Source organism: Coregonus clupeaformis, chromosome 1 (assembly GCF_020615455.1).
Source record: "Coregonus clupeaformis isolate EN_2021a chromosome 1, ASM2061545v1, whole genome shotgun sequence".
In the NCBI taxonomy this organism is placed as follows: Eukaryota; Metazoa; Chordata; class Actinopteri; order Salmoniformes; family Salmonidae; genus Coregonus; species Coregonus clupeaformis.
The window spans coordinates 79076745-79129345 of NC_059192.1; the positions used below are offsets into that span (position 1 = coordinate 79076745).

The window sequence follows — 52601 nt, forward strand, 5'->3', positions numbered from 1 at the left end:
TGGGGGTGGGAGCCGTCCTGTCACAGAGGGGTGAGGATGGGAGATTACACCCTTGTGCCTTCATGTCTCGCCGCCTGTCTGAGGCCGAGCGCAACTACCACGTGGGGGATCGAGAGTTGCTGGCGGTAAAACTGGCCTTGGAAGAGTGGCGCCATTGGCTTGAGGGGGCTCAGCATCCTTTCCAGGTTCTCACAGACCACAAGAACCTGGAATATCTCCAACAGGCTAAGCGGATGAACCCTCGGCAAGCACGATGGTCCCTTTTTTTTAATCGATTCCAGTTTCTCCTGTCTTACAGACCTGGCGCCAAGAACGTCAAGCCGGATGCCCTGTCTCGAGCCTATTCTCCCGAGATACAAGAGAAGCCCTTGGCATCGATTATTCCGAGGTCTAGGATCGTCGCACCTCTTCAGTGGGAACTAGAAAGAGGGGTACGAGAGGCCCTTGTCCATGAGCCCGATCCAGGCGGTGGTCCTGCCGGACGCCTGTACGTTCCTCTCTCTGTTCGGGCCCGCGTCTTGCAGTGGGGTCATGAGTCGCCCTTGACATGCCATCCGGGTAGTGCTCGCACACTGGAATTCCTCCAGCGGCGGTTTTGGTGGCCGTCCATCAAGAAGGACGTGCAGGTCTATGTTGGGGCCTGCCCTGTGTGCAACCAGGGAAAGTCGACACGTCAGCGACCCCAGGGACTGCTCCATCCCTTACCTGTTCCTCGCAGGCCATGGTCACACCTTTCTCTGGATTTTGTTACGGGACTTCCTCCATCCCAGGGCAACACAGTCATCCTAGTGGTTGTTGACCGGTTCTCTAAGGCTGCCCGGTTTATTCCCCTGCCCAAGCTGCCCTCGGCCAAGGAGACTGTTGAGCTCCTCATGAACCATGTCTTCCGGATATTTGGAATTCCCCTGGACGTTGTCTCCGACCGAGGTCCCCAATTCTCGTCCCGGTTTTGGGGGGCCTTCTGCAGGCTTGTTGGGGCCACAGCCAGCCTATCGTCTGGGTTCCATCCAGAGTCTAATGGCCAAACGGAACGGATTAATCAGGATCTGGAGACCACCCTGCGGTGTATGGCGGCCAGTAATCCCACGTCTTGGGCCACCTATATCATTTGGGCTGAATATGCCCACAACACCCTCCAGTCCTCAGCCACCGGATTGTCCCCCCTTCGAATGCCAGTTCGGATACACCCCTCCATTATTTCCAGAGGAAGAGGCGCAAGTTGGTGTTCCCTCGGCCCAGCGCTTTGTCCAACGCTGTAGGCGGACCTGGAAGAAGGCCAGGCGTACCCTCCTTCGGACCTCCCAGAGATACCAAAGTCAGGCTAATCGCCGCCGCCGGACGGCCCCTAGCTTCCGAGCTGGTCAGAGAGTTTGGTTGGCCACCAAGAACCTGCCCCTCCGGGTCGAATCCAAGAAGCTTTCCCAGAAATACATCGGCCCTTTCCGCATAGCAAGAAAAGTTAACCCTGTTTCTTATCGTTTGGTTCTCCCTCGCTCCCTTAGAATTAACCCCACTTTCCATGTTTCACTACTAAAACCTGTCTTGTCTTCTCCCTTTGCCCCCCCACGCAGACCCCCGCCACCTCCCAGGATCATTGACGGCCAGCCAGCCTACACAGTGCGCCGGATACTGGACTCCCGGAGGGTCCAGAACTCTCTGCAGTATCTGGTGGACTGGGAGGGCTACGGGCCAGAGGAGCGCTCCTGGGTTCCAGCCAAGGACATCCTGGACCCAGGTTTGATCCGAGAGTTTCGCACCCTGAGGCCAGGGTGTTCTGGAGGGAACGTCAGGAGTCGTTCCTAGAGGAGGGGGTCCTGTCAGCTTCCTGCCTCCTGTTTGTCTCCGGGCCTCTAGAGGTCATCTGTGTTCCCCTCTGCCTTAGTTCTTCCTCGTGTGTCCTTATTAGCTTTATCCAGGTCACCTGTGCCTTGTTTCCCCCTAGAGTATTTTAGCTGTGTTTTTTCCCCTTGTTCCTCACTTGGTTTTTGAGTCCTGGCTATGTGTCTCCTGCTGTGTCCCACAGAGTCTTTCCGAGTAAGCTTTTCTAAGTTCTTTATTTGGTTTTTCTCCCCTCGTGGAGTTATTTTGTTTTGTCCTCCTGTTTTGTTTACTGTACCTCTGTTAGTATACCTCTTTCTGAGAAGAACTTTTGTTGGATTATTTTTGAAGTGCAAAGAAATACCTTTTTTTCATATTAAATCTACTTTGCCTGGAGTATTGCCTTGGGTGTTTCGTTTGGGTCCTACTATACCTCCTCTGTGGCTAAGGGGTAGAACACCCAACTCTCCACATCTGAGACCTGAGTTCAAGCCCAGCTTGTGACAGATCCATTCCCCCGAAAAAAAAAAAAAAAAAAATATATAAAAAAAAATAAAAAATAAAAAATAAAGTGTGCCTTGAATTCTAAATAAATCACAGACAGTGTCACCAGCAAAGCACCCCCACACCATCACACCTCCTCCTCCATGCTTCACGGTGGGCACCACACATGCGGAGATCATCCATTCACACAAAGACATGGCGGTTGGAACCAAAAATCTTACATTTGGACTTATCAGACCAAAGGATAGATTTTCACCGGTCTAAAGTTCATTGCTCGTGTTTCTTGGCCCAACAAGTCTCTTCTTCTTATTGGTGGCCTTTAGTAGTGGTTTCTTTGCAGCAATTCGACCATGAAGGCCTGATTCACGCAGTCTCCTCTGAACAGTTGATGTTGAGATGTGTCTGTTACTTGAACTCTGTGAAGCATTCATTTGGGTTACCTTCTGACGTGCAATTAACTCTAATGAACTTTTCCTCTGCAGCAGAGGTAACTCTGGGTCTTGAGAGCAAGTTTCATCATAGCACTTGATGGTTTTTGTAACTGCACTTGAACAAACTTTCAAAGTTCTTGAAATGTTCCGTATTGACTGACCTTCATGTCTTAAAGTAATGATGGACTGTCGTTTCTCTTTGCTTATTTGAGCTGTTCTTGCCATAATATGGACTTGGTCTTTTACCAAATAGGGCTATCTTCTGTATACCACCCCTACCTTGTCACAACACAACTGATTGGTTCAAACGCATTAAGAAGGAAAGAAATTCCACAAATGAACTTTTAACAAGGCACACCTGTTAATTGAAATGCATTACAGTTTACTACCTCATGAAGCTGGTTGAGAGAATGCCAAGAGTGTGCCATCAAGGCAAAGGGTGGCTACTTTGAAGAACCTCAAATATAAAATATATTTTGATTTGTTTAACACTTTTTTGGTTACTACATGATTACATATGTGTTATTTCATAGTTTTGATGTCATCAACATTATTCTACAATGTAGAAAATAGTAAAAATTAAGAAAAATCCTGGAATGAGTAGGTGTGTCCAAACTTTTGACTGGTACTGTATATCTCACTAGGTCAGGGTTTTTTAGTCTCCAAATATCCACTATATCTAATGTGTGCATATTTGTGATTTCCTTAAGGGCACGGTGATGATAGTTTGTAGAGTGATTTCCTTTACGGTGCATTGAGGTACTTAACACTGTGTTATAGTCTCCCACCATAATGGTTTGATTGTTTGCTCAATAAATTGGTATAAATATTTTTGAAGAAGTATGGATCATCCTGATTTGGACCATATAGATTAATGAGCCAAATCTGTTTTTCATCCACTTTCATATTCAAAAAGATCCACATTCCTTGCTAATCATTCCTGACTATTTGCACATTCAGATCGACATTATTATTTTTGTTAATTTATATCATCACACCTTTTGAGTTCCTTTGTCCATGACCGAAAATTATTTCACCACCCCATTCCTTTTTCCACACAACTTCATCTAAGGATGTAGAGTGAGTTTCTTGTAACCAGTATATGTTATAGTCCTTTTCTTTTAGCCACGTAAAGACTGATCTTCTTTTTTTATAATCTGCTAAACCATTACAATTATAACAGGTTATACTTATTTCACCCCTTACCATAACTAGATACTATTCTCAGTCTAAATTGACCATAATTAGCTACAAGGGCCTTGTACATGCTGTGCCTACCACACGCTACGACCACTGCCATTGAAGCTGCTAGCGCGGTCTGGCCCACACTCCAGCACAGTAGGTGGCAGTAATGCACCAATGTTGGATGTCAACCACCGAAAAACCCCATAGAAGAAGAATAAGGCTGCTGGCGTTGGAATTAGTATAGAAATTCTAAATGAAAATGGTACACAGAAAATGGCAAATGCAATGTGAAATTGTCCGTTTAAATTTCCAACTGCCCAATTTAGCATTTTCTCTTTTCATTTTTAAAGTGCATGCAAATTGCTTCCTGGAGGCTTGAACCAGGAGGGCAACACATCACCACCATGCAGTGGTACATCCTAGCCATGTCACGCTCTCTGTGCATTGATTTTACACTAGTGTATCCGACTACTGGGTTCGAACCTGGTTTCCTGTACCCCCAATTAACCATTTTGTATTTTCATTTTAACTTTGCAATTTAATTGTGTCATGAATCATGCACGCTGATTTGAAAATAAAAATGCATTTATCATTTTTACATTCCTATTTTGCGTTTAAGCATTGTATTTTCGAACGGGCACTGATCACCCGCAATATGATTTCACTGATGTAACAGTGGATAAAGGATTGGTCACACACTATTGTAGGTGAATGTATAAATACAATCTGGTTTAAATACAGTATAGTAATAGAAAATCAAAATTAGATTAGTAGAACTATATGAAAATCAGTTCAGTCAGTTCAACAAAATGACGTTTCCCCTAGACGCTGATCAGTTTATAAGCTTTTTCACAAACGGTTGGGATCTGGATTGGGCAATGATAAACTGATCCTGGATCTGTGCCTACGGGCAACTATGCTCAAGTAGGTGGAGTTTATACGAGTTCAGTTCGGGCTACAGAGTTGCGTGGAGCAACGAAGAAAAACAAGTAATACAGGAAAAGTTACGTCCAAGTTTGTCATGGCTGCGACGGTGTGGACAGGCCGAACTCGGCAGGCAGTGACAGCCCTGGGGACCGTGACAAGAGCCAGTCACTCCGCTGTCAAGTCCCACTACGACGCGGTGATCATCGGAGGAGGTAGGGGGAGAAGGGGGACTGGCAAAAGCCAGCATAGTGCATGAAGTGGGCTTTCCGATTCGACTTTGTTTCACGCCGCTAGTGCAACTTTATTGACACAAATTTGCAAGAGCGCTATAATTGTTCCAATGTTGCTGACAATTTGCATGTTTTGTTTAACGGCTTCCTTAACGGTACCCAAACGTTATTTTATGAAAATTGAAGATAGGTAGGCTACAGTGACACAATAACACTTATAGGTTACTTTGGACTCGTTGGCCTCCCTCTACACGCTTTTATTTTTAATTTTTTATGCTTGGTTAAAAACAACCCAATTTTGGTTATTTGGTAACCCAGCGCTGGGTAAATATTGGACAGAACACATGCTGGGTTATTTTGACATAGCCAGTTGAGTTGCGTGAATAACCCCAAATGTTCACTGTAAAAAAAAACATCTAGTTGTTTCAACTAATTATTATTAAGTAACTGCTTCAGAAGGCTTTTTTTGTTTACTCAACTTTTCAGTCCAAGTGTTACCTGAACTAAAAAAATTGTTGGCCCAAACTTAGGTCCAACTTAAGAAAACTTAGGCAAAAAATTCAGTCAACCTTTTTTTCTTTCAACACACACACACACAGTGCTTTTAACATACAGTGCCTTCAGAAAGTATTTATACCCCTTGACTTATTCCACATTTTGATGTGTTACAGCCTGCATTCAAAATGGATGAAATCTTTTTTTTCTTCACACCCATCTACACACAATACCCCATAATGACAAAGTGAAAACATGTTTTTACACATTTTTGCAAACTTATTGAAAATGAAATACAGAAATATCTTATTTACATAAGTGTTCACACCCCTGAGTCAATACTTTGTAGAAGCACATTTTGCAGTGATTACAGCTGTAAGTCTTTCTGGGTAAGTCTCTAAGAGCTTTCCACACCTGGCTTGTGCAACTTTTCCCCAGTATCTTTTTCAAAATTCTTCAAGCTCTGTCAAATTGGTTGTTGATAATTTCTAAACACAAATTTTCAGGTCTTGCCATAGATTTTAAAGTAGATTTAAGTCAAAACTAACTTCACTGTCTTACATTTACATTTACGTCATTTAGCAGACGCTCTTATCCAGAGCGACTTACAAATTGGGTCTTCTTGGAAAGCAACTCCAGTGTAGATTTGGCCTTGTGTTTTAGTTTATTGTCCTGCTGAAAGGTAAATTAATCTCCCAGTGTCTGGTGGACAGCAGACTGAACTAGGTTTTCGTCTAGGATTTTGCCTGTGCTTAGCTCCATTCCATTTCTTTTTTATCCTGAAAAACTCCCCAGTCCTTAACGATTACAAGCATACCCATAACATGATGCAGCCACCACTAATGCTTTGTATTCAGGGCAAAAAGTTCATTGCTTTGCCAACTTTTGTTTTTGCAATATTACTTTAGTGCCTTGTTGCAAACAGGATGCATGTTTTGGAATATTTTTTATTCTGTACAGGCTTTCTTCTTTTCACTCTGTCAATTACGTTAGTATTGTGGAGTAACTACAATAATGTTGATCCATCCTCAGTTTTCTCCTATCACAGCCATTAAACTCTGTAACTGTTTTAAAGTCACCCGTGGCATCATGGTGAAATCCCTGAGCATTTTCCTTCCTCTCTGGCAACTAAGTTAGGAAGGGCGCCTGTAACTTTGTAGTGACTGGGTGTATTGATACACCATCCAAAGTGTATTTAAGAACTTTACAATACTCAAAGGGATATTCAATGTCTGCTTTTTAAAATATTTATCCATCTACCAATAGGTGCTCTTTGCGAGGCATTGGAAACCCTCCCTGTTCTTTGTGGTTGAATCTGTGTTTGAAATTCACTGCTCAACTGAGAGACCTTACAGATAATTGTATGTGTGGGGTACAGAGATGAGGTACTCATAAAAAAATAATGTTAAACACTATTATTGCACACAGAGTGAGTCCATGCAACTTATTATGTGGCTTGTTAAGCACATTTAGGCTTGCCATAACAAAGGGGTTGAATACTTATTGACTCAAGACATTTCAGCTTTTCATTTTTTATTAATTTGTAAAAATGTCAATAAACATAATTCCATTTTGATATTATTGTGTGTAGGCCAGTGACAGAAAAATCTCAATTTAATCAATTCAAAATTCTGGCTGTAACACAACAAAATATGGAGGAAGTAAAGCGGTGTGAATACTTTCTTAAGGCACTGTACAATGTTTTCAACTTACATATTTGACATACATGATTACATTGCACATGTTCATTTTTACAGTAATTAATTATTATTCAACATGTCCTCACCTGGGATTTGAACTCACAACCTCTTGGTTCATGGCATTCCAATCTTCCTACTACACCACCATGTCCTGAATACAAAGCGTGTTTGGGGCAAATCCAACACAACACATGACTGAGTACCACTCTTCATATTTTAAAGCATGGTGGTGGCAGCATCATGTTTCGTGGTATGCTTGTCATCGGCAAGGACAAGGGAGTTTTTTTAAATAAAAAGAAACAGAATACAGAGTTCAATGGCTGTGATGGGAGAAAACTGAGGATGGATCAACAACATTGTAGGGAGTCCACAATAATGACCTAAATAACAGAGTGAAAATAATAAAAAATATACAGAATAAAAATATTCCAAAACATATATCCTGTATGCAACAAGGCACTAAAGTCATACGGCAAAAAAACATGGCAAAGGATTACACTTTTTGGCCTAAATGCAAAGCCTTATGTTTGGGGCAAATCCAATACAACACATCACCGATTAACTGCCTTCTTATTTTCAAGCATTGTGGTGGTTGCATCATGGTATAGGTATGCTTGACATAGGCAAAGACTGTAGAGTTTTTCAGGATAAAAAGAAACGGGATGGAGCTAAGCACAGGCAAAATCCTAGAGGAAAATGTGCTTCAGTCTGCTTTCCAACAGACACTGGGAGACATGTACCTTTCAGCAGGACAATAATCTAAAATATAAGGCCAAATATACACTGGAGTTGCTTACCAAGATGGCAATGAATGTTCCTTAGTAGCCTAGTTACAGTTTTGACTTAAATCGTCTTGAGAATTGTCAGCAACCAACTTGACAGAGCATCAGTGGCGACCTGTCATTCAGGGCAGTTGAGGCAGACAATCTAAAGCATTTTTTATTTAATTAATAAAGCCGCATACAAACATGGTCTCTTTCTTGAGTATGGCAGCTCCAAAATGCAGGTGTTTCAGCCTAGCTCAGTGCTTTGGTAATCTTCTCTAGTTGCGCTGTGATTGGCTCAGTGTTCTGTCACTCATGGGGATATTACGTCACCGCAGAATCTACGGGGAGAGCTTGGCAGTTCAAGCCCCCTTGGGAGCTGCCATAGATTTACATTAGAAGTGCCCATCCAAGAAGGCTCAAGGTCATTGGCCACAGATAAAATGACGTCAAATCAAGTTATATCTATCATCGTTTTGATTGGACTGATCATGTTACTTTCAAAATCTTAGCTAGACAAGCAGTCATCATCATCATCATGAATCACATCGACAATCTACTGGCAAATCCTTTTCAATCCTTGTCATATGAAGATAAATTATAGTTGAAAGGTATCTGTGCTCATTGGCTATAAACATTACACAATAAGTCGGAAATCGCAAATTCAACAGTCAGTGGTTTGGAGGGAATCAGTGGCTAACTGCAAGCGTTACAAAGCAATCGCTATTTTGCTTCCCCTGCCTGCTATTTGGTGGGGAGGGTGTGTGGTCCAAGTCTGGGTTTAAGGTTTTAAAACATCTGTCTGAAATAGTCTATTTTCCAAGCTTAAAAGGCTAAACATTCACTCCCAACACCATGGGCCAGAAAATATATAATAAATTGGCCATGCTGTCAATCCAGCATGACTTCTGCTGCGTTCAAAACAACTGGAAACTCGGAACTGGGAAATCTCAGACTTCAGTAAGTTCATGACAACTGGGAACTCTGGAAAAAAACTAGCTCAGACTGGGAAAATAAATGTTGAACAGTCATCCAACTCGGAATTCCAAGCCGGGAACTCGGGCCTCTTGAAAGCACCCAGTGTTGCCAACTTAGCGACTTTGGCGCTATATTTAGCGAGTTTTCAGACCCCTCTAGCGACACATTTTTTTAAAAGCTACTAGTGACAAATCGAGCGACTTTTTCTGGTGTTATTGGAGACTTTTGGAGACTCTGACGTGAAAGCACGTATCGTTCTTACTCTTCTCAACGAGCAGCGGGTGCTGCCGTGGGCCCCACCCCTCGTCCCAAAGCACTCACAGGCGGCCCAGTTCTCGCGCAGCAGTCCCTCCCAGCTGCAGTCAGAGCAGGAGATGTTCACCCCTCCGTGTCCAGACTGCAAATGAATCGCGCATGCGGGAAGCCGCCGCTGGCTGATCGGATGTAAATGTAGGGTGTTTTTTACTCACTTTTTGTCTCTCCCACGACGTTATTCCTCTCTCCTACAGCATCCATCACAATTACATGCACATGGCAATTATGCAAATTAGGTGATGACGTCATTTAGCGACTTCTAGCGACTTTTAGGACAGCCAATAGCTACTTTCCTTACACCATGATGCCAAAATGTGCCCACAAGAAGGACCGCCGCGCCACCTTCCTGTTCAAGTGAGCACAGCACAACAATGGTGAGTCCAAAAATGTATTGTATGCTGCTGTATAAATAAGCTAATGTGCTTTTCTTCGCGAGATGGGGATGTTATATAATGTTGGGTCTGTAACCATGTTTGCCAGTGACAGTCTCTTCCCATTCAAATATTTGTTTTCAATAAAAAGTTCAGTAATAGACCCATGTAATTCCAGTTCATATTGCAAGGGTTGTTTTGTTTGCGCAATGCGCTGTCTGTGAGTCGGTATATTGTCTATAAAAGTGGATCCTCGTGATTGTATTTTCCTTCCCTTTTAGACCATATAGGCATAATAAAAAAACTTCAAATGGTAGGTTAACCGCATCTCTCTGTGTGTGTGTGGTGACTTAAAGAATAGTAAAGTTAAGGCCTCAACATTTTACTGAATTTATCTGAACTAACATCTATGTGAATTTCTGTCGGTGTCCATTTTGAAAGTGCTGAACGAATAGGCCTACCTCGTCGCAGCTAGTTTGCTTGCACTTGCTTATACTTAGAGCTAAGTGTTAATGATATAAGGACAAACATTATGAATTTACTGAACATAAATGTAATAATGTTTGTGTATGGTTCAAAAGTCAAAACACATGTTGGCGTTCGTTATTATTGAAGGACAATGCGGTTCTTATCGACTTACACAAATCCACCAGTCAGTAGAAACCACATTTGTTTAGTCAGCCATATCAGCTATGGTTTTAAAAAGTCAGTAAATTAGGTTGAATGAACTGTTTTGCTGCCAGACGAGGCTCCGCTGATAGCCGGGTGTAGCAGTGGTAAAGATTCACTCCATGGTGCTGAAAGGAACGCCCGCTGTCGGACAGCTTTATGTAGGCCCTAACAGTTTGTGGGCACCGTTTGTCACCATTGTAGTGCAATTCATGTATTGTTTAGTGTTGTGTTGTGGCTTTGCTGGCATGCATCTAAAAAAAATTGTTGAGTTTGCCCCACCAAGATTTACAGAGCATGAATAAAATAAATAAAAAAGTGCAAATATTGTACAATCCAGGTGTGCAAAGCTCTTAGAGATTTACCCAGAAAGACTCACAGCTGTAATCGCTGGCAAAGGTGATTCTATCATTAACATGTATTGACTCAGGTGTGTGATATTTCTGTATTACATTTTTAATAAATTAGCAAAAATGTCTAATAACATGTTTTCACTTTGTCATTATGGGGTATTGTGTGTAGAGTGAGAGAAAAACATATATTTAATCTATTTTGAATTCAGGCTGTAACACAATAAAATGTGGAATATGTCAAGGGGTATGAATACTTCCCGAAAGCTCTGTATGTCTGTAAAGTAGAAACGTAACATGTATGATATACTGTATAGTCGAATGTACTACTATGATGATGACTATTATGATTGTACTTCTGTTAGGTTCTAAATTCTGGTTCAATAATCCAGACGGAGACCAAAGAGAGCTCAGGCTAGATTTATTCACTTCACTGGGTTATGCAGCTGCGAGAACACATACAAAGTTACAACCTCCGACTAGGCCCCCCTTCCCAACTAGACCCCCTTCTGTGTCTAGAATGAACAATCAATCTTTATTGCTGGGCAGGTGGTCTTATCATCCCATCTCGAGTATGGAACCGTCTTACTCCTCCACGCCTTACACAGGTTTTCTTATCAGTCAGGAGAGGCCTTGAGTTAGGGAGGACACATTATTGCAGTCTACCACAGTCCACTAGATAATTACTCTTCTCAAACACAAAGAGTTTAAACCTAACTCTACTTTCAGTCCCTAAGATTATATAAAAACTGTATATTCATATTAAGAGTATATAACGGTATAAAACAGTAAAGATATACGACAGTGTTATAGAACAGTAGCTACGATCTATCAGCTCTAATTCCAGACACATGGCTCATATTCAACCCTTATGGAATCATTCTTGCCCTCAGAGACAGGCCTACTTTCCCTCTCCTCGAATACAATGCACATAGAATGATCTATCTAACCCATAACACAATAATTACTACTGCTAGGCTAATTATACAATTATATTAAAACGGGCTCAAGTCCATATCCAACACTTCACAGGAAGTTTTTTTGTTTTTATCTGATATTGACAAGATCAGAGATGTACTGTATGTAACAGATCAAATCAATGTTTATTGGTTGTGTACACAAATTAGCAGATGTTACAGCAGGTGCAGCGAAATGCTTGTGTTTCTAGTAATAAACTCAGCAAAAAAAGAAACGTTTATTTTCAGCAAACTTAACATGTGTAAATATTTGTATGAACAAGATTCAACAACTGAGACATAAACTGAACAAGTTCCACAGACATGTGACTAACAGAAATTGAATACTGTGTCCCTGAACAAAGGGGGGGTCAAAATCAAAAGTAACAGTCAGTATCTGGTGTGGCCACCAGCTGCATTAAGTACTGCAGTGCATCTCCTCCTCATGGATTGCACCAGATTTGCCAGTTCTTGCTGTGAGATGTTACCCCACACTTCCACCAAGGCACCTGCAAGTTCCCGGACATTTCTGGGGGGAATGGCCCTAGCCCTCACCCTCCGATCCAACAGGTCCCAGACGTGGTCAATGGGATTGAGATCCGGGCTCTTCGCTGGCCATGGCAGAACACTGACATTCCTGTCTTGCAGGAAATCACGCACAGAACAAGCAGTATGGCTGGTGGCATTGTCATGCTGGAGGGTCATGTCAGGATGAGCCTGCAGGAAGGGTACCACATGAGGAAGGAGGATGTCTTCCCTGTAACGCACAGCGTTGAGATTGCCTGCAATGACAACAAGCTCAGTCCGATGATGCTGTGACACACCGCCCCAGACCATGACGGACCATCCACCTCCAAATCGATCCCGCTCCAGAGTACATGCCTCGGTGTAACGCTCATTCCTTCGACGATAAACGCGAATCCGACCATCACCCCTGGTGAGACAAAACAGCAACACGTCAGTGAAGAGCACTTTTTGCCAGTCCTGTTTGGTCCAGCGACGGTGGGTTTGTGCCCATAGGCAACGTTGTTGCCGGTGATGTCTGGTGAGGACCTGCCTTACAACAGGCCTACAAGCCCTCAGTCCAGCCTCTCTCAGCCTATTGTGGACAGTCTGAGCGCTGATGGAGGGATTGTGCGTTCCTGGTGTAACTCGGGCAGTTGTTGTTGCCATCCTGTACCTGTCCCGCAGGTGTGATGTTCGGATGTACCGATCCTGTGCAGGTGTTGTTATACATGGTGTTGTTATACATGGTCTGCCGTCCTGTCTCCCTGTAGCGCTGTCTTAGGTGTCTCACAGTACGGACATTGCAATTTAATGCCCTGGCCTCATCTGCAGTCCTCATGCCTCCTTACATTATGCCTAAGGCACGTTCACGCAGATGAGCAGGGACCCTGGGCATCTTTCTTTTGGTGTTTTTCTGAGTCAGTAGAAAGGGCTCTTTAGTGTCCTAAGTTTTCATAACTGTGACCTTAATTGCCTACCGTCTGTAAGCTGTTAGTGTCTTAACGACCGTTCCACAGGTGCATGTTCATTAATTGTTTATGGTTCATTGAACAAGCATGGGAAACAGTGTTTAAACCCTTTACAATGAAGATCTGTGAAGTTATTTTGATTTTTCCGAATTATCTTTGAAAGATAGGGTCCTGAAAAAGGGACATTTCTTTTTTTGCTGAGTTTACAATGTCAATAGAGAGCAATAGTAATGGCATCTTTTTGTAGGCAGTACCTCCGCCATTGGTCGTTGAACAAAGCCTATGGGAAAATGAATGGAGATTTCGTAGGGTTTTTGGATAAACACCGAAAATAAGGTCTGTGGTAAACACAGGATTAGGAGATCTTATATGTTTGTTCTATGAGATAATCTTCATCATGTAACGTCACTTTTTGTGAATTTTGAAGCATTTATGTAATTTAAAAAAACAACGCACATAAAGCCTTCATAATTCATAAAGGTCATGTTAACTGACTGATATTATCTCATAGAACAAAACGTATACGATCTCATAAGACTGTGTTAACCTCAGACCTTATTTTCAGCATTTATTCCAAAACCCTAGTCTTTCCCCATTCATTTTGCCTAAAGGAATGGCTGAACAAACCCGAGGTAAATCATTTCTGGTTTTAAGGACTACAAGCTGGCAAGCTCTATACTATACAATGCAATTAACAAAAGAGAAGAGAATCATATCAAAAGTAATGTGAGCATTGCATTGTGAAAGGCTGTTACTTTATATGAACGTGCATTACAATGTGAAACATGTATTTCTAGATGAAACAATGATTTCGTTTGGTGAAAAAGTGACTGATTTTATGTGTTGTACTTAGTCAATTGAAAATGTGCTTAAGAGTTTTGAAACAACTGCCTTTTTGACAATCTGTTTTGAGTTTCGTAGTACGAGTTGTGTAAATTGCACCAAAGCGATAAAAACTAATAGTAGATGTTGAATATCACTTTCCATACAGTATTTGACTATAACCTGACATGCACATTTATTTTATTTTTTATCCAATGGCAGGTTGTGAGCATGTTGAGAAATATTTCAGTGTTACAGTTTCATTATCCTTGTACAGTACATACGTAGGACATTTAATCAGAAATAAAGGTATTGTAAAGCAGTAGGCTGTTGTAAAAACGTAGCACGGTGTTGTATGCCATTTCTGCCCCATGCAACATTGTACAAGATCTAATTTTTTACATGACTTGTCAACTGATACAGTATCGCCTGTCTCTCTGTGATAAGAGATCGGCGATAATGCCAGAGAAGCCGGTGTTTGGAGGATATATTGGCACAGGTGTTGTTAGGCCCGAGACGAAGTCCACTCATTATCTGAATTTCATTGATACACCAGCTTCTCCAAACACTGGCTTCTTTGAATTTATTCATACTATTTCATCCTTCCACAAGATATAGCCCTGACACAAATCTAGGGTTGCTACCCAAGCTGGCTGGTTGTTCATTCTATCGGTTATAGGTTGCCAGAGACACAACTCAGTCGTGAAGTCTTTTTGATCTATAGCCTATCTATGGACGCGACCCAGTCGTTCGTTCTAAATGTTCCGTTGCCAAGCTGGCTGGCAATGTTCTTATCCTTTGCTTGCTAGCGAGCCAACTTTGGCTAACAGAGTCACGCAAGCTAACAGCAAAGTAGCTGCATTTTTGTTTGTTTAAGCTGGGAGTTTTTTAAACGTTGATACAGCCATAACAATGAGCTAATGATGCGCGATTGTGTTAACACTGCTAACACAATCACTTCAAACTGAAGCTAGAAAGACAGCAAACTAGCTGCATTTCATTTTGTTTTTACCTGTTTTACTATTGACATTTCATTGAATATATCCATAAAAATGATGCTGATTCATGATTTTGACTGGCTGAGAAAAGTTGCCTGCCTGCCTGTCTGTCTTGTCCCGACTCCCGACACATTCATTACTATGAGACAGCTGGAGATCGAATTTCAATATTGAAACAATGTTGCAGATGTCAGAGAGACAGACAGCAAAGTTTCTACAAATCTTCTCTGTTGAAAACCAAATGCCAGTCTAAAAGAAATGGGAGATAATGTCTAGATGCTTTTTACAGTGGAGATCAAGTTAATAAATTGGCTGGCTGGGCTGATGAGACAGTGGATTGCGCAGTGACATGGAACAGTGGATAGGCATTTCAACGTCATAGCCCAGGCGGTGGTAACTTGTGGAAAACCTAACGTAGCAGGCGTAAAATAAACGCCTGAAACTAGATCCCCTACATACTGGTCTTTACGAGAAGAAGAAGAAAAAAACTGTTGGGAGAGGTTCTGGGAGAGGTGCTGGAACATCTGGTTGTTGGGGACTCGGCAGAGGCTACTTGTAGAATAGACACCGGCTGGAATGTGGTTTTAACCAATCAGCATCCAGAATTAGACTATAATTCCAAATGGTAGCTAATAGTGTGACACTTTCCACTTTGTCCTATTGAAGCGCACCGGCTGATAGAGAATTATGACGTAGTATTTACAGCCACATCCATATATTATTTGGTTTTGGCTTCCAACATAAATTGATGTGAAATTGATACATTTATGAGATAAACATATAGAAATGTACAGTGTTCAGCAGTTATCAACATACATTAACTAGGCACCACATAATTTTGGTTCAGTAGTTATCAGTTTGAGCAGTTTTATTAAGTGATAGTTAATTGTATTATTAATAAATGACAAGAAAATCATATCAAAAGTAAAGTTAATATTGCATTTTCAAAAGCATATACTTAGATTGAATATGTATCCAAATTGAAAGAGGGATTTAGTGCAGTGAACAAGTGACTTTGTGGATTTGTTAGTTGTACTCAGTCAATTGAAAATGTGCTTAGAGTTTTAACACGAGCCATTTTGATAATCTGTTTAGATGTTTGTGCTTAGAGTTGCAAAAATGTACCAGATACTTGTGAAAATTGCACCAAAGTGATTGAAAAAAAAACTGTAATGTAATCCATAGGTTATTTTCAGGGGGTGTAGCCTATTATGGGCATGGTAGTTAAGTACAATTACCGTAATCTACTTGTCCGGTCTGTGTTTCTTTTACACCTGCTACGGAAGAGAGAAGAATGCGCAATGGTGAGGTGATTTAGAGAGCAGCTGTTGCTTCACGAGGTATCTCTACCTGAAAAGACATCATCTAAGTGATTGATAGTTGGTATTCAGCAGTTATAAAAGTATGCTTTATTTACGTTGAAGTGATTTTGTCAGACAGCATAAGCAGCAGCTCTATAGAGATGAGATGACTTGGAATTAAATAATAAAGGAATAAAATAAAACAAATGTAATATGCACAACAACTGAAATATTTTATTAAAGGAATGTGAATAAATTATGGTTAATAAGTGATAAGCAGTAATGGGCAGTCACTACCATCATGAGACTTTTATTGTTTTATTCTGTGTTGTTACAGCCTTCAACTCAAATAATGCAGAGTGCCTTTAATGTTTACAAAAATAACTGAAACTGAAATCGAAAAACCATTATTATTTTTTAATAATCTAACCGAAACTGAACCAACCTAAAAAGCACTAATCGCTCAGCACTAGTAAATGAGAAACAATGGACGGAAGCCAAATTAGATGAATGCATTTTGCAAATGTGGATATTGTCAATATATTGTTGCTGGATTTACTGTAGCAATCAGAGCACTAGTATCTTTATAAACGGATGTTTGACACTCATGTCATTTTTCGTTGTAGGTCACAATGGACTGGTAGCGGTAAGTAGATATTTGCTTATCCAAATATATCTCCATGAATGTGTGACATATCAAACTTAATTTACATGTGTGTGTGTCCACATGCATTATGTTAATAGTTGTGTGTGTGTGTGTGTATTCACAGGCAGCCTATCTGCAGAAGGGTGGGCTGAAGACAGCAGTTCTGGAACGCAGACATGTTCTGGGAGGGGCGGCAGTGTCGGAGGAAATCATCCCAGGTGAGGTTCACACTGGTGACAGACTCCTGCTACAGAGGGGGTCACTCTGGAGGTCATGGTAGTGCAGGAGGGTGTTCAGTAGAGTCAACACACACAAAGAAACAGTAGAAAACCTGCTCTCACACGAAACAAAAATGTGTGTACTTATTGTAGAAGCTCAAGTAGTAACTATGTAGTTAATGTGTTCCTTTCTCATGTCTGTATGTCTGTCTGCAGGTTTCCATTTCTCCAGGTGTTCCTATCTCCTCAGCCTGCTCAGACCACACATCTTCAGAGAGCTGGAGCTCAAGGTGAACGACCAGCCATCATACTGTATATGTCAGTGATCTTCTATGTAAGATCTATGGTGACCCACAGGGTGTGCAGGCTTTTGTTCCAGTCCAACACTAACACATCTGGTTGAAAGAATGAACTGATCATCATGTCTTGGAATATTTGAATCAATCAGGTGTGTTACAGTGCCTATCAGAAGTATTCACCCCCCCTTGGATTTCTTCACATTTTATTGTGTTACAAAGTGGGATTAAATTAATTTAATAGTAATTTTGTGTCAACGAGCTACACAAAATACTCTGGAATGTCAAAGTGGAAGATTAATGAAAAATAAAACACTAATATATCTTGATTAGGTAAGTATTCACCCCCCTGAGTCAATACATGTTAGAAACACGTTTGGCAGTGATTACAGCTGTGAGTCTTATTAGATAAGTCTCTTAAGAGCTTTGCACACCTGTATTGTGCAATATTTGCCCATTATTATTGTAAAAATTATTCAAGTTCTGTCAAGGTGTTTAGGATCATAGCTAGACAGCAATTTTCAAGTCTTGTCATAGATTTTCAAGCTGATTTAAAACAGTAACTAGGCCACTCAGGAACATTCCCTGTCTTATTGGTAAGCAACTCCAGTGGTAATTGTCCTGCTGAAAGGTCTGAGGTAAAGCAGACTGAAGCACATTTTTCTCAAGGATTTTGCCTGTGCTTAGCTCCATCCCATTTCTCTTTATCCTGAAAAACTCCCCAGTCTTTGCTGATGTCAAGCATACCCATACCATGATGCAGCCACCACCATGCTATTCTGTGTATTTTTATTATTTTCACTCTGTCATTTAGGTGATTATTGTGGAGTCACTACAATGTTGTTGAACCATCCCCAGTTTTCTCCCACCACAGCCATTGAACCCTGTAGCTGTTTTTAAATCACCATCATCCCTGAGCAGTTTCCTTCCTGTCCTGCAGCTCAGTTCAGAAGGCCAACTGTATCTTTGATGTGTCTGGGTGGTTTAATACATCATCCAGCTTAAAGAGATATTCAAAGTCTGCTTCTTTTGATTGTTACCCATCTACCAATCACTGCCCTTCTTTATGAGGCTTTCGAAAAGCTCCCTGGCTATATAGTTGAATCTGTGCTTGAAATTCAGTACTTGACTGAGGGACCTTACAGATGTTGTATGTATGGGGGACAGAGGAAGGGGTACTAATTCAAAAATCATGTCAACCCCTATTATGTCATACAGAGTGAGTCCATGTAACTTTATTATGCGATTTGTTAAGCCAGATTTTACTCCTGAACTAATTTAGGCTTGCCTAAACAAAGGGGGTAAATACTTATGCAAAAACTGTATTTTAGTTATTTAATTTGTATTATTTGTAAAAATGTGTAAAATGTTATTTTCACTTTGACATTATGGAGTATTTTGTGTTGATCAATAACAAAAATAATCACAATTAAATTTACATTTACATTTTAGTCATTTAGCAGACGCTCTTATCCAGAGTGACTTACAGTTAGTGAATGCATACGTTTTTTAATTTTTTTTAATGTAGTTCAATCTGTACCGCAACAAAATGTGAAACAAATCCAAGGGGGGTGAATAATTTCATACCCACTGTATGTGCGTGTGTGTTCAGAAACATGGACTGAAGGTGTACATGCGGGACCCCCATGCCTTCACCCCCATGTTAGAGGAGGGGGTAGGGGGTCTCCCCCCTCGGTCTCTACTGCTGGGCTCAGACCTGGCCATGAACCAGAGGGAGATCGGCAAGTTCTCTGAGACAGACGCCAAGGTCGGTACCAATATAAGACACAGACAGTTTACTGTACAGATGCTGTTTATTGTAGATGTTAGCTCCGTTAGCTCCGTTAGCTCCATTAGTTCCGTTAGCTCCGTTAGCTCCGTTAGCTCCGTTAGCTCCGTTAGCTCTGTTAGCTCTGTTAGCTCTGTTAGCTATATTAGCTCTGTTAGCTCTGTTAGCTCTATTAGCTAGTACTCAATAGGCCTACAGTGAAAATAAAAGGAGGAAAAGAAGGAGAGTAGTGATTGTTTCTCCCTCTCCTTGTTATGTAATTAACAGTAACTCTTTCCTTTTCTCGGCCTTGCCCTCTCCCACTCTCCCTCTTCGCTGCCCCCTCTTCCCCTCCTCCCCCCACCCCAGGCGTACCCAGAGTTTATAACCCACCTGGATAAGTTAGCGGTGGCCATCCACCCCCTCCTGGACTCGCCCCCAGTAGACATCGCAGGGTTAACCGGGGGGCCCCTGAGGAAGAGGATGGCAGCACTGAGGAGTGCCTTGCCCCTCGTCCAATGTGGTACTAAGTTGTTTTCCTACACGTTTTTATGATGAATAAACACAGCTGAATTGTTAAATAATGACTGTATTATTTATATTACAATACCTCTGTTTTTTATTTTGCAATATATTAAATAATAATACTCACCTGTGCTGTTGTTTGTTGTGTGTTGACAGGTCTGAAACTTGGCAAGAACATTCCAGACTTCTATGAGATCATAACTGCACCAATAATGAAGGTTGGTAGACCACCTATATCACTTTGTTTCTTTCACTCATCATCACTTCAATTTAGACGGTGATTAGTAGAATGGTGTGAGTTGGCCTACTCACACTCTCCAGGACCACCCTTCTGCTTAGCAGGCATGGGGTCCATTCAGACTGAATTTCTGCTGTGTAACTCCTGTGTTCCCTTTCAGTTGGTCACTCGGTATATTCTATGGGGTGTCAACAACCAATCATATTCACCTGAAGAAAACTGAAATCACGCCTAACAGGCCAATGGATGCAGAGCCTGTCCTCAGAAGCCCTCCCTTCCTGGCTATAATACCGGGGGTCGCATTCATTTAATAAATTCTTCGCTCTTTAGCTCACCTGAAGGTAGAACGTGTCACGCTATTGACAAACTTTTCAAGAACACGAAGACTATGAGATTCGGCTGCTACATAGGTGTCTGTTAGTGGGGAGAGAGTACTTGTCCCCCTAGATGTTGCAAGTTTTGGGTCTTGGTATCGTTTTTTGTGTATGCAAGGCTCATTCCGGTTTCTCTGATCAGAGTCCGGATTCCGGGGATTATATACTATCCCTGGTTGGCTCTGGAGGATTTTCAGAGTGTGAATCGGATGACATCAGTGGCTTTGGATTCGGTGGGGGAGAGTGAACCATTGGTGGTTCATGCACCTTTGATGGAGCTGTGTCGTAGGGCGGTAGATCACCTGGGGGTGGATTGGACATCTTCTCCCCTGCAGAGGAGTTCCTCCAGGTTTGGGGGAAGGTATTTACCTCCAGTCCCTGCAGCGGTGAAGCGCCTCTTACCCCTGTTTAAAGATTTCGTAGATGAGCTAAAGGCAACCTGGGATTCCCTGTCATGCGTCAGTGTGTAGCGGTAGGACGGAGTCAGGCGCAGGACACAGAACTTAGTAAACAACGTACTTTACTTAACAAAAGTAACAAATCATATCTTCCACGCAGGGAAGAAAGCAAAACAACGAGCAGAACAATCACGCACAACACCATGAGGAAACCAGAGGGTAAAATAGGGAAACAAATTAACGTGATGGGAATCAGGTGTGTGCAATCAAGACAAAACAAGTGGAACACAGAAATATAGATCGGTGGCAGCTAGTACTCCGGTGACGACGAACGCCGAAGCTTGCCCGAGCAAGGAGGAGGGGCAGCCTTGGCTGAATTCATGACAGTACCCCTCACTTGACGCGCGGCTCCAGCCATGCGCAGACACCGGCCTCGGGGACGGCCAGGAGGATGCGGAGCAGGGCGAGTCGGATGACGACAGTGGAAATCCCTCAACAGGGAGGGATCGAGGATGTCCCTCCTAGGAACCCAGCACCGTTCCTCCGGACCGTACCCCTCCCACTCCACGAGATACTGCAGGCCCCCCACCCAACGCCTCGAATCCAGGATGGCACGGACCAAGTACGCCGGTGCCCCCTCGATGTCCAGTGGGGGCGGAGGAACCTCCCGCACCTGAGACTCCTGGAGCGGAACAGCTACCACCGGCCTGAGGAGAGACACATGGAACGAGGGGTTAATACGGTAATCAGGAGGGAGCTGTAACCTATAACATACCTCGTTCAATCTCCTCAGAACTTTAAATGGCCCCACAAACCGCTGACACAGCTTCCGGCAGGGCAGGCGACGGGGCAGGTTTCGGGTCGAGAGCCAGACCCGGTCCCCCGGTGCATACAGCGGGGCCTCACTGCGGTGGCGGTCGGCGCTCGGCTTCTGTCGCCTGATAGCCTGTTGCAGGTGTACATGGGAAGCGTTCCAGGTCTCCTTTGAGCACCGAAACCATTAATCCACCGCAGGTGCCTCGATCTGGCTGTGATGCCATTTTGCCAGGACCGGCTGATAACCTAGTACACACTGAAATGGAGACAGGTCAGAAGAGGAGTGGCGGAGAGAGTTTTGGGCCATCTCTGCCCAGGGGATGTACACCGACCAATCCCCCGGCCAGTCCTGGCAATATGACCTCAGAAACCTACCCACATCCTGGTTTACTCTCTCCACCTGCCCATTACTCTCGGGGTGAAACCCTGAGGTCAGGCTGATCGAGACCCCCAGATGGTCCATGAACGCCCTCCCTTGATGTGAACTGGGGACCCCGATCAGACACTATATCCTCAGGTACCCCGTAGTGCCGGAAGACGTGTGTAAACAGGGCCTCAGCAGTCTGTAGGGCCGTAGGGAGACCGGGCAAAGGAATGAGACGGCAGGACTTAGAAAACCGATGTACAGCGACTAAGATCGTGGTATTCCCCTGTGACGTGGGGAGGTCCATAACAAAATCCACCGATAGGTGTGACCACGGCTGTTGTGGAACGGGTAGAGGTTGTAATTTCCCTCTGGGCAGGTGTCTAGGTGCCTTGCACAGAGCGTCTGCCTTAGCATTCTGGGAACCTGGTCTGTACGAGAGGGTGAAAACAAAACGTGTGAAAAACATGGCCCACCTTGCCTAGTGAGGGTTCAGTCTCCTCGCCGCCCGGATGTACTCCAGATTGCAGTGGTCAGTCCAAATGAGAAAATAGTGTTTTGCCCCCTCAAGCCAATGTCTCCACTCCTTCAGAGCCTTAACAACAGCTAACAGCTCCCGGTCCCCCACATCATAGTTTCGCTCCGCCGGGCTGAGCTTCTTCGAAAAAAAAGCACAGGACCGGAGCTTTGGTGGCGTACCCGAGCGCTGAGACAGTACAGCTCCTATCCCAGCCTCGGACGCGTCCACCTCGACTATGAATGCCAAGGAAGGATCCGGTTGAGCCAGCACGGGAGCCGAGGTGAACAGAGCCTTCAGGTGACCAAAAGCCCTGTCCGCCTCAGCTGACCTCTGCAGGAGCACCGGTCCCCCCCTTCAGCAAGGAGGTAATGGGAGCCGCTACCTGACCAAAGCCCCGGATAAACCTCTGGTAGTAGTTGGCAAACCCTAAAAATCGCTGCACTTCCTTTACCGTGGTTGGAGTCGGCCAATTACACACGGCTGAAATGCGGTCATTTTCCATCTCCACCCCTGACGCGGACAGGCGGTATCCTAAGAAGGAGACGGACTGTTGAAAGAACAGACATTTCTCAGCCTTGACGTACAGGTCATGTTCCAACAGTCGACCAAGCACCCTGCGCACCAGGGACACATGCTCGGCCCGTGTAGCGGAGTAGATGAGAATATCATCTATACACACCACTACACCCTGTCCGTACAGGTCCCTGAAAATCTCAGCGACAAAGGATTGGAAGACTGAGGGAGCATTCATCAACCCGTACGGCATGATGAGGTACTCATAGTGCCCAGAGGTGGTAGTAAATGCCGTCTTCCACTCATCCACCTCCCGGATACGCACCAGGATGTATGCGCTCCTGAGATCCAATTTGGTGAAGAAGCGCACCCCGTGCAATGACTCCATCATACTCGCAATGAGCGGTAGTGGATAACTGTACTTAACAGTTATCTGATTGAGACCTCGATAGTCAATGCACGGGCGCAACCCTCCATCCTTCTTCACAAAAAAGAAACTTGAGGAAGCAGGGGAAGTGGAAGGCCGAATGTATCCCTGTCCCAGAGATTCGGAGACATATGATTCCATAGCCGCCGTTTCCTCCTGTGACCGAGGATACACGTGACTCCGAGGAACTGCAGCGCCCTCCCGGAGATTTATCGCACAATCCCCCTGTCGATGGGGTGGTAATTGAGTTGCCTTCCTTTTACAGAAGGCGAGAGCCAAATCGGCATATTCGGGGGGAATGTGCATAGTGGAGACCTGGTTTGGACTCTCCACCGTCATTGCACCTACGGAAACACCTATACACCTCCACGAGCACTGACGTGACCATCCCTTGAGAGCCCTCTCTTGCCACGAAATATTGGGGTCATGAGAGGCTAACCAGGGAAGCCCCAACACCACGGGAAATGCAGGACAATCGATCAGGAAGAGACTGATTCTCTCCTCATGACCCTCCTGCGTTTTCATCCAGAGTGTGACCTCCCTAATCAGGCCTGACCCTAAAGGACGACAATCTAAGGCATGTATAGGGAAGGGCACATCAACAGGACAAATAGGAATCCCTAATTTATGTGCAAATAGACGGTCTATAGAATTCCCAGCTGCGCCTGAATCTACGAGCGCCTTATGCTGGGAATGCGGGGAAAACTCAGGAAATTTGACGTGAACACACATGTGAGCAACAGGGAGCTCTGGGTGAGTCGGGTGCCTGCTCATCTGGGATGGTCCTCCAGTGCCCTGCCTGCTGCCTCGATTCCCTGAGGACCCTTTCCAGCACCGACCAGCAGTGTGTCCTCTGCGGCCACAGTTGGTGCAGGAAACAGCCCCCCTTCCAGTAACCCTTAAATCAGCACCTCCGAGCTCCATCGGTGTTGGGTCGGATGTGCTGGGAGATGGACTGGACGGACCCTGATCTGGACGTCCGCGGGTGACAAACAGGTTATCCAGCCGTATAGATAAGTCCACCAGCTGGTCCAGGTTGAGGGTGGTGTCCCTGCAGGCCAGCTCTCAACAAATGTCCTCCCATAGGCTGCATCTGTAATGGTCGATAAGGGCCCTCTCATTCCATCCTGCGCTGGCTGCCAAGGACCTGAAGTCCAGTGCGAAGTCCTGTGCACTCCTCCTCCCCTGTTTAGGTGGAACAACCATTCCCCCGCCGCTCTCCCCTCCGGTGGATGATCAAATACTGCCTGGAAGCGGCGGGTGAAATCCTCATAGCGCACCGATGCTGCGTCCATACCTCCCCACTCAGCGTTGGCCCACTCGAGCCCTTTCCCCGACAGACAGGAGATGAGGGCGGACGCGCTCTCGTATCCCGAGGGAGCCGGGTGGATGGTTGCTAGGTAAAGCTTCACCTGGAGCAGAAACCCCTGGCACCCGGCAGCTGTTCCATCATATGCCCTCGGGAGCGAGAGCCGAATCCCACTGGATCCAGGTGGTGAAGGAGTAGACAGCGATGTGGGGGGATTTGTAGTGGTAGGAGGTGTAGGCAAACCCCCTCTCTCCCATCGCTCCATCGACTGTAGTACTCGATCCATGGCTGTGCCGAGAGTCTGTAGCATGGTTGAGTGCTGCTGGATGCATTCCTCCACTGATCCTGGAGGAATGGATGTGCCTGCTGACTCCATTATGGGTGCGTGATTCTGTCATGCGTCAGTGTGTAGCGGCAGGACGGAGTCAGGCGCAGGACACAGAACTTAGTAAACAACATACTTTACTTAACAAAAGTAACAGAGCATATCTTCCACGCAGGGAAGAAAATACCACCTCACAAGAAAGACAGCAAAACAACGAACAATCACGCACAACACCATGAGGAAACCAGAGGGTAAAATAGGGAAACAAATTTACGTGATGGGAATCAGGTGTGTGCAATCAAGACAAAACAAGTGGAACACAGAAACATAGATCGGTGGCAGCTAGTACTCCGGTGACGACGAACGGCGAAGCCTGCCCGAGCAAGGAGGAGGGGCAGCCTTGGCTGACACACGGTTGTCAGACACACGGTTGTCAAGAGTGGTGGATATGAAAACAAACATGACAAAAAATAAACAAATTATCCCAGTCCTCATGGTGGCGCTGTGCCCCTTCAGGAGATACTTTAAAGATAATTTAGCAAATATTTGTCTTACTTTTAACTCTGCATTGTTGGGAATGGGATCGTAAGTAAGCATTTCACGGCAAAGTCTACACCTATTGTATTTGGCGGATGTGACCAATAACATTTTATTTGATTTTGATTATATTTAATGTATGGGAGACTGGCAGCGTGCTCCGTCCAGTGGCGGGCATGCGCAGTTTCACTATGGGTGATGAGGGCAGTGCCGAGGGGGTACGGTTTGCAGTTCGCTGTGTGTCCGCCTCCTTTTCGTGGCATCATTACGTCAATGGTCCTCGAGGTCCTAGCACCTGTCTTGAGAGGAGATTTCCTCTCTCCTTCAAAAGCAGGCAATTCGGGTGGTCCCCATGTTAGAAGTACGGAGTGGTTGATACTGCCGGTCCTTCTTAGTTCCCAAGTCCCATCCTGGACTTGCGTGTTTTAAATAAGCACGTCACAGGTTTGCAATTTCAAAATGCTCAGACTTTGCCGGCTATTGCAGTCGGTGCGTCCCAGCGATTGGTTCACGTCCATAGATCTGAAGGATGCGTAATTTCATGTGGCTGTACATCCTCCCCAAGTTTCTGAGGAGAGTGTGGCCTACAAGTTTCTGGTGCTGCCTTTTGGGCTCTCCCTATCACCCGCACCTTTTCTATGGTGCCAGGGGATCAGAGTATTGGCCTATCTGGACGATTGGCTGGTCGTAGCGGAGTCGAGGGAACAGTTGGAGCTCCACACTGCCACGCTGGTTTCCCATATTCAGTCTCTGGTGTTCATAGTGATTACAAGAAAAGTTGTTTGACTCCGGCTCAGTGCATTCAGTTTCTGGGCCTCGTTCTGGACTCGGTTCTGAATCCTGTGTTTTTTCCCCAAAAGAGAAGGGTTGCATTCTGTCTCTGTCTGGCACGGTTTCAGCTGGGGCACTTGGTGCCTTTTCGCTTGTGCCTGCGTTTATTGGGTCTGATGGCTTCTATGATAGCTGTGGTGCCTCGGGGACTTCTGTTGATGTGTCTCTTTCAGCGCTGGGTGATTGCTACGCATCTGGACGCATCTCGCCACTGCCATCGGTTGCTCAAGGTATCCCCGCCGTGCCTAAGGGCGTTGACTCCCTGGATGGACCCGCGACTGCTGTTGCAGGGGGTTCTCATGGGCTGGGTAGTGTCCCGCAGGGTGATCACGACAGACACATCCTTACTGGGATGGGGAGCGCTGTGGGTGGGCTACTCGGAAAGAGGGATTTGGTCAACAGTGCAAAGGGTGCTCCATATCTATCACCTAGAGCTACTGACTTTTTTGCTAGCGCTGAAGCATTTCCTTCAGATGTTGGAGGGACAGCATGTGTTGATAAGGCCTGACAACAGGATGGTGGTGGCGTACTGAAAACAGGCAAGGGGGGTACGCAGTCTCTCTCTCTCTCCTATATCTGGCCAGTTATCTGCTCATATGGAGCAGTGCGCATTTCCTGTCACTCAGAGTGACGCATCTTCCCGGATTTATCAACGTGGGTGCGGATCTACTTTCCAGGTGGTGGGGTCTTATCACCCCTCGGTGGTTTCCCAGATATGGGACTAGGGCTGTTATGTAACCGTATTACCGCCATACCTGCAGTCACGAGTCATGACCGCAGTCAAATTCCATGTGACCGTTTAGTCACAGTAATTAGGCTTTTCCAAAACTGCCCTCTGATGCTGCTGATGGTCATTAGTAGCCTGCCAAACTTGATAACTGCCAGTCGCTAATGGCCTGGTACTCAGCACTCAATTGTCCCTCTAATCACTCTGACATCAATGCAAATGTTATCGAAAATCAAATCAAACACTTCATGAGAGCCCATGAGCTCATATTGCGTGACATTTCTATAGTCTATGCAATTGCGTGAGAAAAGTTTTGATGGCCTCTATTAAAAAGAGGAGGATCCGTTCTCAACTTTCCTAATATTAAGCACATTGCTTCCCTTTACAACAGGAGTATAGCCTACCTGACTGGCATGAAAATGAACCACAGGAGAAGCGTCCTCCATTTGCTATTTAAGTGCATAGATTACATGTGTTTGTCCCCTGCCCTTGTTCCAACAGGTGCATGATAAACTAATTTCACACATATATGATTTAGTATATGTAAAGACAAGATTAAATTAAGAATAGTCTGATGGGTGACAATGGTATTGTTAAGTTTGAAGGATAGAAACGACCACTGTACTTGTTTAATCCTAACGTCAGCTGAACAATATAGAACGTGGGGCTTAACATAACCCCATGGTCAACCACTGTAACAATAACATTTCGCGTGACTGTCCTACTGTACCCCCCCCCCCCAATTCAGAGGAACCTAGGTGTGGAACTCTATCACAAAGTCACGGAAACGCCCAGGCCTGGTATGAGTGCGGACTGGCTGGGGCTCAGGCGCATTTACAGCTACTTCAGGCGTCCAGCCAGACGGCAGGGTTGGGTGTGTTAACCCCTGGGCCGGGAGGTGCTTGTACTTTGCGAAGATGGCTAGCATGGCAGCGTGAACCATCTGAAAGCTGGAATTTGGCTGGTCCAAGCGGCCGTCTGACCTGAACAGGGTTTGACCAGAAGGACTGGAGCTTGTTGTCGCGGTTGGGCCGTCTGATCCTGACCCAGTCGGAAGTGGCTATGACAGGTGGTCTAACCCGCTGTAACTTGTCAAAATTGTCTTTCATCCACTGCTGGTGGGCCTTGTATGTTGCTCGAGCATTGTGAGTACTACTTAAGTAGTTTTTGGGGGTATCTGTACTTTACTTTACTATTTTTTGACTACTTTTACTTTTACTTCACTATATTCCTAAAGAAAATAATGTACTTTTTACTCCATACATTTTCCCTGACACACAAAAGTACTCGTTACATTTTTAATGCTTAGCAGGACAGGAAAATTGTCTATTTCACACACCTATCAAGAGAACATCCCTGGTCATCCCTACTGCCTCTGATCTGGCGGACTCACTAAACACATGCTTTGTTTGTAAATGGTGTTGGAGTGTGTCCCTGGCTATCCGTAAAGTAAAAAAAGGGTGCTGTCTGTTATGCTTAATATAAGGAATTTGAAATGATTTATACTTTTACTTTTGATACTTAAGTATATTTTAGCAATTACATTTACTTTTGATCCTTAAGTATATTTAAAACCAAGTACTTTTAGACTTTTAATCAAGTAGTATTTTACTGGATGTCGTTTTCTATTAAGTTATCTTTACGTTTACTCAAGTATGAGAATTGGGTACTTTTTCCACCACTGATTGTGAGTGGGTGGTTGAGTCAGAGGAGGGTGAGGATGAGGCCGGAGTCTGTCCAGGGACAGCTACAGCTCACTTCCCAGCATGAGGGACGCTGGGGAGACTCCTGTGGTGGACTGCTGCGTGGCACGATAGTGCAGCAGTGTTTGGAGCAGGATGGTGGCGAACGTGCACCCTAGTGCGAGGTGGGCCCTGAAGCCATTCTTGAGCGTCTGGCTGAAACACTCTACCCCCCCGTTCCCCTGGGGGTGGTAGTACGCCGTGCGCATGTGGCAAATCCCCTTCCCTTCCAGGTAGGAAGATAACTCGTTGGACACTAGCTGGGGGCCATTGTCAGTGGTGATGGCCTTAGTTAGGCCCCAGTGGGCGAAGTGTGACTCAAGAATGTCTATAATCACCAAGGTTGTGACCGAGCCAACCGGCATCACCTCGGGCCACTTGGAGTGGAGGACGTAGGTCACCACTAGAAACCTCTGGTGATGCGGGACTCCATGGAGTTCCCCACGAATGTCGAGCTGCAGATGTTACCAAGGGCGGCACGTCGATTCAAGTGGCTGCAGGGGGGATGGGATGGGATGGGGGCCTTGTTTTCCCGCTAACAAGGCAGGCGGGGCAGTCCCTGACCAGAGCCTCGATATTCCTGTCGATGCCTGGCCTACACACCAGGTCGCGACACCTTTGCTTGAGCCTGACTATGCTCAAGTGGCCCTCGTGCGCCATAGCAAGCACACGCGCACGAAGAGCACTTGGGACCACAGCGCAGAGCCCTCGCGAGATACAGGTGTCGTTCCAGCAGGACAGCTCCTCTCAGACCTTGAAGTACGGCGACAGCTCCTCTGGCGCTTTGTTGGGCCAGCCCTGTGTGATGAAGGTCACCAGCTTGGGGTTGTCTGCTGATGCCTGCTGGAGCTCCTATAGTGTTCGAGTGGAGTGGGCAAATCCCCTCAGCAGAGAGGCGAAATCACACAAAGTCAATGGCAGGGGTGGAGAAGAAACAGGTGGTGTTTTGCAGGTGCAGTGAACACGCTGTGTAGGCGCTCATCATGGATCCTGATGGTGGGCCCGTGAACAACGATGCCATCGAGGTAGATGGGCACCCCTGGGATCCCCGCGAAGAAAGACATCATGATCTTTTGGAAGCAGCTGGGGGCAGAGCTTAATCCAAATGCCATGCGCTTGTAGCGAAAGACCCCTAAGTGGATGATGAACGCTGTGAGGTTGCGGCTGCTGGGGTGTAGCAGCACCTGTAGGTATCCCTGACGGAGGTCCCACTTGGTGAACACAGTGGAGCCGTAGAACAGGGCAGTGAACTCTTCTGAAGTGGGCAGGGGGTATTTGTCTGGGATGATGGCCTTATTTGCTGCTCCAAGGTCCACACAGGTACGCAGGCCCCTGATTTATTTTTTACAACCACCAGGTTTGTGATGCAGGGGGATGCATCGATAGGCTTTATGATGTCTTCCTCTAGCTGGCGCCGGAGCTCATAAAATCGATGTCTGCATGCAGGGCCAGTGGGACGCAGTGTAGAGGTTGTATGACGGGGGTCTCCACTTGAGGGTGGGGCATCTGCATGTATAGTGTCAGAGCGGTCCGTGTCAGTGAGAGCGAGTGGCTGGAGAGAGGAGGCTAGCTTTGCAGCACATTCTGCCGCAGACTCCACTTGAAAAGCCAGCTGGAGTGCCTTTGCCAGTGACAAATCATCAGGTTCGGGTAATAGTCTTTCACGTACTTTCTCGTTGTTTGTATGCTCGATTACTTGGTCATGGACCATTTCGTCCTGCAGTGCCCCAAATCTAAACGAGCTAGGTAAGCCCCGTAGATTTGCCACATACTGGTGTACAGACTCACCAGGCAGCTGATGGCGCCGTCGGAACAGAAACTGACGGAGAATGGCACTTTGTGGTGTAGAGAAGTGTGTCTCCAAGAGAGCCACAGCATCACCATATTTTTCAGCATAACCGAGTGTCCCGAACACACGCTGTCCCTCTGCCCCTAGGCAGTGTAGCAGCAGTGCTTTTAGCCTAGCATCACTCACGTCTAGTAAGCCCAGCGCAGTAATGTTTGTTTGAAAAAATTGAATCCAGCGAGGGAGAGGGTGGTTGGAGGGAAAATGCAGTCATCCTAGTCGCCAAATGTTAAGTTTGAAGGTTAGAAACAACCACAGGTGTCAGAGATAACTGTACTCGTTTAATCATACCGTCAACTGAACAATACAGAACGTAACATAACCCTAGGGTCAACCACTGTAACAATAACGTCTCGGGTGACTGTCCTACTGTACAGACATAACAATTATCACTTGTGAATGATGTATTATCACTTGTGTGCAGTAAGGCAAGAAACAGCGCATGCCTTTTTTTGGCTACTTTTTCAAATCATAGTCGCCTAGCCCATAGGCCTATAAGGTTTGTATCACAACTAAAGTGGCCAAATAACTCCAAACGTAGCCTATAAGCCTAGAACCCCCTGGAACATAGTTAGAGAGCACATAGCCTACAGAGCCTAGTGAAACATGTGTTCTTATAAACTCAGTCATTGCGCAATCGCGTGTGAAAACAGAGTTTTTACTGGCCACTATTTAAAAGAGGATCCTACCTTTCTCATACTGTGGTATTTATTTCATTTTCATCATTTAGCAGACGCTCTTATCCAGAGCAACTGGGGTTAAGTGCCTTGCTCAAGGGCAAATCAACAGATATTTCACCTAGTCGGCTTGGGGATTTGAACCAGCAACCTTTCAGTTGGCCCAGTGTCATCCGTGTTAGGGGAGGGTTTGGCCGGGGGGGCTTTACTTGGCTCATCGCACTCTAGCAACTCCTTGTTGCGGGCCGGGCGCCTGCAGGCTGACCTCGGTCAGTTGAACGGTGTTTCCTCCGACACATTGGTGCGGCTGGTTAAGCGGGTGGGGTTTGGTGGGTCATGTTTCGGAGGACGCATGACTCAACCTTCGACTCCCGAGCCTGTTGGGGAGTTGCAGCGATGAGACAAGATTGAAATTGTGGAGAAAAAGAGGCAAAAAAATGTACAATTATAATGCACCTTTATAATAAAGCATTACATGCATAATCGCATTTGCAGACTTATGTAAGATAGCCTATTATTCCTGATGTGATGAGTAGATTGGATAGTCATAATTTAGGCTAATAATATAACTCAATCACTGTTTGCAAAAAAATAAAAATAATCAATGCATGGCTGAGCGCATATAGCTCAATTAAGTTGACAATTTTGTCAATAACAAAAGTTTCTCAATACTTTGTTATATACCCTTTGTTGGCAATGACACAGGTCAAACGTTTTCTGTAAGTCTTCACAAGGTTTTCACACACTGTTGCTGGTATTTTGGCCCATTCCTCCATGCAGATCTCCTCTAGAGCAGTGATGTTTTGGGGCTGTCGCTGGGCAAAACGGACTTTCAACTCCCTCCAAAGATTTTCTATGGGGTTCAGATCTGGAGACTGGCTAGGCCACTCCAGGACCTTGAAATGCTTCTTACGAAGCCACTCCTTCGTTGCCCGGGCGGTGTGTTTGGGATCATTGTCATGCTGAAAGACCCAGCCACGTTTCATCTTCAATGCCCTTGCTGATGGAAGGAGGTTTTCACTCAAAATCTCACAATACATAGCCCCATTCATTCTTTCCTTTACACGGATGAGTCGTCCTGGTCCCTTTGCAGAAAAACAGCCCCAAAGCATGATGTTTCCACCCCCATGCTTCACAGTAGGTATGGTGTTCTTTGGATGCAACTCAGCATTCTTTGTCCTCCAAACACGACGAGTTGAGTTTTTACCAAAAAGTTATATTTTGGTTTCATCTGACCATATGACATTCTCCCAATCCTCTTCTGGATCATCCAAATGCACTCTAGCAAACTTCAGACGGGCCTGGACATGTACTGGCTTAAGCAGGGGGACACGTCTGGCACTGCAGGATTTGAGTCCCTGGCGGCGTACTGTGTTACTGATGGTAGGCTTTGTTACTTTGGTCCCAGCTCTCTGCAGGTCATTCACTAGGTCCCCCCGTGTGGTTCTGGGATTTTTTGCTCACCGTTCTTGTGATCATTTTGACCCCACGGGGTGAGATCTTGCGTGGAGCCCCAGATCGAGGGAGATTATCAGTGGTCTTGTATGTCTTCCATTTCCTAATAATTGCTCCCACAGTTGATTTCTTCAAACCAAGCTGCTTACCTATTGCAGATTCAGTCTTCCCAGCCTGGTGCAGGTCTACAATTTTGTTTCTGGTGTCCTTTGACAGCTCTTTGGTCTTGGCCATAGTGGAGTTTGGAGTGTGACTGTTTGAGGTTGTGGACAGGTGTCTTTTATACTGATAACAAGTTCAAACAGGTGCCATTAATACAGGTAACGAGTGGAGGACAGAGGAGCCTCTTAAAGAAGAAGTTACAGGTCTGTGAGAGCCAGAAATCTTGCTTGTTTGTAGGTGACCAAATACTTATTTTCCACCATAATTTGCAAATAAATTCATTAAAAATCTTACAATGTGACTTTCTGGAATTTTTTTCTCAATTTGTCTGTCATAGTTGACGTGTACCTATGATGAAAATTACAGGCCTCTCTCATCTTTTTAAGTGGGAGAACTTGCACAATTGGTGGCTGACTAAATACCTTTTTCCCCCACTGTATATTAGGAGGCTATATGTAAAGATCGGATTAAATTCATAATAGTCTGATAGAACATTATCAAGCACTTGTCAAATTGTGAATGAGAGACTGATGAAGTGTGTGCAGCCTGCGCAAGAAACAGAGCAGAGCTCATGCCTTTCATGCAACTTTTTTCAAGTCATCATTTGAGTCGCATCATGCAGCCTTCGAATGTATAAAAAATTAAAATGTATAGCCTAACGTTTGTATCACAACTAAAGTTGCATAAATAACTATAAATTAAGCATATAGGAGGACCTGTTTCTTTGTTAACAGCTTTAAACAGAATAGCCGCATGTGCTCACTCCCTAAGAAATCGTTTGGAGAAAATATAGTTTATATTTTATTCAGCTATGTTCATTTGTATTCTTCATACTTTAAAATTATATAAAATAATGCCAAAGAATTCTAAGCAAATCTTGTCTGCTAAATGAACTAGTGTAGCCCACAGCCAAATGGCATAGCCAGATCAGGGCCTAACATAAGGACAACTCAGAATATGCTATTCTGTTCTTCTGAAATAGGCTACATTTTCTTCATATCATGTTTCTATAGACCTGTCTAAAATAAATTATGGATTTATTGTGATGGTGTAGGCTATATTAAATTGATTTATTAGACTTTTTAAAATATAGATGTTCCAAAGGTCTGCATCAGTGGCTTGTGGGCTATGCGTGGAAGCCAGGAGATGTGTTTATGCTAATTAACAGTCAATTACCGTGAGACCGGCAGTTATTTGCATGACAAAATTTCATGACCACCATAGCCCTATATGGGACCGGTTCGTCAGGGCCGATGTAGATCTTTACTCAAGAAAACCTGCATTGTCGTCTGTTCATCTGAATGAGGGATCTGGGCGCTCCGTTGGGAATAGATGCTTTGGTGTATCAGTGGCCTCAGACCCTGCTCTATCCGATGGACCTAATTCAGTTGGCCCAGACAACCCTGGTTCCCGGAGATCATCCACGTGTTGGGCTGGGACCCGTGGAGGGTTCCGTGTCGTCAGGATCTATTGTCCCAGGCACCCACGACCGCAGATATGGCATCTGTGGTTGTATACATATGTTGTTTTGGACTTGGGCTCGCAATGTAAGTATTGTTCTTGGAACCGTGGGTTCTATGGACTTGGGCTGCAGTGGCAGCGTGTCTGCACATAGCCAAATTGCAGCAGGTTCTGGTTCCCTATATGGGGCTCTGCCAGTTCAGGCTTCTCAGGGAAGTATTAGGGGAAAAGGTGGTTTCTGTAACCCATTTTTGGAGCTGGTGGAACTTGTGTGTGCTTGGGCTGCTGTGGGCCTCCTAGTTTGTACTCTGTGAGCCGGATTGGGCCGTGCTTGTATATCCCCATAGTATGTTATACCGAGTGACTGACTGAAAGGGAATGTACAGTTATGAATATAACTACTGTTCCCTAAAGGAGGGAACGAGGTATAACATATTTTGGGCCTGTGCCGTCAGGTGATTTGAGCTCGCTGAAGAGCGGTACTGAATTGAGGAAATGAATGCGAGCCCTGGTATTTTAGCCAGGAAGGCGGGGCTTCCGAGGGCGCGCTCGGTATCCGTTGGGCGTGATTTCAGGTTTCTTCAGGTGAATACGATTGGTCGTTGACTCCCCCATAGTATGTTATACCTTGTTCCCTTCTACAGGGAACAGTAGTTATATTAATAACTATATGTTCTACTCTGTTTCTCAGATCCTGAACCGATGGTTTGAGTCAGAGCTGTCTATATAGCTACAATATTGAATAAGAATATTGACATTGCTGTCTAACCCTTCCTCATCTGATTCTAGTTGTGTCCATGTTGCAAAGCTTTACAGCGTCTTCTGTGCCTTGCTGAATATCTATGCTATTTATTTCTAATTCTCAGATCCTGAACCGTTGGTTTGAGTCTGAGCCTCTTAAAGCCACACTGGCTACAGATGCTGTGATAGGAGCTATGACCAGCCCTAACAGCCCGGGCAGTGGGTGAGACACAGACACAGACAGACAGACACAGACAGACAGACAGACACAGACAGACAGACAGACAGACAGACAGACAGACACAGACACACACATCCCTCAGAATTAAATAGAACATTATATTGTATATATGGTGTGGACAATAAAGTTTCCAACTTTGTACCCACCCCCCTGCAGGTATGTCCTCCTTCATCATGTGATGGGGGAGCTGGAGAAGGAGAAGGGAGCGTGGGGTTATGTGGAGGGGGGCATGGGAGGGGTGTCCAAGGCCATCGCTAGCTCCGCCCGCTCCCACGGAGCAGACATCTTTACTGAACAGGTCAGCTGGCTGGATAAGCACTGCTCTCACATTTGTTCTATTCCATAGTGTTGTTCAGTTTATGATAAACTGTAATGGTCCAGCTGATTATAATATAATATATAATCATATTATAATACATAAACATACATACAACCATATAGGACAGATTTCATTTTCCCAGGAGTGGTTAACTAGTGGTTCCCTAGTTGGTAACTCAACCTTTTGAATATAATAGCTAATGGGTCATATAACGTGTTCTTGTGTGATATGTGTGTGTGGGGGTGTGCATGCATATGTGTGGGTTACAGGATGTGCATCAGGTCCTGGTAGGGTCAGATGGCAGTGCCAAGGGGGTGGTCCTGAAGGATGGCACAGAGATCCACAGCAGAGTGGTACTGTCCAACGCTACACCCTACGTCACATTTAAAACACTCACCCCTCAGGTAATGCATTTTACAGGTAACACACTTTCACATCTTAACACACCTCAAAACTGGTGATTAACTTTGATCTCCAGTCAGATTGAATGTGAGACTACAGAGTCTGGCAATGCGATACTGTCCTGTTGGAGAACAAGCTAAAAATTCCATAGCTCATATACATACATTACATAGATCAAACTTCATTCAAGATTCAGAAAAGACAATAGCCTATATACATTACATTCAGGAAGACAACAAAAATAGTACAACAAATATTGTGCACAGAAGTGTAATATTGTGTTTGTGTCCTCTTACCTTAACCCTAACCCCTCTGTTTTTCTCCTCACAGAGTGCTCTTTCTCCAGCATTCATCAAAGCTGTAGATCAGATAGACTACACCTCCCCTGTCACTAAGATTAATGGTACGACCATTCTCATCTACCTCATACTTTTCTTTTGTGTTGTTGAACTACAATACCAGTGAAAAGTTTGGACACGGCTACTCATTCAAGGGTTTTTCTTTATTTTTACTATTTTCTACTTTGTAGAATAATAGTGAAGAAATCTAAACTATGAAATAACACATATGGAATAATGTAGTAACCAAAAAAGTGTTAAACAAATCAAAATATATTTTAGATTTTAGATTCTTCAAATAGCCACCCTTTGCCTTCATGACAGCGTTACAGACTCTTGGCATTCTCTCAACCAGCTTCACCTGGAATGCTTTTCCAACAGTCTTGAATGAGTTCCCACATATGCTTAGCACTTGTTGGCTGCTTTTCCTTCACTCTGCCGTCCGACTGAGTTGAGGTCGGGGAATTGTGGAGGCCAGGTCATCTGATGCAGCACTCCATCACTCTCCTTCTTGGTCAAATAGCCCTTACACAGCCTGGAGGTGTGTTGGGTCATTGTCCTGTTGAAAAACAAATGATAGTCCCACTAAGCCCAAACCAGATGGGATGGTGTATCGCTGCAGTATGCTCTGGTAGCCATGCTGGTTAAGTGTGCCTTGAATTCTAAATAAATCACAGACAGTGTCACCAGCAAAGCACCCCCACACCAAAACACCTCCTCCTCCATGCTTTACGGTGGGAACTACACATGCGGAGATCATCCGTTCACCCACACCGCATCTCACAAAGACACGGCGGTTGGAACCAAAAATCCCCAATTCGGACTCCAGACCAAAGGACAAATTTCCACCAGTCTAATGTCCATTGCTCGTGTTTCTTGGCCCAAGCAGGTCTCTTCTTATTGGTGTCCTTTAGTAGTGGTTTCTTTGCAGCAATTCGACCTTGAAGTCTGATTCACACAGACACATCTCACCATCAACTGTTCAGATGGGACTGTGACTTGAGCTCTGTGAAGCATTTATTTGGGCTGCAATTTCTGAGGCTGGTAACTCTAATGAACTTATCCTCTGCAGCAGAGGTAACTCTGGGTCTTCCATTCCTGTGGTGGGCCTCATGAGAGCCAGTTTCATCATAGTGCTCAATGGTTTTTGCAACTGCACTTGAAGAAACTTTCAAAGTTCTTGAAATGTTCTGTATTGACTGACTTTCTTGTCTTAAAGTAATGATGGACTGTTGTTTCTCTTTGCTTATTTGAGCTGTTCTTGCATTAATATGGACTTGGTCTTTTACCAAATAGGGCTATCTTCTGTATACCGCCTCTACCTTGTCACAACACAACTGATTGGCTCAAACGCATTAAGAAATAAAGAAATTCCACAAATTAACTTTTAAGAAGGCAGACCTGTTAATTGAAATGCATTCCAGGTGACTACCACATGAAGCTGGTTGAGAGAATGCTAAGAGTGTGCAAAGCTGTCATCAAGGCAAAGGGTGGCTATTCGAATAATCTCAAATATAAAATATATTTTGATTTGTTTAACACTTTATTGGTTACTACATGATTCCATATGTGTTATTTCATAGTTTTGATCTCTTCACTGTTATTCTACAATGTAGAAAATAGTAAAAATAAAGAAAACCCTTGAATGAGTAGGTGTGTCCAAACTTCTCACTGGTAGTGTATATGGAGATAGTTTAGTGCCTAAAATAATGGGATAAATATACTGAACAAAAATATAAATGCAACAATTTCAACGATTTTACTGAATTACAGTTCATATAAGGAAATCAGTCAATTGAAATAAATGGGCCCTAATCTATGGATTTTCACGACTGAGCAGGGGCGCAGCCATGGGTGGGCCTGTGAGGGCATATGCCCACCCCCTTGGGAGCCAGGCCCACCTACAGGGGAGCCAGGCCCAGCCAATCAGAATGAGCTTTTCCCCACAAAAGGGCTTTATTACAGACAGAAATACTCCTCAGTTTCATCAGCTGTCCGGGTGGCTGGTCTCAGAAGATCCCGCAGGTGAAGAAGCCAGATGTGGAGGTCCTGGGCTGGCGTGGTTACACATGGTCTGCGGTTGTGAGGCCAGTTGGACGTACTGCAAAATTATCTAAAACGACGTTGGAGGCGGCTTATGGTAGAGAAATGAACATTCAATTGTCTGGCAACAGCTCTGGTGGACATTCCTTCAGTCAGCATGTCAATTGCACGCTCCCTCAAAACTTAAGACATTTGTGGTATTGTGTTGTGTGGCCTTTTATTGTCCCCAGCACAAGGTGCACCTGTGTAATGATCATGCTGTTTAATCAGTTTCTTGATATTCCACACCTGTCAGGTGGATGGATTATCTTGGTAAAGGAGAAATGCTCACTAATAGGGATGTAGATAAATGTGTTGTTCCATGTAGTGAACCTGTTATTCAACACGTTTCTATTGGCTAATAGCAATAATGTCAAATTCAATGTTTCATCAAATTTTTGTATACCTTTAGTGGTCTTAAAATTCAAAATCAAATAGCTAAGTTATCCTTGGTATGACCATCTTAAAAAAATTCCTTATGTTCGCTTAGAACCCCCCCTCCACTAGATTAGACAGGGCTTAGAATCTAGAGGGTTAAGAAATGTAGTTTACTGCGAGTTGTGTATGTGTGGACCAGTGGCGATTTTAGCATGTAAATGTTGGTGGTGCAAACAAAAAAAATGTTTTTAAGATGCATGCCAGCAAAGCCAATACACAACACAACACTAAACAATACATTAATTGCTCTATAATGGTGACAAATGGTGCCCACAAACTGTTAGGGCCTACATAAAGCTGTCCCAACAGCAGAGTCCCAACAGCAGTCCCAACACCTTACCACTGCTACACCTGGCTATCAGCGGAGCCTTGTCTGGCAGCGAAACAGTTCATTCAGACTCATTTACTGCCTTTTTTTAAAACATAGCTGATATGGCTGACATGCTTAAACAAATGTGGTTTCTACTGACAATTGAGATGTACAAACTATGGCATTAGAGAACGACGAGTGGATAAGAGGCAATCCGTAATTTCGATTAAGATATTAATGAGCGAGCTAGGACGGACGTAGTCAATATAACTATTTGTTCAGCACTTTTGAAATGTACAGCGACAGAATTCAGAACATGGGCCATTCTTACAGTATTCTCTCTGTACACCAAGTCAGAACCGTAGGATAAATAAAGGGGTCATATAAGCAGACAATGAAAGCTCTTACAATATTCAATGATTACATTTCTCTAAAACAGGCTATAGGCTACATGTGCACCACCAAGTCAGAACAGTAGGCTAAGTTAAGAGGGGGAAAGGGACCAAATTATTAGCGTGAGGCACATGGGCTACTAACAGCTTACTACACAACATACACTTAGTATTACTTTCTTAGCTACAGTATACATATCTCCCTGGCATATTACATCATAATGCAACAGCATACAATACATTTTTGGACTCACCTTGTTGTTCTGTGATCACTTGAACAGGAAGGTGGTGCGGCGGTCCCTGTTGTGGGCACATTTTGTCATCAAACTTTGTCATCAATGTCTGGCATTCTCTGGATTTATGGTGCTTTCAAGACAACTGGGAACTCTGAAAAAAAACAAGGTTGAATCATGACGTCAGTGATCTTCTTGTCGGAGATCTAGAAAGAGGCCCGAGTTCCCGACTTGGAATTCCGAGTTTGATGACCGTTCAAAACGTATTTTCCCAGTCGGAGCTCGTTTTTTTCAAAGTTCCCAGTTGTCTTGCACTCACTGAAGTCTGAGATTTCCCAATTATGAGTTTCCAGTTGTTTTGAACGCGGCAGAAGTCATGCTGGATTGACAGCATGGCCAATGTATCCAACCTTTTCTGGCCCATGATGTTGTCTGTGAATGTTTATCCTTTTAAGTTTGGAAAAGAGACCCTTAAACCCACACTTGAACCACACACCCACTCCACTGAATAGCAGGCTAGTGATTGCTTTGCAATGTTTGCAGTTAGCCACTGATTCCTTCCAAACCACTCATTGTTGAATTTGCGATTTCCAACTTGTTGTGTAATGTTTATGTCCAATGACCGATGAGCACTGATACGTTTTATCTATAATTTCACTTCTTATGACAAGGATTGAAAAGGATTTGCCAGGAGATTGTTGACTTGATTCATGATGATGACTGCTTGTCTAGCTTGCTAGCTAAGATTTTGAAAGTATGATGTTGACATGATCAGTCCAATCAAAGCTACGGTAGATATAACGTGATTTGACATCATCTTATCGGTGACCAATGACTTTGAGCCTTCTTGGATGGGGATTTCTAATGTAAATCTATGGCAGCACCCAAGGGACTTGAAGTTTTGAGCTCTTCCTGTAGATTTTGCGGTGCTGTGGTGTCCCCATGAGTGACAGAATACTGAGCCAATCACAGCGCAACTAGAGAACATTACCAACCCCTACGCTCCGTATTTTACTGAGCTAGGCTGAAACACCTGCATTTTGGAGCTGCCTTACTCAAGAAAGCTAAAAAGAGACCATGTTTGTACGCAGCTTTATTATCTCAATTATTATTAATTTTTTACATTTTTTGCGAACTGATATGTGACAGGTATTAATTAAAAACTCCACTTTGTCCATGACAGCCAACAGAGGCTCATCAGAACACACCCCTTCTTACATGTTTCTCTTGGGGTCAGTCTTCTCCAGGTGAACCAGGGCTTGAGCTGCTCTGCCCCAGCTGCCCTGAATGGCGGGTCGCCACTGGTGTGGACTCTATTTATATCTCTCTTTCTTCACTCTTTTTCCCTATTTCTCTGTCTTTGTCACCTCCTTCTCTCTTCTCTCATCACTTTTCTCTCTTCCTTATCTCTTCTCTGTTCTCTCTCTCTCTTTTTCTCTCGCTCTCTCTCTCACTCTCTTGCTCTCTTTTCTCTGTAACAGTGGCAGTGGATAAGCTTCCTGACTTCCTAGCGGCCCCCACACCAGACGGCAAGCCTGGACCACACCACCAGTGTTCCATCCACCTTAACTGTGAGAGTGTGGAGGTGTTACAGACAGCCTACAAAGACTGCAAGGAGGGACGGCCCTCGTCCAGGTACACACGCACACAGGCACGCACGTACGGACACACTCACATCCAGGGACACACACATGTCCATACAGGTTCACATACTGCACGCACGCTCGCACACACACACACATTCTTCCTTTTCTCTCCCCTACAGGCCCATGATCGAGATGACCATTCCATCGGTGTTGGACCCAACACTGGCGCCCCCTGGAAGTCATGTGGTGTCGCTGTTCACCCAGTTTACTCCATATCGTCTGGAGGGAGGGAGAGCGTGGACAGAACAGGACAGAGAGGCCTTCGCAGACTCAGGTTAGAACGCACACACACACACACGGACACACACACGCACACACGTGGAGACACTCTTAGAGCAGTTGCCACTGATGCTAGTAACAAAAACATTGTCACCCACCCAGAAAGTGTTCATCCTCAGTAGATTTTGTATAACATTTTACTGCTCATCACAGGCATTATTGAACCTATATGAAACTGACTATGTCTCTGTGTATCTGTGTAGCATTTAGCTGGATTGAGCAGTATGCCCCTGGGTTCAAATCCTCCATCGTTGGCAAAGACGTCCTGACTCCCCCTGACCTGGAGAGGATATTTGGCCTAACTGGAGGGGTATGTATGTGTGCTTGTGTGTGTGAAAATGTCTGTGTGTGTGACGGTTCACATCCAGAATGTACGTGCATATCTACATTTCAAGTCGATTTGCGAATAGCTAGTAGTAGAGTAGATAGTGTTCCACTGGGAAGTAGCATGGATTTATACAAGAAACTGATATGCATACCACCAAAACACAGGCTCTGAACCAGGAAGTGATTTACATAGGAGTGCTCTCTTCCTCCTGCTTTTTTTCGTCAGAGAGAGAGAGAGTGTGTATGTGTGCTAACTAACGGCATTGAACGGTTTATGGTTACCAACAGTTACCATGATACTGTCCGTCAGAATCAAAGTTCATATCTGCTATTCAAAGTAGTTCAAGCACTTGTTTCTCGTTCATGGCTCATTTTGCATGCTTAAACTACTGTGCGCTTTTACACTGCTGCTTTCACAAAGCCGATGAATGGACTCTGAAAGTGCAGTTTAAAGATTTAAGTCTAAGACTAGTGCAGTTAGTAAGTCCCAAGTTTATTACCAGCTTGACTATGTTCACTTTTTCAATCTCATCTACTCATTCACGGACTCAATTCCATTACTCATTTTTTCACTCAGTCCTGTTCTTTCCATTCTCTCAGTTCCCCATCAGGGGACGACCATAGAGACGTGGATGAGTGAGTCAAAGCCCCTGTCTTCTTAGTCATGTCTAAATGAGAAGTAGGGTTAGCAAAGTTATGCCCTAAACCCTTACTGTTCCCTCTGTTCCCTGATTTCAATCATCTATTCCCCCCCCCCCCTTCTCATGGATCTAGGCCTAGAGCAAATCCATATTATCAGAAACTCCCTAATCTACTTTGATGGCTAAGAGGTTCAATGGAATGGAATATGGTTGAAACTCTTCCTAGCCCATGCTCACACCAATCCAATGCTTTTAGATCATTGTGGGGAATTGAACAAGAGTGCACTTTAGGGAGAAGAGGGCAAATTGGACTTGGGTTTATGTAGAATGGTATTTTATCCTCCACAGAATATCTTCCACGGAGCAATGTCATTGGATCAGCTCTACCTCGCTCGACCTCTGCCCTCCCTTTCAGACTACCGTTCACCAATCAAAGGGCTTTATCTTTGTGGCAGCGGCTCCCATCCAGGTTTGTGATTGGGTGTAAATGGTTTATTGGAGTTCTATCTGATGCCAGCTCCTAGTCATTCTAATGTATGTGTGTGTGTGTGTACTGATGTAGGATCTTCATTCGAGCCAGTTTGCTACAGCAGGAAAATAATCCTGCAGCAACAGGAACTGTGAATTATTATGTCGAATATAATTAATGGACATTTTTGTAGGGTATATAATCAAGTCTGAAATGTCAAAATGGAAATGACAAACTTTGGAAGCCTTTATAAAACTCAAATACACTACAAAAGTTTGCAAATTCTCAGCAACCAAAGAGTGATCAAATTAAGACCCTACATCTGTGTGTGTGTGTCTGTGTGAGTATCTGCACGAGTGTGTTACACTTAGCACCAGATTTTTGGAGGTGTACAGTGATGTGACTTTTGGACCTTTGTACTGTGTTAGATACAACTTCTCTAAGATAAGATAACTTGGTCAATGGGGATATGTTACTGCTGTTACTGCAGCTGTTCTCATATGCAACACAAAGAAATAGAATTACTAAAATGGACACAGTTTTGTGTACTCTGTGACAGGAGAAAATGTTTGAGTGAGTGTGTGTTCTCAGTTGTGTGTGTGTGTGTGTGTTCCATTCTTAAGTAAGTGAATTAATGTACAGTATGTAGTCGTATATAGTGCTCAGGTGTATGTGTTAATTCTGTTCTCAGCTGAGTGTGTGGACCAGTACGAAGAAAAATAAAATGTATGCACTCTACTGTAAATCGCTCTGGATAAGAGCGTCTGCTAAATGACTAAAATGTAAATGTAATAGTGTGTGTGTTTCTCCTAAGGTGGTGGAGTGATGGGGTCTCCAGGGTGGAATGCTGCTCTGGCTGCCATGGCTGACCTGAAATGTGGCTGAAACCTTAACCCGCTCTGGTGGGATGATGGGCGGGAGAGATAGATGGAGGGAGGGAGGGAGAGATGGATGGAGGGAGGGAGAGATGGAGGGAGGGAGGGAGGGAGGGAGGGAGGGAGATATGGAGGGAGGGAGATATGGACATCCATGCCTATGTCTCAACACTGCCCTCCCAGCTATAGGTGCTTCATAGCCCGGTGCACCGTTTGGGCAGAGTTTTAACTTTAGGAATAATGAAATGATTTCAAATGTGCAAACTCTGCCCACCTGGTGCACTTGGTGAGCTAAAACGAACACTCTGTTTCTAGAGGAACGATCTCGCATCCACAGACCTCAACACCCTATGAAGAAGTACAGATCTCCATCCATTTCCATCCACTTGTATGGTACTGTGACGCCATGACACGTCCTTTATTGAACATTCAACTGATTCCGACTGATGACATCCCAAAGGGCAGCTAATTAAATCCTTAGCAAACTAGAATTGTAGAATATAACACTATAAGGAGTTGAATTCTGGAATAGAACATGAATGACTGAACAAAAGCTCAAACTCAAAAGCTCTCAGCCTAATTATAATGGTAGAAATGACTTTGCACTCTACAGTGCCTTGCAAAAGTATTCATCCCCCTTGGCGTTTTTCCTATTTTGTTGCATTACAACCTGTAATTTTAATGGATTTTTATTTCGATTTCATGTAATGGACATACACAAAATAGTCCAAATTGTTAAAGTGAAATGAAAAAAAATTACTTGTTTCAAAAATTCTAAAAAGTACATAATGGAAAAGTGGTGCGTGCATATGTATTCCCCCCCTTTTCTATGAAGCCCCTAAATAATATCTGATGCAACCAATTACCTTTAGAAGTCACATAATTAGTTAAATAAAGTCCACCTGTGTGCAATCTAAGTGTCACATGATCTCAGTATATATATATACACCTGTTCTGAAAGGCTCCAGAGTCTGCAACACCACTAAGCAAGGGGCACTACCAAGCAAACGGCACCATGAAGACCAAGGAACTCTCCAAACAGGTCAGTGGAGAAGTACAGATCAGGGTTGGGTTATAAAAAATATATCAGAAACCTTGAACATCCCATGGAGCACCATTAAATCCAATATTTAAAAAAATGGAAAGAATATGGCACCACAACAAACCTGCCAAGAGCGGGCCGCCCACCAAAACTCACGGACCAGTCAAGGAGGGCATTAATCAGAGAGGCCACAAAGAGACCAAAGATAACCCTGAAGGAGCTGCAAAGCTCCACAGCGGAGAATGGAGTATCTGTCCATAGGACCACTTTAAGCCGTACACTCCACAGAGCTGGGTTGTACGGAAGAGTGGCCAGAAAAAAGCCATTGCTTAAAGAAAAAAATAAGCAAACATGTTTGGTGTTCGCCAAAAGTCATGTGGGAGACTCCCCAAACATATGGAAGAAGGTACTCTGGTCAGATGAGACTAAAATTGAGCTTTTTGGCCATCAAGGAAAACGCTATGTCTGGCGCAAACCCAACACCTCTCATCACCCGAGAACACCATCCCCACAGTGAAGCATGGTGGTGGCAGCATCATGCTGTGGGGATGTTTTTCATCGGCAGGGACTGGGAAACTGGTCAGAATTGAAAGAATGATGGATGGCGCTAAATACAGGGAAATTCTTGAGGGAAGCCTGTTTCAGTCTTCCAGAGATTTGAGACTGGGACGGAGGTTCACCTTCCAGCAGGACAATGACCCTAAGTATACTGCTAAAGCAACACTCGAGTGGTTTAAGGGGAAACATTTAAATGTCTTGGAATGGCCTAGTCAAAGCCCAGACCTCAATCCAATTGAGAATCTGTGGTATGACTTAAAGATTGCTGTACACCAGCGGAACCCATCCAACTTGAAGGAGCTGGGGCAGTTTTGCCTTGAAGAATGGGCAAAAATCCCAGTGGCTAGATGTGCCAAGCTTATAGAGACATACCCCAAGAGACTTGCAGCTGTAATTGCTGCAAAAGGTGAATCTACAAAGTATTGACTTTGGGGGGTGAATAGTTGTGCACGCTCAGGTTTTCTGTTTTTTTGTCTTATTTGTTGTTTGTTTCACAATAAATAAATAAAATTGCGTCTTCAAAGTGGTAGGCATGTTGTGTAAATCATATGATACAAACCCCCCCAAAAATAATTTTGTTCTTTTAAATTCCAGGTTGTAAGGCAACAAAATAGGAAAAATGCCAAGGGGGGTGAATACTTTCGCAAGCCACTGTACATCAGTGTTTCCCAACTTCAGTCCTCCAGTACCCCCAACAAAACACATTTTTGTTGTAGCCCCGGACAAACACACCTGATCAACTCAGAGGGCTTGCTGATGAGTTGACAAGTTGAATCAGGTGTGCTTTGTCCAGGGCTACCATTGGGGGTACTGGAATTGGTATACATTTACATTTACATTTTAGTCATTTAGCAGACGCTCTTATCCAGAGCGACTTACAGGTGCAATTAGGGTTAAGTGCCTTACTAAGGGCACATTGACAGATTTTTCACCTAGTCGGCTCGGGGATTAGAACCAGCGACCTTTCGGTTACTGGCACTACGCTCTTAACCACTAAGCTACCTGCTCTACGTGACAGACACACACACACACACACACACACAATTAATATTCTGCAAAAGAAAACGTATCAAAGAGGTAAACAAAATAAGTATCAGTATGACATCAATTACTGTTTTGATTGTGTTAAACATTGAAATGTGTATGTGTTTTGTGAATAAAACTCACCAGAGGAATCTTTAAGTAAAAAAATCAATTTCTAATGTTTAAACATTTTAAGAACTTTGCACCAAATTAATACATCTGAAATGCCATGCAGATGTGCAGATATCTCTCTGTCTGTGTGCCTGTCTGTGTCATTCTGTCTTTCTGTCTCTTTGTGAAGATCTCAATTGAATATTCTGGTCCAAATTAAAACCGTGTTTTCAGATTGACAAAATTGTTTCCATTCTATCTATTAAATGATGATATATCATGCAACAAGTAGGAATCCATAGAATTACATAGTAATTTAATAGGAAATCTGTGAGGAATAGTTATAGTTGCTTTATGTTGAGCTTATAAGGGTAATTCTTCAACATCTTGAGTTGAAAGCTACTTTCAAGGCATTAGGCTAGGTTTGGGAATCCCCCACCTGTCCATGTAAATTAGGGTGTAACTTGTGTGGCACTAGTTACAGTACGTGTGTGTGCGTGCTTGAATGCGAGTGCGTGTGTGTGCATGTGTACGTGGTTACAAGCACTTGTGTGGCATCAGCCACAGGCAAACAGGCATTGGATGTAACAATGTTCCTGTTTAGAGTCATTTAATCTTTGTTTATTTTGACTTTATTTTTGACTTTATCTTTGACCGTCATTCTTCTCCCCAGCCAGCAACTTCACTCCCACTTGTCTCCAGTTCCACATCCCAACCCTCAGTTTCCCTCAGCCCATCCCACCTATCTCTGCTGGCCAGCCTCTTCGGATTTCTACGTGCCATATATCTTTCAACTATGCTGTGATGTTAAACATAACATTTTAATATATCTAATCGAATAGAATCTGCAGATTGCGAGTTGAAGATAAATACATTTACTAAGAGTATTAGTGATTCACTGACCAGGTCTCTCCAAATCTCTGAACAATGCTATTTCTAGGGTCAATTTTAGTTTAATATTAAGCTTTTTCAACCATTCCTGAACCTGAGACCAGAAACAGGCTACCTGAGGGCAATACCAAAACAAATGTTCTATTGATTCTGTATCCTCGCAACAAATTCTGCAGAGCTGCGATGGTTGTATGCCCCAAATATTCAACATTTTGTTGGTGGCAAGAATTCTGTAAAATAATTTTAGCTGAAAAGCACGAAGTGTTGAATCTTGCATAATTTTTATATACACTGTGCCATGGAATCAGTACATCAGTTTCATTTGAGGACCAGGATGGGCACAGCTGTCAACATCCTGGTCCTCAAATGAAACTGGTATACTTTCCCATTTATGCTATTTTTGTTCCACTGCCAGTTTTGATTGTTTATATTGGGCAGACAGTCCAGTTCCTTACCTTTTCCCTCTGCCACCTACCTCCTCCATTTTTGGGGTAGTGCTGTAATCAGTTGGTTGTAATCTTGGATTGAGCAGACCTTCCCATATATTTGCGATAGCTCCATGAAAGACATAACTCTACCATTCCAATTTACAATATAATTTACAAACAAAATACCTTTCTCAAACATATTTTCCATAAATACAGGTATTTTTCAACCCGTACATTTGCGTTCAACCATAATATTTGTTGTAATATTTGTTCTATCATTTCTGGGGGATGAAATTGAAATTGTAACCAGCTCTGCATTGCTTGTTTTAAAAAGAGAGATACTTTGAACGGTTTAATTTTCAATTAATCAAAAAGGAGAAATGACCATCTGAACAAATGTAAAAAGGCAATTTTTAAACAAGGGATGGGCTTTTCTTAGTAATCTACTTGAGAATAATCCAGGCTCTGTCGTAGCCGGCCGCGACCGGGAGACCCATGGGGCGGCGCACAATTGGCCCAGCGTCATCCAGGGTAGGGGAGGGAATGGCTGGCAGGGATGTAGCTCAGTTGGTAGAGCATGGCGTTTGTAATGCCAGGGTTGTGGGTTCGATTCCCATGGGGGGTATGAAAAATAAAAAAAATAATGTATGCACTCACTAACTGTAAGTCGCTCTGGATAAGAGTGTCTGCTAAAATGACTAAAATGTAAAATGTAAATAATTTTGGGTTCAAGTAAAACTTTTGTATAAGTGAAGCTTTTAGAGAGAGGATTAGTGCTTTTATATTTAATAATCTCAGCCCACCCAGTTCATATTCATTATATAGATAGGCACACTTTATCTTGTCTGGTTTAGCATCCCAGATAAAGCAAAATATTTTTTGCTCATATAATTTGAAAAACGAGTCATCAGGAGTAGGCAGCCCCATAAGTAAGTGAGTAAACTGAGATATGAATAACGAGTTAGTCAGTGAATTTTTTTTCCATAAATAGAGAGGTATTTACCTCTACATGGTTGCAGGATCTTGTCAATGTTTTTGAATTTTCTATTGAAATTCATTGTGGAGAGCTCATATTTTGTGATATGAATACCAAGTATGTCTACTTCACCGTCAGCCCATTGTATAGGTAAACTGCAGGGTAATATAAATGTTGTGTCTTTTAAAGATCCAATACGTAATATGGGACACTTATCATATTTGGGTTTGAGTCCAGAGAGGCCAGAAAAGTTATCTAGATATTCAATGAGACATTGCAGGGATCGAGCTTGCGGACTTAATATAAAACTTGAGTCATCGGCATACATAGACACCTTTGTTTTTAAGCCTTGGATTTATAATCCCCTAATGTTGTTATTTGATCTGATTTTAATAGCTAGCATTTTGATGGCCATAATGAATATATATGGTGACAGCAGACACCCTTGTTTAACTCCTCTTGACAGTTCAAAACTCTCTGAGAAGTAGCCATTATATACTATCTTACACCTGGGGTTGCTATACATTACTTTTACCTATTGAATTAGAGACTCACCAAATCCAGTCGTACTTTATCAAAGGCCTTTTCACAATCCATTATAAATACCAGGCCTGGCTTCTTAGACGTTTCATGTTGTTCTATTATTTCAAGTAGTTGTCGTATATTGTCTCCAATGTATCGTCCATGTAAAAAACCTGTCTGATCAGGATGAACAATACCCAGTAAAACCTTTTTAATTCGGTGTAAGAGGCTTCCAGTGTTTTAGATATAAGATTTGCCATCTGGGTCTTGTTTTAGTAATAGTGAAATCAGAACTTCCTGCTGAGTACCTGACAGACTACCATTCCTATAGGATTAATTAAAACAAGCTAAAAATTTAGCTTTGGGTATATTAAAAAATTGCTTGATATACCTCTACCGGTAGGACATCAAGCCCTGGGGTTTTTCCAGAATAAAATGATTTTAATAGCCTCAAAGTTATTCCTCTAATATATCTGGATTAGATAAGTATTCAACCCCCTGAGTCAATACATGTTAGAATCCCCTTTGGCAGCGATTACAGCTGTGAATCTTTCTGGTTAAGTCTCTAAGAGCTTTGCACTCCTGTATTGAACAATATTTGCCCATTTTATTCTTTTAATAATTATTCAAGCTCTGTCAAGTTGGTTGTTGATCATTGCTAGACAGCCATTTTCAAGTCTTGCCATAGATTTTCAAGCCTATTTAAGTCAAAACTGTAACTAGGCCACTCAGGAACATTCAATGTCATCTTGGTAAGCAACTCCAGTGTATATTTGGCCTTGTGTTTTAGGTAATTGTCCCGCTGAAAGGTTAGTTTTCCTCTAGGATTTTGCCTGTGTATAGCTCTATTCCGTTTCTTTTTATCCTAAAAAACTTTGAAGAGTGATGTGTTGTGTTGGATTTACCCCAAACATAACGCTTTGTATTCACAACAAAAAGTTCATTTATTTGCCAAATAATTTTTGGTATTACTTTAGTGCCTTGTTGCAAACAAGATGCATGTTTTGTCATTTTTCTATTCTGTACAAGCTTCCTTCTTTTCACTCTGTCATTTATGTTAGTATTGTGGAGTAACTACAATGTTGTTGATCCATCCTCAGTTATCTCCTATCACAGCCATTAAACTCTGTAACTGGCCTCATGGTGAAATCCCTGAGCGGTTTCCTTCCTCTCCGGCAACTGAGTTAGGAAGGGTGCCTGTATCTTTGTAGTGACTGGGTGTATTGATACACCATCCAAAGTGTAATTAATAACTGCACCATGCATTTTTTTTTTACTCATCTACCAAATAGATGGGGCCCTTCTTTGCAACCATTGGAAAACCTCCCTGGTCTTTGTGGTTGAATCTGTGCTTGAAATTCACTGCTTGACTGAGGGACCTTACAGATAATTGTATGTGTGGGTTACAGAGATGGGGTAGTCATTTAAAAATCATGTTAAACACTATTATTGCACACAGAGTGAGTCCATGCAACTTATTATGTTACTTGCCCTAAGGTTGAAAATCTAATTAGCATAATAAAAACAGCCCCATAAAATCTGTCAGTTTAAGCTAGAGAGATGTTTTTTATGCATTGGATATGTCTCAATTCACCACATCCGCCTATGTAACAATACCACATCTGCGGTGCAAGGTGACAGAGCTAGAGCGGTGTTTGTCAGACCATGAGACATCCCGAAAATTTCTCTTCTCACAAAATCGTCTGTAGTGTCCGAACAGAAAGACGCTCATGAACACGATGGTGTTCTCCATTTTGCTCTATGATCCCACATAAGAGTCTCGGTACAGCCGATTTGCCAACTTCTGTCTGTAGCGTCCGAACAGTTTGGGTTACACACTAATATGACTCTCACGAACACGTACATGTCAGTTGTTTTGCTCTAGGATGTCCACAGGCCTCACAAATTTATGGAAGTATACAGTGCATTTGGAAAGTATTCAGACCCCTTGACTTTTTCCACATTTTGTTACAGCCTTATTCTAAAATAGATTAAATTGTTTTTCCCACTCATCAATCTACACACAATACCCCATAATGACAAAGCAAAAACAGGTTGTTAGAATTTTTTGCAAATGTATTGAAAATAAAAAAAACATATCACATTTACATAAGTATTCAGACCCTTTACTCAGTACTTTGTTGAAGAACTGTTAGCAGCGATTACAGCCTCGAGTCTTCTTGGGTATGACGTTACAAGCTTGGCACACCTGTATTTGGGGAGTTTCTCCCATTCTTCTCTGCAGATCCTCTCAAGCTCTGTCAGGTTGATGGGGAGCGTCGCTGCACAGCTATTTTCAGATCTCTCCAGAGATGTTCGATCGGGTTCAAGTCCAGTCTCTGGCTGGGCCACTCAAGGACATTCAGAGACTATTCCAGAAGCCACTCCTGCGTTGTCTTGGCTGTGTGCTAAAGATTGTTGTTCTGTTGGAAGGTGAACCTTAGCCCCAGTCTGAGGTCCTAAGCGCTCTGGAGCAGGTTTTCATCAAGGATCTCTCTGTACTTTGCTCCATTCATCTTTCCCTCGATCCTGACTAGTCTCCCAGTCCCTGCTGCTGAAAAACATCCCCACAGCATGATGCTGCCACCACCATGATTCACCGTAGGGATGGTGCCAGGTTTCCTCCAGACGTTACGCTTGGCATTCAGGTCAAAGAGTTCAATCTTGGTTTCATCAGACCAGAGAATCTTGTTACTCATGGTCTGAGAGTCCTTTAGGTTCCTTTTTGGCAAACTCCAAGTGGGCTGTCATGTGCCTTTTACTGAGGAGTGGCTTACGTCTGGCCACTCTACCATAAAAGCCTGATTGGTGGAGTGCTGTAGAGATGGTAGTCCTTCTGGAAGGTTCTCCCAT

The 52601-nt window shown here is 43.8% G+C and overlaps 1 protein-coding gene across 1 annotated transcript; it reads left to right on the forward strand.

Annotated features, from left to right (window-relative positions):
• The first annotated feature begins 4882 nt into the window (after positions 1 to 4882).
• pyroxd2 (pyridine nucleotide-disulphide oxidoreductase domain 2) lies at positions 4883 to 44278 on the forward strand. The gene is made up of 16 exons (XM_041887413.2): positions 4883 to 5077; positions 16916 to 16935; positions 17060 to 17153; positions 17370 to 17443; positions 19062 to 19217; positions 19587 to 19740; positions 19899 to 19960; positions 35331 to 35428; positions 35603 to 35744; positions 36035 to 36169; positions 36498 to 36570; positions 41442 to 41595; positions 41726 to 41880; positions 42089 to 42195; positions 43202 to 43322; positions 44137 to 44278. The coding sequence occupies exons 1-16, from the start codon at positions 4960 to 4962 to the stop codon at positions 44205 to 44207; spliced, it is 1734 nt and encodes a 577-aa protein (XP_041743347.2). The 5' UTR covers positions 4883 to 4959; the 3' UTR covers positions 44208 to 44278.
• Positions 44279 to 52601: the final 8323 nt, after the last annotated feature.

Bases quoted from the DNA above. Each gene is read 5' to 3' on its own strand.
- pyroxd2 (XM_041887413.2), top strand. From the start codon at position 4,960: ATGGCTGCGACGGTGTGGACAGGCCGAACTCGGCAGGCAGTGACAGCC. The intron at 16,936-17,059 runs GTAAGTAGATAT...GTGTATTCACAG, and splicing joins GTCACAATGGACTGGTAGCG to GCAGCCTATCTGCAGAAGGG. The intron at 17,154-17,369 runs GTGAGGTTCACA...GTCTGTCTGCAG, and splicing joins GTCGGAGGAAATCATCCCAG to GTTTCCATTTCTCCAGGTGT.